General features: G+C 41.5%; 1 protein-coding gene across 1 annotated transcript; it reads left to right on the top strand.

The window, feature by feature from the left end:
* Positions 1 to 25,642: 25,642 nt before the first annotated feature.
* wdr75 (WD repeat domain 75) lies at positions 25,643 to 69,646 on the top strand. Its single transcript, XM_072261699.1, has 21 exons — positions 25,643 to 25,757; positions 30,404 to 30,533; positions 35,137 to 35,202; positions 35,289 to 35,376; positions 35,694 to 35,815; positions 36,986 to 37,056; positions 37,167 to 37,283; positions 38,433 to 38,521; positions 43,004 to 43,162; positions 44,956 to 45,015; positions 45,103 to 45,218; positions 51,623 to 51,798; positions 53,041 to 53,201; positions 54,182 to 54,362; positions 54,820 to 54,914; positions 55,002 to 55,097; positions 59,628 to 59,797; positions 59,904 to 59,963; positions 61,133 to 61,264; positions 61,357 to 61,448; positions 69,318 to 69,646. The coding sequence occupies exons 1-21, from the start codon at positions 25,663 to 25,665 to the stop codon at positions 69,520 to 69,522; spliced, it is 2,481 nt and encodes an 826-aa protein (XP_072117800.1). The 5' UTR covers positions 25,643 to 25,662; the 3' UTR covers positions 69,523 to 69,646.
* The last annotated feature ends 2,443 nt before the right edge of the window (positions 69,647 to 72,089 follow it).

Below are 72,089 nucleotides of genomic sequence, written 5' to 3'. Positions count from 1 at the left end.
GTAAAAAAAAACCTATTGCTATTTACAGGAAGCAGTTGAGAATTCAAATTCTTTGGGTTTCTGTGGACATGAATATGCAAATTATTTGATTATTTCTGCAGCTAGAAACATCAGAATCAGAATCAGGTTTACTATCACTGGCATATGTAGAGAAATTTCTTAAATTTACAGCAGCAGTACAATGAAATACACCTCCCCCTCCCGGTTTCACCTATCACCTTGTGTTTCTCCCTCCTGGTTTCACCTATCACCTTGTGTTTCTCCCTCCCCTCCCCCCCATCTTTTAACTCTGACTCCTCATCTTTTTTTCTCCAGGCTTGAAACGTTGACTGTACTCTCTTGCATAGATGCTGCCTGGCCTGCTGAGTTTGAGTGTGTGTTGCTTGGTCTTTCAGCATCTGCAGATTTTCTCCTGTTTGCTACAGTGGTAGCTCATTAGCTGCACAAGAGCAGTTTTCATTTAATTCTCCTTTATCCCATAGGGGTAGGCAGTGAGCCACTGACATGAGCCCCTTTTTTCAGGTTTCATGAAGATTCAGAGAGTGCAACTCTGCACTCATATCCTTGGAGAGATTTCCCTGGCATCTTCAATTAGAAGCACCTGGACAGTCTGTGTCAGGCTAACTTTTAGTGCCACAAACGATTATATGTTTCATCTTGCCAAAGCAAATTGTCTGCAGTGTGCTAGATAGTATCCCTTCCAATATTTTTCCAAATAATGCGCTAGCAACCTTCATCTCTGTGGCCCCTCTGCAGGGAGAACAGCCTTCATGCAGCTGATGTAATCCATAAGACCGACGAAGTCCATGTTAATAAACCTAGCAACACATTCCAAGCCTCGGGAGTCACAGAGACTGCCATTAGTAGTAAATCACATTCTCTACTGGATGTATGAATGCTCTGGTGTTGTGCTCACGTTCCTTTACAGCTAGCTAATGAACTATCTAAGGATAGGCTGCAGTGAGAAATTCAACCTGCTGTTCCTGAAAGTGAGTGGCAGCAGTATACAAGAAAGTCCAAGAACAGTCTTTGAACCCCAGCACTAATGAATTTTGTAATCTTTGGAGAGTTTTCTAAAAAAAAGTCTGCAATGATACCCTAACATCGAAAGAAAGAGCACAGCCAATTCTCTAATTTATTGCATGGCATGCTTGAGTCTATAATTCGTGAGTTGGCATCATATTATCAGACAAATATATTAGAAGGAGCTCAGCTATCAACAGATTTTATTCATGTGGCCATAAGTAGTATTAATTATATTGGAATTGGTTCATTATTATCACATGAACCAAGTTAAATGAAGAGCTTGTCTTGCACCCTGTTCATACAGATCAATCATTACACAGGGCATTGAGCTAGAGCAAGGTAAGACAATAACAGATAAGCAGAATAATGTGTAACAGCTACATTGTAAGTGCAGTGTATAAATAATATACAAGGTCATAAATAGATCGATTGTGAGAGCAAAAGTCCATCTAATTGTACTAGGGAACCATTTAATAGTCTTATAACAGCAGGGTAGAAGCTGTCCTTGATCCTGATGGTTCCTGTTTCCAGGCATTTATTAGATTATATTTACAGTAAGATAATGTAAGTGATATTTTTTCTTGCAGTTAGTTACAAGTATGTCATATCATGAATGGGATTGATATTCTACTGGCATAAGTGATACAGCAAAACAAACTCTCTCAGCTGTATAGCCTTTCTCTGTATTTGTTCACACCACAAGATTTTACTGAGAACCTTCACTTAAGGTTTATGTACCACTACTGCCTCCTAGTGCGTAACATAACTATAACAATTCACAGAAGGTTGGGAATTTTTTATCATCCCATAAATGGTGTGGCTCAGTTAAAGTGGGTAGACATCAATTAACTGTTCCATTCACTGGGAATTCTCTTCTGTCACCACCATAACATAGCCTTTATCAGACAGCTAAGGCATTGTGTGATAAAAATAAAGTGCTTTATTAAAAATAGGAAAGAAGATGCATCCTTGAAATCCAACACATTTCTTTATGTCCTCAGGAGAAACAACATAATTTTTGAGTTTTGTTACTCCGGAATTTCTTCCCGCCCCTTCCAAATTCCAGCACACTCTATCAACAGCCTCACTCACCCACCTGTCTCTACCATAGGCACACAACAGATCCAACTTATCAATTCAGTTACCTTCCTGAAATAGAAAGCTTTGTTAAAATGCCCAAACATTCTTTTAAAGAAAGCTTCCTATGGCAGCAGGAGGAGCACACAAGAAGGAACTGGAGGATCATGAGATCAGTGTGGAGCATGTTAATATGTTAGAACATTTTGAGTTTAAGGAAAAGATAGTGTTGGGTCTCATGGATAAGACTCCAGGACCTGATGGGATTTATACATTATTAAGAGAGGTTAGAGATGAGACTGCAGGAGCTTTGACCAAGATCTTTGTGTCCTCCCTAGCCACAGGTGAGGTATCAGAGAACTGGTGAATAATTATTTTTTGCTCTGTTGTTTATGAAGAAAAATAGGGATAATTTTGGTCACCATAAACCAGTGAGTCTCATGTCTCTGGTTAGGAAGCTATTGAAGAGGAGGATTCTTAGGGATAGGATCTATGAGCATTTGGAGAGCCACTACTTAGTTAGGGACAGTTAGCATGGCTTTTTGCGGACAAATTTGATAGAGTTTTTTGAGGTGGTTGATGAGGGTAGCACTGTGGATATTGTCTCCATGGATTTTGGTAAGGCATTTGACAAAGTCTCACATGGTTGGCTCATCCAGACAATTGAGATATATAGGATCCACAGTGAATTGGCTGTTGGGGTTTGGGATTTGCACACAAAAAACACAGAGTAGTGGTCAATGGTCCTTAGGCTGGAGGTCTGAGACTAGAGCTGATGTTCTGCAGGGATCCGTGCTGGATCCTCTGCTGTTTGTGATATATATAAATTACCAGGATGAAAATGTGGATGGGTGGTGAAGTAAGTTTGCAGATGATACATAGGTTGGTGGCATTTTGAACAGTGTAGAAGATTGCCAAAGGATACAGTGGTATATGGATCAGTTGCAGATAGGGCTGGAACGATGGCGGATGGAGTTTAATTTGGCCAAGTGTATGGTGTTGCAAACAACAGGAATTCTGCAGATGCTGGAAATTCAAGCAACACACATCAAAGTTGCTGGTGAACACAGCAGGCCAAGCAGTATCTGTAGGAAGAGGTGCAGTCGACATTTCAGGCCGAGACCCTTCGTCAGGACTAACTGAAGGAAGAGTGACTAAGGGATTTGAAAGTTGGAGGGGGAGGGGGAGATCCAAAATGATAGGAGAAGACAGGAGGGGGAGGGATGGAACCAAGAGCTGGACAGGTGATTGGCAAAAGGGGATACGAGAGGATCATGGGACAGGAGGTCTGGGAAGAAAGACAAGGCGGGGGGACCCAGCGGATGGGCAAGAGGTATATTCAGAGGGACAGAGGGAGAAAAAGGAGAGTGAGAGAAAGAATGTGTGTATAAAAATAAGTAACAAATGGGGTACGAGGGGGAGGTGGGGCCTAGCGGAAGTTAGAGAAGTCGATGTTCATGCCATCAGGTTGGAGGCTACCCAGATGGAATAGAAGGTGTTGTTCCTCCAACCTGAGTGTGGCTTCATCTTTACAGTAGAGGAGGCCGTGGATAGACATGTCAGAATGTATGGTGTTGCACTTTGGGAGATCAAATATAAAGTAACAAAACAAAATTAAATGAAGACCCTTAACACTGTGGATGAGCTGAGGGATCTCAGGGTCCAAGTCCATAGTTCTCTGAAAGTGGCTGTTGACAGAGTATGCTTGCCTTTATTAGAGGAGGAAATGAGTTCAAGAGTCAGAAAGCTGCGTTGTAGCTTTATAAAGCTCTAGTTCGACTGCATCTGGAGAACTGCATTTAATTCTGGTTGCCCCATTATAGGAAGGATGGTCAGGCTTTGGACGCAGTTAAGATTTATCAGGATGCTGGTGCTATGAAGACATATGTTGTTTTCTCTGCAGCAGCAGGGGCTGACGGGAGACCTAATAGAAGTTTATAAGATTATGACAAGCAGAGAAAGACAGCAAGTATGTTTTTCCCCTGTCAAGATGTCTACCACTAGAGGGCAGGCATTTAAACTGAGGGTAAGTTCAAAGGAAATGTGCAAGGGAAGATTTTTTTTTAAACAGAGGGTGGTGCACACCTGGAATGCCCTGCCAGGGGTGGTGGTAGGGGAAAATACAACAGAAGCATTTAAATGGCTCTTGGATGAATGTGTAGAGAAATTCCCCAGCTGCCATGTTGAGGCTCAAATGCCTGACTCTTGAAATGGTCCAGAAATTTGTTTCTGTGTCCAGTAACTTAACCATCACATATCCCTTTCCAGAGATTTGAACACAAAAAAGTGAAGTTGACACTCTGATCATTATTATATTGTTGTTTATACAAGTTTGTTACATAGAAACTGACTGCTGGATTTACTACATTACAGAAGCAACCACACCTCAAAAATATTTAACTGGCTTTAAATCTTGACGTGCATAAAGCACAGCATATGTGGGCAAGTGTTTCTTTCATTCCTTTTGCATCAAGAACCCCAGTGATGCCTTCCTCTTCCACCCCACCTGAACACCCCCAGACTCCTGTGACGATGTTTCCATAAGAACCTCCTCCATTGTCTATTTCTATCATATTCCTGATTATCTCTATTAGTGGATCTGCCAATCAATTGTGTTCAAATGAAGTTCCATATAATCATCTTTAACAATAATGACTTTAATCATTCCATAAAAAAGGAAAAAAATGCCATTGACTTTGACAAAAATTAGTTAACTAATCATATATGACAAACTATAAAATTAATGGCCGGCATGTATTTTGGAATATCTTTTAAGACCTTGTAATTAATAACTAAAATAACTAAGTTTAACATATACAGTTCCATTCTCATGAACATCAAGCAGTCTCTTGGTACTGATGCTGGATTCTTGACAGTAATATGGTTTGGCTTTCAAAACAAAACCTCAGCAAATAAGAAAAAATGATCCAGCTAACTTTACGTTCCAGAAAGTGTTCATAGTTCTGGGCTGAAGCAGACAGAACCCATTGATCTACCAGCAAATGTTGGCCTTCCTCTTTTCTCCGTGTGTTTTGATGGTTTGCCTCTGTCCTACCTCAATTAAAAATTTTTTCCCCAAAATCTTCTTCCACCTACAAAAGTGGCAAAACAAATTGCCTCAGGCAAGCATCTGAGATTTCAAACATTTAAAATATGGAACTGCAGAGTCTTCAAAGCAAAGCCCACAATAAGTACACCTTCTAACTTGCCAAGTATTTGAACAATAAGATACTTGTGAAGTAGGCTTTACACTGGAACACAAAGTTGTAACAGGCATTAACAAGCACCATGAAACTTTTCCAATCAAAATACTTAGGTGTAAGAGCATGATTTAATCTAGTGAAGAAAATGAGTCATGGTATACATTTAGACATTTCTCAACATTTCTGACTTTGGATACAAGATTATCACTTTTGATGAGTTATTGTGTTTATTGGCAATTGAAAGGGTGATATTTGGAAGCAGACTGATGTTTGGATAAGTTTCATGTTTATAGTGGTAGCTTGCAGCTGCAGATCAAGTATGAAATGTCAACTGATTAACAATGATCAGAAATGGATTTAGGATGGATTTTTTCAGAATTGCAAAGAGGAGTAAGACTACAAGCATTTTCTCAGCATCTAAATGAATTGAATTGAGATGGAATGATCAATCTGAAGCTGTGATCAGAATGATCCATTCTGAAATGTTACTGTAACCATTGTTTAAAGATGCAAAGTACAGAAAACAAGAACATAGCTATATGGCTGGCTTTGATAAGTGCTCTAGAATATAGATTATATAACAGGCACTGTAGAGTTTATCTCCTCTGATTGAAGAGTTCACGAATTTCTCTAAATTCTACCTAAATTTGTTTCAGTTTAATTTCTGCTTTAATCTATCCCAATTGTTTATCAATTATTCACCGTATGTCCCCCATTGCCCTTTCTCCCATAGATTTGTATAGATTGCATTTAAAAGCACCAAGACCATTTACTTTTGGACAGATAAATCTTTCTCCTCTGCCAAATAATTCACCATTCCAAAATCCATCTGTAAACATAACACTGAAACTTTGTTCTCTATCATATGCTACCTCTTTTTTAAATCTTTCTATCCTGGCCCTCTTCACTCACCAATATTGTTCCAGGAGGAGTCTGCCATTTTTCCCTGATCTAACATACATGTTAATTTAGTGCCATCAATGTGTTTGACTCTTAACTGCCAGCTAAGTATTGGCAAATTACTGGTTCGAGGACAATTATGGATGAGAAATAAGTGTAAGCCTTGTTGGTAACATTCAGAAAGTGAAAAATGAACAAAAATACATAAACATGAGGAAATCTGCAGATGCACGCATAAAAGTTGCTGGTGAACGCAGCAGGCCAGGCAGCATCTCTAGGAAGAGGTACAGTCGATGTTTCGGGCCGAGACCCTTCGTCAGGACTAACTGAAGGCAGAGTTAGTAAGAGATTTGAGAGGGGGAGGGGGAGATCTGAAATGACAGGAGAAGACAGGAGGGGGAGGGATGGAGCCAAGAGCTGGACAGGTGATTAGCAAAAGGGATATGAGAGGATCATGGGTCGGGAGGCGACGAGAGGCAGAGTCAATAAGATGTCAGTACCTGGGATCCTCAGAAGGTCCAAATTGAGAGGCTCGAAAACGAATCCTAAAGCCAACTGGAATAAGTTGGTGGCGGAGACACGTTCCAAGAAAGGATATATGGCTGTGATAGCGAGTCTGAGTCAAAGTGTGGTCGAAAAGTTGAGGAGCCGAAGAAGTTACAGATGGGGAGCAGTGAGATATGGTTTCACTGAACTCCCGAAGAGAAGATTTAAACTTCTTCAGTGTAGTCATCACCGGAAGAGGCTTCGCAGTAGTGAATTTAAAAACGCAAACACAAGGAAATCTGCAGAAACTGGAATTTCATCCACGGGGAGAAGATCTTGCAGACATTTGCTTCTCAGACTAAGGCAATAAAATCCTTCATACCAACCAAACTTTCTCTGCTTTTTGCTGCTCTGGCACTAAATTCACGTCTTTCTCCAGCTTTCTTATCTTCCCTTTCCCTCTCTGTAGGTCATCTTATTCACAAGGTCCAATTCCTTCTACAAAACAATTCCCATTAGTCATTGTGCACATTCTCTTCCTAGCCATAAAATTGGTTGATAATGTGAGCAGTTTTCTCTCTTTTCACAAGCAGCCTTTATAAGTTTCCAAATCAGTTACATTACTCAACTCAAAAAATCTTTGCTTTATGCCATTCAGATTGCAGCCTAGTTCCCAGCTTCCCAGCTTCCAGCCCTCTCCACAGTCCCTGAATATACTATCACCACTCAGATCTCTTTCCCAACAAGGTAGGGTTAATCCATTCAATCTAATCCACACTCCAACAGCAGAAGCAGCCCTTTCAAGGTTACAAAAGCTTTCCCACATGGTTGCTGACGAGCAGGCCGCACATCTCAACCACATTCTCCCTCTCTGTCATCTAACTGGGTGGAGGGCATTTATTGACTTCTCGTTCATGGTGACCATTTCCAAGATTGGTATCCCTGCGGAGTTACCAAGAACAGGGAGTATCATACATACACACAAACATACATATTGAGTGCAGGAATAACCACTCAGCCCCTCAATCCTATTTCATTTAATTTAATCTGGGCTGATTTGATTTTGCCTCCGACTCAGCATTACCATCTAATGCAACACTTTGCCTATTAAATGTCAATCATTGCCTTAAAAATATTCAAAGAATCTTCTTCAATGTTCAAAGTATATTTATTATCTAGGTATGTATACGTGTTTCCTTACAGACAGTCACAAAGCAAAGAAACCCAAATGAACCCATTTAAAAAAAACAATAACCTACACCCAATGCACACAGTAAAACAATAAAAACAAACAAACAGCATTCAGAACGAAAGTGAGTGAATAGAGATTAAGCCCGGAGCAGCCAGAACAGGCCCACAACCTCAGTTCATCACACAGCGGAGCAAACATCACGGAGCCACAGAGCCCGCAGACACAGAACCCGGAGCAGTTGGAGCAGGCCCACAGATCCAGTGCAGTGAAGGGAGGACCAAATGTTGTGGAGCCTGCAGACACAAAGCCCAGTCAACCACCCTTCAAGGAGTAGAGCTGAAAAGTCTTACAAGTCTTGATGCAGGTCTCAGTCTGAAATATCGACCACCCCTCTACCTCCACAGATGCTACATAACCTGCTCACATGGGCTACAGCTATGCCTGCCTCTTCGTTGGTTATGTGGAACAGTCTAAGCTCCAAACCTATACTGGTGCTGCTCCCCAACTTTTCCTTCGCTACATTGACAACTACATTGGTACTGCTTCCTGCACCCATGCTGAGCTAATCAATTTCATCAACTTTACTTCAAACTTCCACCTAGCCCTCAAATTCACTTGGTCCATCTCAGACACTTCTCTCCCCTTTCTCGATCTCTCGGTCTCCATCTCCAGAGACAGACTGTCCACTGACATCTTCTATAAGCCCACTGACTCTCATAACTACCTCAACTATAGCTCTTCCCACCCTGCCATTCCCTATTCCCAGTCCCTCCATCTCCACCGCATCTGCTCCCAGGATGAGGCTTTCCGTTCTAGGACATCTCAAATGTCCTTTCTTTAAGGATCGTGGTTTCCCTTCTGCTGTCATCAATGATGCCCTCACCCGCATCTCCTCCATTTCCTGCACTTCGGCCCTCACCCCATCCTCCCGCCACCACAACAGGGACAGAGTACCCCTTGTCCTCACCTACCACCCCACCAGCCTCCGGATCCAGCACATTATCCATAGAACCATAGAAAACTACAGCACAGAAACAGGCCATTTGGCCCTTCTTGGCTGTGCCGAACCATTTTCTGCCTAGTCCCACTGACCTGCACATGGACCATATCCCTCCATACACCTCCCATCCATGTATCTGTCCAATTTATTCTTAAATGTTAAAAAAGAACCCCCATTTACCACCTCGTCTGGCAGTTCATTCCATACTCCCACCACCCTCTGTGTGAAGAAGCCCCCACTAATGTTCCCTTTAAACTTTTCCCCACTCACCCTTAACCCATGTCCTCTCATTTTTTTAATCCCCTTGCCTCAGTGGAAAAATCCTCCACAACTTCTGCCACCTTCAACAGGACCCCACCACTAAGCACATCTTTCCCTCTCCACCCCTCTCCACTTTCCACAGGGATCGGTCTCTCCGCGACTCCCTGGTCCACACGTCCCTCCCCACAGATTTTCCACCTGGCACTTATCCCTGTAAGCACAAGTGCTACACCTGTCCCTACACCTTCTCTCTTGCCACCATTCAGGGTCCCAAACAGTCCTTCCAGGTGAGGCAACATTTCACTTGAGTCTGTTGGGGTCATCTATTACATTTGGTGCTCCCGGTGCAGCCTCCTCTACATCGGTGAAACCCGACGCAGATTGGGGGACGGCTTCATCGAGCACCTCCGCTCCGTCCGCCACAACGGACAGGATCTCCCAATAGCCACCCACTTCAATTCTGCTTCACATTCCCATTCAGATATGTCCATACATGGCCTCCCCTACTGCCATGATGAGGCTAAACTCAGGTTGGAGGAGCAACACCTCACATACCGTCAGGGTAGTCTCCAGCCCCTTGGTATGAACATCGAATTCTCCAACCTCCGGTAATTCCCTCCCTCTCCCTTCCCCTATCCCAGTTTCACTCTGCCCCCTCCCCCAGCTGCCTATCACCTCCCTTATGGTTCTGCCTCCTTCTACTACCCATTGTGTTTTCCCCTATTCCTTCTTCACCTTTCCTGCCTATCACCTCCCTGCTTCCCCTCCCCTACCCCTTCATCTTTCCCCTTACTGGTTTTTCACCTGGAACCTACCAGCCTTCTCCTTCCCACCCTCCCCCCACCTTCTTCATAAGGCATCTGCCCCTTCTCTCTTCAGTCCTGATGAAGGGTTCCGGCCCGAAACGTCAACTGATCATTTCCACGGATGCTGCCCGACCTGCTGAGTTCCTCCAGCATGTTGTGAGTGTTGCTATAACCTACTCAGTTCTTCCAGTGATTTCTTTTTACTTATTCCAGACTACAGACTCTAGAAAAATTGAGGATCTGGTGGCAAAATGAACATAGCGCATAATTAGTAATTATCTTAATGAATACTTTTAGAGATATGGGCTGTAAATCTTTAAACTCCTTAAAATGTTCTTTAACATCTATTTCTTTGATCAAGTGCTTTTTTGTGATATATCTTAATATCTACTCATGAGGCTCAGAGTTGAATGCTTCACAATAAGAACTTTTAATCTTTTACTAAGTTAAAGCTACCATATAAAGGCAAGTAGTTTATTACTGTGAACCAGCTGGTGGTGCAGTGACATCAGCGCCGGACTCCAGAGCGAAGGCTCCCAAGTTTGAACCCTGTCGGGCCACTCCTGGGCACGCATTCCATCTGTACTGGGTGGAGTGTCGAGCTCGCAACTCAGCCTCAAAAAAAGACTGCGCTGTGAGGAGGACATGGGGGACCACTCACAGAATCCTTCCTCCAAGACAACCACTTGAAAAGTGGTCGCCGAGGCTCTGGCAGAGTATGGCACACACAAAAAAAAGTTTATTATTGTAGGTTAATGGATCTTTTTTTCTCAACTCATGACTCAATTTGAATAGTTTACTGAACTTTTCACTGATATTTATATCTTTTTATTACTGTAATTACAGATCTGTGTCATAGGTCACATTCCCTCTACCTCAACAAAGTAACAGCCTTTAAGATAATCTTTATGGCACTTCTTAATGTCAGAACCTAATGGCAAAGAATCTTCACTGTGTATCAAATCCAGAAAACAATCTGGGGAGCAACAACCATAACGCTTGATGCTTTTGACCTAGCAAAAGCCCTCAACCCCATCAATAAGAGCACTTGTGGACAATTCTCCACAAACCTCATTGTCCCTGAAAATTTGTTAACACTTTTCACCTGCTCCATTTCAACATGCAGACCATAAGACCTTAAAATATAGGAACAGAATTAAGCCATTTGGCCCATCGAGTCTGCTTCACCATTTCATCAAGGCTGATCCATTTCCCTCCCAGCCTTAATCTCCCGTCTTCTCCCCATATCCCTCCATGCCTTGAGTAATCAAAACCTATCAACCTCTGACTTAAATATATCAATGACGTCCTCCACAACCACTTGCAGCAACAAATTCCACAGATTCACCACTCTCTGGCTAAAGAAATGCCTTCTCATCCCTGTTCTAGATGGACATCCCTCTATTATGAGGCTGTATCCTCTGGTCTAGACTCCCCCATCATTGGAAACACCCTTTCCACATCCACCCTATCAAGGCCTTCCAACGTTCGATAGATTTCAATGATATCTCCTCTCATTCTTTTGAATTCCAGTGAGTAGAGGCCCAGAGCCATCAAAAGCTCCTCATATGATAAGCCTTTCAATCCCAGAATCATTACATAAACCTTCTTTAAACCCTCACCAATGTTAGCACATCCTTTCTTCGATAACGGCGCCCAAAACTACTCTCAATACTTCAAGTGAGGCCTCACTAGTGCCTTATACTCTGATCCTGGCCAATATAGATCAATCTTCAATGAAGGCAAGGATCCAGCAAGATCACACTATTACATCAACTATTTTCTCAATCTTCTTTGCCGCTTGCCTCATGTCATCTTCAACAAGCTCCCCAATTGCATACAATTAATCTACAGGGTAATCAGGGGACTGTTCAACTTCTGCTTTCTTCTCTTCAAGCTAAGACCATGCCAAAATCAGTGATCAAATTACAGTACACAGATGACCCTTAGGTGTAAAGTCACCTGGAGTTCACAGGCCAAACAATTGTAGATACCTCAGTCGAAGCATATGGGGTTCACACTAAACATCCTGAAGACAAAGATCCTTCAGCACCCCCTTCTCTTCAAACAGCAGCAGCCTGGTCGACCAAGATCATTGGCAAAATCTTGGAAAACATGAATTATGCTCCATATCTCAAAAGTCACCTTTCAGTGAAGGAACTTTGATATTGAACTCCATCGCCGTCTCTAGTGTCCCAGCATATCCTTTACCCTTTGAGCAAAAGAGTGTTCGAAGATTAAGATCTCTATCTTAACACCAAGCACTGGGTCTTCCAAACAGCAGTGATCCCCACCCTCCTGAATGCCTTAGAAACATGGGCAAATTAGAAGAAGCACTGCAATCCTACCTTTAAAGGACCCTCTGAGTGAACAGGTAAATAATTGTCAGTATTCTTTCTCAGGCCAACTACTTCAGCACTAACACACACATCATATTCAGTCAATCCCACTGAACCGGCCACTTTGTCCACAGTCAGGCAACAAATTCCCAACTAAAAAGTCCTCCGTTCAGAATTCTGGTGTCCTAGCTAATCTACAGGAGCCCAGAGAAAAGTCCAAAAGCACTTTCTCAAAGCCTACTGGAGAAGGTGCAACATCAACTAATTCATGGGAGTCCCTGGACCAAGACCAAAGCCGCAGTGGCATCAGCGCCAGACTTCGGAGCAAAGGCTCCGGAGTTCGAATCCAGCCGGCTCCCTTGCACGCTTTCCATCTGTGCTGGGTTGAGCGTTAAGCTAGCAACTCGGTCTCATAAAAATAAGAAAGCCTGCTAAAAAAACGCCATCATGATGGCGTCCCGATGACTCCACTCGCAGTTAAGGCCTTTCTTCTTCTTCTCCCTGGACTAAGACCACGCAAACAGAAGATTATTTTGTGGAGGCACAGAGTCCTGCCAATAAAACGTGTGAACACCATCCGTAAACTGAAGGAATGTAGAGCAGCTCAAACCCACCCACCCACCTGTTATTTCAATTAGCACCTGCCTACTTTAGATCTCATACAGGACTCACCATTCCCCTCAAAAACACATGGAACTCATGAATGCCCTACATATCATGAGGACCATCAGAAATCTTAAGTATTTAGTTGTAATTATATTTTCTGTGTAGTTGTCCCACAACAAAAATGCATTTACTCCCTAGGCCTTCTCTGCCACAAGCACTCTCCGACCTGAGCCTCTATGTCACTCACACTGTCCACACCTCGTCTATCACCCACTCCTCACCGTACCCATCACTCCTGCCCTTCCTATGTCTCTGCTCCTCTGTCCTGCCCCTACCTTTTCATATTTTTCTACCTTGTCCCTATTCTGTCACTGTCAATTTTGTCTGTTCCTCTACCACTCACACTATTTTGTCCTGCCTCCTTTACTCCACCTCTCCTGTCACTCTAACCCACCCATCTCCATTACTTACTCTTGTGTCTTGCTCCTCAGGCATTTACCCCTCAAAAAGTCATTCATCTCCCTGTTCTTCACTCATCCCCATTATTCCTCCTCTGATCCATTCACCGCTCTGTTACTCAGCATCTCACCTGTCTCACATCCCTTACTCATCCTCACCAGCTCAAGAGCTGGTCATTGCCTTCAGGAAGGGATGGAGGCAATGCACATGGTCATGTCTACATCAACAGTGCCAAGGTGAGAGCTCCAATTCCTAGGAAGTGAATAGCACCAATACCCCATCCAGGTCAGACAGCACAGCAAAGAATGCTCACCAATGTCTCTACTTCCTCAGGAAGCTAAAGAAATTTGGCATGCCCCTGTCAATCCTTATTGATGCACCTCAGAAAGCATCCTATTTGGATGCTTCGAAGTTCAGCTCTGCCCATAAATGCAGGAAAGTACAGCTCAGCACATCACAGAAACCAGGCACCCCTCCCTGGACTGTCTGCTTTCTTTCTCTTCTCTCTTTATTTATCCAGTGATACAATGAAGTAACAGGTCCTTCCAGCCTAACAACCGTGTACCGTGCAATTAAACCTATGTAACCAACCTAACAACCCATCCATAACCCTAATGCAGGAGGAAAACTGAGCACTTGGCAAATCAGAGCCGAAGGGGTTGACAGAGTTAGGACATTATGGCAAGACTTCTGAGATAACGGGCACAAGGGGAGACAGCTTTCCAGAATACATAAAACTGTTGGGTTTATGGGAGAAGGGAGCAAATCAAGAAGGGAAGGGATTATTGTGATACGACTTAGAAATGGGCATTTTATGCTTAATCATTCCCTATATATTATAAGGGGGGGGGTGCTGGTAGCAGACCCAAATGCAAGACACAGACACTGAAGTACTAAGAACAGGACTCGATGTGTCAAGCAAGCAAGGGAAGTGGGGAAGAAACGACGCTGGAGGAGGCTAGATACAGGGCCTGGGCTAGGACTAGACTAGGAAAGCGGAACCTGGACAAGGAACTAGGAATTTGGAACCTGGACAAGGTCTCCGAGCCAGAGACTGGATAGGGACCCGGAACCTAGGTCTTGACTTGGGCTCGGACCCCAGATCTAGGCAAGGACAAGACATGGCTACAGGGTGAGGAGTGGCAACAGGACTGGACATGAAACTCCTGGACAGGACAAGGGAACCCCAGCACCAGGCTGGGCAAGGTACTCCTAGGCTGGGCGAGGCACATAGGACGAGAACAGGAACACAGAGCCTTGGTCGTGAAAGAACAGGAACGCAGAGTCTTGGTTGTGAGAGAACAGGAACATGGAACACAGAGCCAGGACCTCTCCTTGGGAACAGGATATGGGGTTAGGCCTCTACACAGAGTCAGGACCTCTCCTAGGGATCAGGACATAGGGCCAGGGCTCATACACAGAACACTGAGAGACAGATCTCTACTCAAGGTAGCAGCAAACAGCCAGACCCACCCAACAGAGGCAAGGGCATGGAGAGACAGTTCCCAACACAAGGTAGCAGCAAACAGCTGGACCTACCTAGCAAAGGCGTGGACACAGAGACAGTTCCCAACTCAAGGTAGCAGCAAACAGCCAGACCTACATAGCAAAGGCATGGACACAGACAAACAGATCAAAACAACAAAAGACAGTTCCTTGTCCAGTCACAGCAAGGCCCCGATCTTGCCCTGGTGGTTGAACCTGACAGGGTTACAGGCAAGGACACAGACAAAGGTAGCAGGCAAGGCTTCAGAAGGAAAGGGAAGGAGAGGGAACAGTCCAGCAACTGAAGCTGAACCCAGGAGCTATTTATGTAGCCAGCCCAAAATGAGAACCATGTGTTTCAATTTAGACACCCAACAGAAGAAGTGAAAGCCAGAAAACCTGGAATAAGGGTCGATGGACTGGTCCGTGAACCGGAATGCAGACTTTATGGACTGGACCATGACATTATAACTGGTTGGCAAACACCATTCTGGGATGAAAGCAAGAATAATGATATGATCGCGCATAAGCAGTGTGGCTTCATTGAAGATGGTGGAACGTGAAATGCAACCTTCATCCTTAGAATGATTTGTGAGTATGCCATAGAGGTCCAGAAAGACGTATACCTATGTTTACTTGATTATACCAAAGCTTTCAATAAACTGAGACATGAAGAGCTTATAAAAATCCTTCAACGCTTGGACGTTGCTAGGAAAGATATCACAATCATCAGAAATTGGTATTAGAAACAAAGAGCAGGAATGAGCTTAAATGAAGACAAGAGATTTTGTCCAGATTAAGTGGAGAGACAGATGGGAGAGACAAAGATGAGAAAATCTGAAGATGCTGGAAATCCAAGCAACATGCACAAAATGCTGGAGGAACTCAGGATCTCCTGGAGGCCACCAACTTCAATTCTACTTCCGATTCCTACGCCAACATGGTCTGTCTCTGCAATTGCTGTGATTAGGCCACACTCAGGTTGGACGAGCAACAGCTTATATTCCATTTGGGTAGCCTCCAACCTGATGACATGAACCTCTGGTAATTGCCCCCACCCTTCAGTATTCCCCATTCCATTTCCCTCTCTCACCTTACCTCCTTACCTGCCCGTCACCCCTCTCTGGTGTTCCTCTCCCCTCCCCTTTCTTCCATGGATTTCTGCCCTCTTCTGTCAGATTCCCCCTTCTCCAGCCCTTCCACCTTTCAGCTTCCCCACTCTTTATTTCACCCCTCTCTCTCTCCCGGTTTCACCTATCACCTATACCCTGTACTTCTTCCTCCCCTCCCCCTAGCTTCTTGCTTTAATTTCTCGACTTTTTTTCCAGTCCTGCTGAAGGGTCTCAGTCCAAAACACCGACTGTTTTCTCTTTCCCCAAGATGCTGCCTGGCCTACTGAGTTCCTCCAGCATTTTGTGAGGGTTGTGTTCTTTCACCTGGCTTATTCAACCTTGATAGAGAGATGATTCTAAGAAAAATTAGCAGTATTCCAGGCATGTAATTGGTAGATATAATTTGAACATCTACCAAATGCAGATGATGCAGTGCTGATAGCTACTTCTAAAGAGAAGCTCCAAGAAATACTAGATATTTCTAGAGTAGGTTACATGGTCGGCACAACATTGTGGGCTGAAAGGCCTGTAATGTGCTGTAGATTTCTATGTTTGTTCTAGTCGTCAAAAAAAGTGCAAGGAGACGATTGAGCATCAACTGCAAGGAGAGCGAATGGGTGGTTGTCACAGAGGAAAGGAATACAGAAATGCAAACTGAAAGTGGGTAATGAAACAATTAAAGAAATATGGAAGTCACTTACATAGGGATCACATAACACCTGACAATAGAGCTGATGTTGAAATTAGAAGAAAGTTTAGGATTGTTAAATACATGTTCAAGCGTTTAAGCAGGATATAATTTCTATGAATACGAAACTCAAGAGTGTTGCGAAGCTACGTTCTTTCCACACTAACGTATGAAAGCGAATGTTAGACAATATCAAAGCAAAATGAGGGCAGATTCGAAGTTGCAGAAATGTAGTTTATGAGAAGAATGACGAAAGTATCGTGGAAGGACCGATTTACAAATGAGGAAGTATTGCGAAGCACCGGAATAAGAGGAGAACTGATATCATCTATCAGCTGTTACGTAACCCGTAACTGGGTTGTCAAACCAGCAGAAATGAAACGCTCGTTGGAGTCTGTGATTATTAGGAACTAAATAAAGTTTTATTAAAGAAATAAATAATACAGTACACTAATCGCAAGGATATAAATGTAACAGGTTAGCAACGATAATACACACATATACACAGAAATAGGGTAATAGGAATCAACCAAGCTCTATCGCAGTCTAGGGGTAAAATGATCAGTCTTAAGTGAAGCAGAGTTCAGTTCAGTTTAGTGCAGTTCAAAGTAATTGCTGCTGTTGTACCATTGTGGTGGGGGGGGAGGGGGAGAGAGAGAGAGAGAGAGATGGATGCAGTTGGTTTCGGGCAGACCTTTTGATGTCTTCTGATCCCGCTGTGGTCACCGTTCCGGATACGATCGTTCTTCCGCGGTGAACCCAGCACCCAGGCGAGGGCAGACACACACCCCAGGTTCCCACCGATCATACCTTTACATCCTGTGAGCCTCTGACCAATTCACGCAAACCGGTCCTCCAAACTCCCACCAATTTGTGGGGCACACTGCTCTTTCCAGGGTCTCGTGGCGTGTCATGCCTTAGCGAACCTGCTCTTTTTATCCCCCTGCTGGGGTATCACCTGTCCATCAAACTTAAAACAGTTCAGGTTCAAAGCAAACAGTCTGTCAATATCTGAACTGTGTTTCTTTCTTGTTAATCTCTCTCTTCTCTCTTATCAGCATTTTGAATGTTTCTCCATTATCTTCTGTTATTTCTCTCATTAGCATCATCTGTCCGGTAGCTCTGCTTGGCATCACATGTGACACCCCCACCCCTAAAAGAATTTTTACCGGGGCAAAAATTATGGGCATGAATGCACATTATAAGATGCACACTAATATACAGGTAGTCATCAGCTATTCGGCTAATACAGAGAACTTTAAGTTTTAACACCTTGACAGACAATCAGCAATCACATTGTCAATTCCTTTGATAAGTTTTATCTTAATATCAAATTCCTGTAATACCAGGCTCCAACTTAATAAGCGTTTGTTTTTATCCTTCACTGTGGCCAAAAACACTAATGGATTGTGATCAATGTAAATTATCAGTGGTTTCCGTGCTGGACAAATATAAAACTCAAAATATTGTAATGCCAGTATGATTGCCAGTAATTCCTTCTCCACAGTGGAATAATTTCTCTGATGGACGTTAAACTTTTTAGAAAAATAAGCCACTGGGTGTTCAATTTCCTCTTTGTCTGTCTGCAACAGCACCGCCCCGGCCGCTTCATCGCTAGCATCTGTTGCTAGGGAGAAGGGTTTTGAAAAGTCAGGTGCATTCAATATAGGGTGGTGACACAGAATCGCCTTCAGACTCTCGGAGGCTTGTTGACAAAGGTCGTTCCACACAAACTTCACATTCTTCGGCAAGAGCTTAGTAAGAGGGAGGGTAATATCCAGAAAGGTTTTGCAAAACTTCCGATAGTACCCCACCATCCCCAAGAACCTTCTCAGGGCTCTCTTGTCCGTTGGGATGGAAACTTCAGAGATAGCCTGCACCTTAGCCTGCATCGGTGCCAGCTGCCCCTGTCCTACCTCATACCCCAGATAAGTGACCTTTGCGTGGCCGAACTCACTTTTCACGAGGTTCACTGTCGGGTTGGCTACAGACAGCCGTTTATACAGTTCCTCTACTGCCACAATGTGCTCCTCCCATGTGTTACTCCAGACCACTAAATCGTCAATATACGCTTCTGCGTTCTTTAACCTTTTTATCACTGAATTAATCATCCTTTGGAAGGTCCCTGGGGCATTTTTCATGCCAAACGGTAAAACATTATACTCGTATAACCTGGATGGAGTGATAAATGCTGAGATTTCTCTAGCCCGGTCGGTTAAAGGAACACACCAGTACCCTTTCAGCAAATCGATCTTTGTGACGTACTTAGCCCTCCCCACTTTGTCAATGCAATCGTCTACCCTTGGGATGGGGTAAGCATCAGTTTTTGTGACGGCGTTCACCTTTCTGTAATCTGTACAGAATTGTATGCTCCCATCGTGTTTCGGAACAACCACACAGGGAGAAGCCCATTCCAATTTGGATGGCCTAATAATACCTGTGGCTAGCATGTGTTCAATTTCTTTCTCCACTAGCTTGCCCTTCTCCAAGTTCATCCGATAGGGGTGGGGCTTAACAGGCTGATCTGATGTGACAACAACATCATGTACCGTCCCCTTGCATCACCTTGGGACATCTGGACATTACATCTGCATGCAGGTTAATTAGCTTTATCAGTGGCTTGCTCTGTTCAGGGGTTAAGTGAGAGACCTTATCAGCAAAGTTGGCCAAAACAATAGAGTTCTCCAATCTGGTCGGCACCATATTTATCTTTTCAAGATGGGTTTAATCCTTATCATTTGGCACCCCAGCCTCATTTAGTTTTGTGATAACCGACTAGATCTGCTTTCTGATCGTGGTAAGCTTTTAACATATTAATATGTACTAATTGGGTCGGCTTACGTCTGTCCAGCGTTTCAATAACATAATTCAAAGAGTCTATCTTTTTAATCACTTTGTACGACCGTGGAATCTCGCCTGGAGGGGGTTGGTTACCACTGGAAACAGAACTAAGACCCTATCGCCCACTTGAAACACTTGTTCGTGGGCACGTCTATCATACCCACTGTTTCATTTTAGTTTGGGAGTGTTGTAGATTTTCCTTGGCAAGGTCACAGATCCTTCTAAGCCTCTCACGAAATTTTAAAACATAGTCAATTACATTGACTTGTACTGCCAGACTGGACCATTGCTCTCTCAGTAAGGTCAGAGGTCCTCTGGGCCGATGACCAAAGACAAACTCGAATGGGCTGAACCCCAATGACTCCTGAACCGTGTCCCTTACGGCAAATAACAGAAGAGGCAAGACATCATCCCAGTCCCTAGCGTGCTCTTGACAATAGATTTTAATCATGGTCTTTAATGTTGCGTGGAATCTTTCCAACGCCCCTTGGGACTCCGGGTGATACGCAGAGGCCAAAATCTGCTTTGCTCCCATCTCATCCAACATCCGTCGGAATGTGTGAGATGTGAAGACACTCCCCTGATCTGACTGGATTTCCCTGGACAGCCCCACCGTAGTGAAAAATTTCACAAGCGCCTTTACCACTGCGGGAGCCTTGACGCTTGCCAGGGGCACCACCTCTGGAAACCTGGTGGTGGCGCACATCATAGTCATCACATACTCTCACCCACTCGCAGTTCTGGGCAGGGGACTGACAAAATCCACAATTATTCGGGAGAAAGGGTCCTTGAAGGCAGGTATCGGTTGAAGGGGCACTTTAGGCAGGACCTGGTTCGGCTTTCCTACCACCTGACAGGAATGACACCGTCTACAATATTCAATAATATCCTTCCTCATGTTCGGTCAGTAAAACTCTTTCATAATTCTATCGACTGTTTTCCTCACCCCAAAATGTCCACCGAGGGGTATCTTGTGGGCCAGGTTAAAAATCTCGTCCCTATAAATTTTCGGCACTACCACCTGGTCTACCACCCCCAACTCCTCACCTGCGGGCACGGCACTTGGTCTCCACTTCCTCATCAGTACTCCCTCCTTCACATAATAGCCCACTAGTTCCCTTTTTATTTCTGCTTCGGAGAGAGCTGTCTCCGTCAAAACCATCAGCTCCTCATCTCGTTCCTGTGCCTGTATAAGTTCCTTCCTCGCTAATGATAAATCTACCTCAGCTCCCTCACTTCCTTCCGCTCCACTATGCTCCTTCTCATTTTCTAACCCCTCCTGGTACATGGCTGGTAAAAATGTCTCAGCTAAATCTACAAACAACACTAAGCACATCTTTCCTTCCCCCCCCTCTCTGCTTTCCGCAGGGATCGCTCCCTATGCCACTCTCTTGTCCGTTCGTCCCCCCCAATCCCTCACAACTGATCTCCCTCCTGGCACTTATCCTTGTAAGCGGAACAAGTGCTACACATGCCCTTACACTTCCTCCCTTACCACCATTCAGGGCCCCAAACAGTTCTTCCAGGTGAGGCGACACTTCACCTGTGAGTCGGCTGGGGTGATATACTGCGTCCGGTGCTCCCGATGTGGCCTTCTATATATTGGCGAGACCCGACGCAGACTGGGAGTCCGCTTTACTGAACACCTACGCTCTGTCCGCCAGAGAAAGCAGGATCTCCCAGTGGCCACACATTTTAATTCCCCATCCCATTCCCATTCTGACATGTCTATTAACGGCCTCCTCTACTGTAAAGACGAAGCCACACTCAGGTTGGAGGAACACCACCTTATATTCCGTCTGGGTAGCCTCCAACCTGACGACATGAACATCGACTTCTCTAACTTCCGCTAATGCCTCACCTCCCCCTCATACCCCATCTGTTATTTATTTTTATACACACATTCTTTCTCTCACTCTCCTTTTTCTCCCTCTGTCCCTCTGACTATACCCCTTGCCCATCCTCTGGGTCCCCCCCCCCCCCCGTCTTTCTCCCCGGACCTCCTGTCCCATGATCCTCTCATATCCCCTTTACCAATCACCTGTCCAGCTCTTGGCTCCATCCCTCTCCCTCCTGTCTTCTTCTATCATTTTGTATCTCCCCCTCCCCGTCAAACTTTCAAATCTCTTACTAACTCTTCCTTCAGTTGGTCCTGATGAAGGGTCTCGGCCTGAAACGTCGACTGTACCTCTTCCTAGAGATGCTGCCTGGCCTGCTGCGTTCACCAGCAACTTTGATGTGTGTTGCTCAGCTAAATCTACATTTGCTTCAGCAGCCTTTCTCGACATGCGCCGAGTTACTGCGCAAACAGGATAAACCTGTGAGTCCATGGGCGGGTCCTCAGTCCTGGCAGGCTTGCTCGTCAGCTTTACTGCTGGGTACACATCTCCACCTGCAAGGTCGTTACCGAGTAAGACCTCCATGTCTTCCATCGGTAATTCGGGCCTCACCCCTATCATGACCGGTCCGGAGACCAAGTCACTTTTTAGGTGTATCTGGTGCAAAGGTACTGCTTCAGTCCCTTTCCCAATGCCTTTTATCACACTGACCTCCCCAGTCTCGGTCTCTGCACTAACATCTAACACCCTCCTTAAGATCAGTGACTGATCAATCAGTGTCTCTCCAGATCCGTACTGGAACTGGGGTTGACGCCTCCTTCACCGACACCAATCCGGCCGAAATAAACTTCTCGCGCCCTTCCTGAACTCTATCAGACCTCTTCTGCCCTAGCGGTTTGTTTGCCAGCTCAATACAGCCAGTCGGTGTCGTTGTTTTTCCTTTCCCTCTCTCCTTCTTTGGGGCAATGTGACCGGCTTTCCCACAATTATAGCATATGACCCCAGGAGACTTCCTACCAAACTGCTTCCCGTCTTCCTTATCCTTCTCACTAGTCCCCGGCTTACTTTCTGGCTTTTCCGGCGGACTTTCTCTGCCCTCTTGACTACCCTTCTGGTAGCTGTTACTCGGGGTAAACTTTGCTTTGTGCGTTAATGCATATTCATCCACTAACATACCAGTTGCGGCTAAGGTTTCTGCCTCTTTCTCATCTAGATAGGGCCTCATACCTTCAGGGACACAACCTTTAAATTGCTCAATCAGTATTAGCTGTAGCAGTCTGTCATAATCCCCAGTGACCCCTTTCGAGTGCACCAATGCTTACAATACATTTGCATCTCACGGGCAAACTCTAAATAGGTGCGGCCCCACTGCTTCCTCACATTCCGGAACCTTTGCCGGTATGCCTCTGGGACCAACTCATAAATCCTGAGTATAGCCTCTTTCACCACATCATACCTCTGGGCATCCTCTGCTGACAACGCTGAGTAAGCTCGTTGAGCCTTCCCCTTAAGTACGCTCTGAAGCAAAACAGCCCACTTATCCCTCGGCCAGTCCTGACTTGCAGCAACTTTTTCAAAATGTAGAAAGTACCGATCAACATCAGCCTCCTCAAATGGGGGAACCAAGCTAACCTCTTGGGTCGCCCTGAACCCTCCACCTTGGTTCAGCATTTGGCCCCTCTCTAGCGTCATCCTTAACTTCTCCAGCTCAAACTCCCTTTCCTTCTGCTTCTCTCCCTCTTACCGTTCTAGCTGCCTTTCTCTCTCTTCCCATTCTAACTGCCTTACTCTCTCTTCCCGTTCTAACTGTTTCTCTTCTCGTTCTAATTGCTTTACTCGGATCTTGTGCACGAGTCTTAATTTTTCCATCTGCAGCTGCACTGCTTCTCCACCAGTTTTGCTCATGGACACCACCTCCAGCTCCCCTTGGGGAAACACATCTTTAGATACATAATGCCCAATTTTAGCTCTGTGCATCTCCGCTCTCCTCATTGTTGGCTTCCCCTTAAAAAGATTCAACCGTTTGGCAACAGTTGCCAATTCTGATTTCCTGACATCCTCTAATGCCTCTAAGGTTGCCGCCTTTAGAAATTCCTCAATCTCCATTTCTGCTGTTGCCCTCTTTTTTTTTCTTTCGGGAATTTTAACCCGATCAATTTACCCAGTCCCAATTTTAGCATTCAAAATCCCGGACGAGATCTCCACTTATGTTACGTACCCCGTAACTGGGTTGCCAAATCAGCAAAAATGGAAAGCTCGTTGGAGTCTGTTAATACTAGGAACTAAATAAAGTTTTATTAAAGAAATAAGTAATACAGTACACTAATCGCAAGGATATAAATGTAACAGATTAGCAATGATAATACACACATATACACAGAAATAGGGTAATAGGAATCAACCAAGCTCTATCGCAGTCTGGGGGTAAAATGATCGGTCTTAAGTGAAGCAGAGTTCAGTTCAGTTTAGTGCAGTTCGAAGTAATCGCTGTTGTTGTACCGTGAGAGAGAGAGAGAGAGAGAGATTGAGAGATTGAGAGATGCAGTTGGTTTCGGGCAGACCTTTTGATGTCTTCTGATCATGCCGTGGTCACTGACTGTGACCCCTCCGTTCCGGATACGATCGTTCTTTCGCGGTGAACCCGGCACCCAGGCAAGGGCAGACACACACCCCAGGTTCCCACCGATCGTACCTTTACATCCTGTGAGCCTCTGACCAATTCCCGCGAACCGGTCCTCCAAACTCCCACTGCTCTTTCCAGGGTCTCATGGCGTGTCATGCCTTAGCGAACCTGCTCTTTTTATCCCCCTGCTGGGGTATCACCTGTCCATCAAACTTCAAACAGAGCAGGTTCAAAACAAACGGTCTGTCAATATCTAAATTGTGTTTCTTTCTCGTTAATCTCTCTCTTCTCTCTTATTAGCATTTTGAATGTTTCTCCATTGTCCTCCATTATCTCTCTCATTAGCATCATCCGTCCGGTAGCTCTGCTTGGCGTCACACATGACACAACTAACGGCAGCTGGAATTTCTGGGACATGTAAAGAGGATAAAGAAGCTCAAACGTCTTGCAGTGATGGAAAAAAAATGATGGATGACATTCATGAGTTATGTCAGGGGATGGACAGGTAAAAGTTTTGAAGAGCTTATTGGAACTTTTTTGAAGAGCTTATTAAAGACAGATGGAAGGCCATGATCGTCATATGACACGGCACATTATGATGATGAAGAACGAATTGATACGTGTCAGTAGTATACTAGGGCAGCTTTTCACTATATCTCGGTACATGTGACAACAAAAAATCAATTCGATTGCCAGTTCAGCCATCATCTCCACCATCCACTGACACTAACCCTATCTGGACCGCCCATCCAGTGTCACTCACCCGTTTGTCCCACCTATCCAGTGTCACTCACCCATCTGTCCCACCCATCCAGTGTCAGTCACCCATCTGTCCCACCCATCTAGTGTCACTCACCCATCTGTCCCGCCCATCCAGTGTCACTCTCCCTATCTGTCCCACCCATCCAGTGTCACTCACCCATCTGGCCCACCCATCCAGTGTCATTCATCCATCTGTCCCACCCATCCAGTGTCACTCATCCATCTGTCCCACCCATCCACTGACACTCACCCATCTGTCCCACCCATCCAGTGTCACTCTCCCAATCTGTCCCGCCCATCCAGTGTCACTTACCCATCTGTCCCACCCATCCAGTGTCACTCACCCGTCTGTCCCACCCATCCAGTGTCACTCACCTGTCCGTGCCGCTCATCCAGTCACTCACCCATCTGTCCATAAGACCATAAGACAAAGGAGCAGAAGTCGGCCATTCGGCCCATTGAGCCTGCTCCGCCATTTTATCATGAGCTGATCCATTCTCCCATTTAGTCCCACTCCCCCGCCTTCTCACTATAACCTTTGATACCCTGGCTACTCAGATACCTATCAATCTCTGCCTTAAATACACCCAATGACTTGGCCTCCACTGCTGCCCGTGGCAACAAATTCCATAGATTCACCACCCTCTGACTAAAAAAATTTCTTCGCATTTCTGTTCTGAATGGGCGCCCTTCAATCCTTAAGTCATGCCCTCTCGTACTAGACTCCCCCATCATGGGAAACAACTTTACCACATCCACTTCGTCCATGCCTTTCAACAATTTATGGATGTCCCACCCATCCAGTGTCACTCACCGTTTGTCCCGCCCTTCCACTGTCATTCACCGCCTGTCACGCCCCTCCTCTGTCCCTCATTCACGGTTCTGTCCAATCATTTGATTTGCCCAGACCAGGTGGTTCCGATGTGCTGGTGATGTCAGAGGTCGGAGGTCGGGCAAGATGGTGGAGACTGTTGTCGCGCCGCCGGTGCGCCTGGTTTCTTACGGAGGCAACAAGATCAACTACCGCAAGCCTGTCTTTTCGATCGACAGCAAGTGAGCGTCTAGTGCGCTGGTGTCGCGGGCTCAAGACGCGGTCGGGGAGCGGGAGGTGGGCGCAGGATCTGCTCCGGCGAGTGGCTTGCGCCAGCCACGCGGGGGAATGGGGGAGGGCGGACTGATGGCTGCGTGTCCTCCACATCCAGAAGTGTTGCGCAGAGTGGCTTGTGTAGTGGAAAAGTACTGGCCGGTTTGGGACACATTACCGAACCTATTCATTAGAGCAAGATTTTCGATCAGAACAGATAATGAGACTACTGTACATTATTACTGACATGCACTGAGTATTGGTTATTTGGTAGAGAGCAAAGTGTCCCAATTGTAGTTTTTTTTTCAAACTGGCATACTAACCTTATGGGAATAAATACAATCTGCTAGTGGGATATCACAGATGTTTTTCACCATCTGAATTAATGATTTGGCCGAGGGAGAGAATGTCATATTTCCACATTTATGGATGGTACAAAACTAATTAGTTGTAAATAGGATGGAAGATGTAAATAGACATCGAACGAGTTTGTACAAATGGAATGGGTAAGGACACACGTACAATATCATGTTGAGTTGCCCACTTCGGTTCACAAAACATAAATGATGCAAGATAGTGTAGGGTTGTATTTCAGAGAGACCTGGATAACATTGCTTCAAATCATTGAAGGCCAACACAGGTGCAGCAAGTGATTAGCAAGGCACATAGTATTCAGGCAGACATTTATTGTGAAAGAATATGGTACATGAGTAAAGATAGCAACAAACTGTCTACTGAAGGACAGAGTGGGTTAAATAACATCTGGGGTCGGAGTTGTCAATGTTTCAAGTCAAAAGCCTATGTGTTCTGATGCTGCAGGTTCCATCATTTGCTCTTTCTTATATGTACTTGAGTAAATATGTCTTGGTGCAAATATACAGGGCCACAGTGGGACTTCAACTGGAGAATTAGGTCTGGTTTTGGTTTCCTTGTCTGAAAAAAAAGAGGCATTTAATTCCCATTGGGGGAATGTGGCAGAAGTTCACTAGACTTGTTTAGCATCATCTCTAAATGTGGGAATGTGACATTTTGTGTCTCCCTCCCTCCCACCGCCATTCTCCCCTTCTCTGTCTTCCTCCTCTGTCCCTTTCTAAATAGGCCCCCCTCCCCGCCACCTGCTAAATCTTTTATACATATGATGAAAGGCTGATGTAGAATATTAATCTCTGTGTCACCCCACTGGACGGAGCATGCAAACCTGAGAAATATCAACTTAACGTCACATTTAGTTTTCAACCCAATAACTAATGTTAGTTTGTCTTGCAAGTTAAGGTTGGAGACATATGACCTGTATTCTTTAGTGTTCAGAAGAATGAGAGATCTCATTGAAACTGCAAAATTCTCAAGAGTTTGGGCAGGCTTGACGCTGGGAGCTTCTGGTTGAGGAGTCTGGAATCTGGATGCAGTTTCAGAATAAGGGCTGAGATGAGGAGCAATTTCTTTGCTCCAAGTGGTGAATCCATGGAGTTCCTAGGGCTGTAGGTCCTCACTGTGTTGATTCAAAACAAAAATCACCAGATTTTTGGATGTTAAGGAAATTGTGGGATTTGGAGCTACTGCAGGAAAGTGGCTCTCAGGTTGATCTTGATGATTTTCATGTGTGATTGCGACTGTACCAAGGGCAAAATAACCTACCAGTGTTTGTACTTCTCTGGTTTTCTTACAAGTTACACGTCCTATGTTTCTTCAGGTGGTTTTGTGTATTCCTTTACTTATGACATGTATTTGATATGTCTATCCTAAGATGAAGACCCTGCCTATTTACCTTGTCTATGCCTCTTATAATTTTATATACTTCTATCAGGTCACCCCTTAAGCCTAGGAAACTTAAGAAAAAACAATCGAAGTCTGTCTGATGGTCTCTAATCTAGACAATCTATCATCCTGGTGAATCTCTTCTGCACCTTTTCCAAAGCCTCTATATCCTTCCTGTAATGCAGCAACTAGAATTGTACAGAAGTGACCCTTCAATTTGAGACTGTGACCACTGGGCTTTGAAACCACTACCTGGGGAAGCATCCCTGTGCATTTCAGGCTGATTTATACAAATGTACGCCACAGGTATGGCATAGCTTCATACCCTGAGCTGTACTCTACACCAACCCTACGCTGTAGTCTAACATGCACCTCTCCCAAAATGTAACTACACATCGCGGCGACGCAGACCGAACAACTGTGATTGGTCCGCTTGGTAGCATCGCATTTCCTCCTAAGCTGCAATAGCTTCCCATTGGGCAACTGAAGGGCAGGGAAGAAACTGGCTGCAATGCTTTCCATAACACTTTACAGACCTCCGAAATTCTGGAGGACCCTGTGCTTGACACCAGTTTGTAGCTAGCTGCTACAGCCTGTTGACTTACACTTGAAGCTAAAACCGGAATGGTGATTGCCAGTTTCTGAGTATACTGTGCGTACGCTGATGCGAAATAAATGGTTGGAGACAATGAACCCAATCGTCAAATCTACCTGCCGACATTCGAAAATACTTGAGATGCATTTCCTTGTCCACGTCTCTCAGTGGCCGGACAAGCACAGAAAATTCACCCTCCTTCAGTTTCAGTCGCCGTCGTTTGAAGTTTGAGTTTCTTCATGTTGAGTTTCAACACAAAGAAACTTAACACAGTGACATAGAAACCCCACTGCCAACTAGCATTTTGGCAGTGAATTGCAGAGAGACGCAGACACACCAACGCACAAGTATAAATGCTCACAGTGGCGTAGCCCACTTGCGTAGACTACGGCGCAAGCTAGTATGCACAAATATAAGTCAGCCTTTACTGTCAAGCTGAATTCATACACTTTAATATAATCACCTTTTAGTAAAATGAAGATGGTATTCAGTTAGTGCCATCTTGATTTTAGCATCAAGCTTGTTATACATCAAGCCTGTACAACAAGCTTGTCATTGTAGGACTGAATAGGGTGAACCTGCACTGCACTCCTCAGTCATAGTTACAGCCTCCTGAGCTCCATTGTAGAACCTCTCAGGGTCTTCCTTTGCCCTGCTTGCCAGATGCATCTCATATCCTCTCTTTGTCCTATATTCCTTTTAAGAGTATTCTTAATCCTTTTTTAACCATCGGGGATTCACTTGATCCCAGTTTGCTTCCTTTTGTCTCAATCTGTTGCCAACCAAGGTTTGGCCTTCACTGTAACTGTACTGTTCGTGGACTCTTCAGATCACACTCTTAAAAGCCTCCCACTTGCTATTCTCCCTTTGCCCTTCAACCAGGCTCATCTTGTCGACCTCAGCCAGATCCTGCTAATTCCCCCAAAATTATCCCTGCTCCAGTTTAACATTTGTGGACCTGTCTTATCGTTTTCTATCACTGCCTTAAAACTAATAGAATTATAGTCAGTAGAGATGTAATTTGCTGGAAAGATTACAAGATGTTTGATATTTTTATTTATTAATGAATTTTTCTGACTTATTTCAGTTAACTAATGTAGAATGATAATTGAAGTATAATACAGAGCACTACTATTGCTGAGCTCCTTCCTAGAGCAAACTATTTTTGGCATTAAAATTATCTTGTTCTTCAAAGAAGACATACCAATGATCTCAAAAGTGAGCTGTTTTGGCTGTGGTATAAACTGTACTAGTGATTTAATAGTGGCCCTTTATTAAAGATAGTGATCTGTTTTGTTTAAACTTCAGGTGAATTTGGAACCTACAAGTTTCCCTTCCTGGATGATTAATTCTGAATTCCTGTATCAGATTACAGGTTTCAACCCAAGAACCTGAAACTTCATCAATCTCACAAATAAGCAAATAAACAAACAAACACAGACACAGATAATGCCCAACCAATGGAGTTTTTCAACAAATTGTTGCTTCCAGATTCCAGCATCTGCAGTCCCCTTGTCACTATTCTGACTTGCCTGCTTTGGGCAAACCCCACAAACCCCATCCCATTAACATCAAGCAGGGTGTCCTCTACTTTTAATATTTAAGACCTGATCTATTTATCCTCCCATGATCCATTACGTGATTTTCCATTGCTGTCACTTAGCTTCAGATCTGAACTCTGTGCTGTATAATACCTCATTTGTGTGCTTATTGATTCATTTCCTTAATCATTGAACTTATTGCCTTCCTACTCATCATTAAGTACTCCCAAGCTCTCTCCTCACCCTATTCCAGCTATTCAGCCTATTAAGCATTCTTTAGTTCTTTCATTACATTGCTTTCTTCTTTGCAAAACACTGTGTTTTGATGTTGGGTCTGGTATGCAGTTTCTCCTAAAAGACATTTTCTCCCTTACTGTATTGTGCACATTTTGAAAACATTTTCAAAACTGTGTAAAGTTTCAGTGTTGCTCCCTCTTTGGAGCAGTGTGTGCTGATTTCTAATTCAGTACTGCGTATAAGTATAATTCTTCTTTTCTGTATAACATCTTCTGTATCTGTAAACATTTTTGTATTACACACAGCAGACACTTTGTATTGGTGTATAGTAAGTATCTTTGCCTTTTAAGTTTAGCATTGTAACCACTGGGTAACATGATACACAATTTTCTGTCCATGTTTATTAAAACGCAAATGAATAGAACTCGCATTTTTCAGTTAATTCCTTTTCCTGTTTTTCAAACAAATGTTATATAATATTTTGCAGGTATTTGTTTTGTGCATCAGGAGACCTTGTGAAAGTATATAGCACTACCACAGAGGAATGTATACATGAATTGCAAGGTCATAAGAATCTGGTTACAGGCATACAGCTTAATCCACAAAACCATTTGCAGGTAAGGAAATTCTAACCAGTCATTACAACAGAACTAATCACAAATGCAACACAGGAAATGCTATAGCCAATGATGAGCTCACTCAAACAGTACCTAACCTAGTGCCCAGCTTTGGCCAGAGTTCAATGAGCACTAAATTTATTTTCTTCCTTTGAACAAATGAAAAGCTATTCACAAATCCTTTGGCAGCATTTGTCAATGCCATGATGCAGTCACTGTGGTGTCAATTGTCCTTTGGAAAAGCCTGGCAATTCTGGACAATGTTCCTCACTGCCAAAATGCCACCTTGGCTGAACAGAGGAGCACTTTTAGTAATAGACTAAGACAACTGCGTTGCTCCAGACAGCTCTATGTGAGGTCACTCTTACCCTTGGCCATTGGAATCTATAAGTAGGGTCAACCTGAAGCCGGGGAAGCAATGACCCCCCCCCCCCATTAGACAGTTTCATGGTAACTTATTTTTTATTCTTTCTACTTCTCTTCCAGTATTTATATCTGTAATGGTACTGTGACACTGTAATTTCCTTTGGGATCAATAAAGTATCTATCTATTAATATGAAGAAAATGGATAAATGGAAAATTATATTTCAGTTCCACCCAATTAATCAGAATGTAATCAAAAAAAGTTTTTCTTGAAGTAAATTTTCACCAGTTTGTTTGATTTGTCAGAACATTATTTCTATGATGAAATAACTGATAGATTAATTTTAGACACCTACGTCAAAGATGTTTTTCTTAAACTGCAGTCTTAAAAGTGTTGCAATATAATTTTTTAGGAAGAAACATAGAAATTTTTAAATGGAAAGAGATAAGTAAATGTTGATGGCCATAAGGATCTTTGTATACAGATTCATGACAGAACAAGTAAACGTGCACTTACAGCTAGCAGTTAAGAACGTGCGGGGTATGCATCGGGTTTGCAAGGAGGTGGTGCAGAATGATGAAAGTCTGCTTTCATTTATACACAGATTGGCACGGTCACACTTGACCTACTGGATGCAGTTATGGTCTTTTATCTATGAACAAAATCTGTGTCTCTCAGAATCTTTCACCGATCGACTTCCCAGCTCTTTACTTCTCCCCTCCCCTCTCCCTGTTTCACCTATCACCTACCACCTTGTAGTTCTTCCTCCCCTCCCTCCACTTTCTCACTCTGAGCGTCTCAACCTGAAACTTTGACTATTTACTCTTTTCTATAGCAGCTGCTTGAACTGCTGAGTCCCTCGAGCATTTTGTGTGTGTTGCTTGGATTTCCAGTGTCTGCAGGTATTCTCTTGTATGTGTCTCAGGCAGTGCAGCATGTCCTTCGTCAGAAGAGATTTCAGGATGACCTATATTTACAAAAGTTTTAGAAGAATGAGAAGTGATCTCAGTGAGACAAACAAGGTTCTGAGATGTTACATACTGAGAGACTATTTCATCTGACTGCAGTTCTGTGACTATGGGGCATTGTCTGAGGTTAAAGGATTGACCATTTACAACCAAACTGAGTGATTTTCTTCAGAAAGTGAAATACAAGTACTTGGTTATAAGAAAACGCCAGAGATTAACATCACTGAATGACTGTGTATATTCAAGGAGCTAAAAGAGCCAAGGGACATGGAAATGACAAGAGCACAAGATCAGACATGATCTTAAAGACAAAGTAAACTTAAGGGTGTAAGACCCTACTCGTACTTCATGCTGGCAACAACTCACATAGTACTCCAAGAGGAGACATTGTAATTAAGTTTTGGTAGGGGAGCATTCAGGAGAGATAAGAGTTAGCTGAGCTAGGGAAAAGGAAAATCCAAAGTCCAAAAGATTAGTTGGAGAAAGGCCAATTTCAATAAGTTTGAAAGAAGGACTGACCCAAGTACTGTAAATTGGAACCAAAATTTGATAGATGAATCTAGTGTTTTCAAAGAAGATAATGACAGGAGGACTTAAAACACTAGCTGGAGTAAGCAGATGAAGTTTAGTGCAGAGGTGATGCATTTTGTTTGGAAGAATGTGGAAAGACATTGGAGAGAACATACACTTCTAGAAAGATCGTAGCCTCATAAGGCATAGCAGCATATGCATGGACACATGGTTGAAAGTTGTGGACAGACTGAGAAAACAGTTCATGAAGCATACACAATTCTGGGCTTTATCAATATAGGCATAATATAAAAGCAGAGAAGTTAAGCTGGCTCTTTATAAAACACTAGTGAAACCACAACTTGAATATTGTTAGGAAGGAAATGAACAGAAATGTTAGAGAAGGTCAGGGAAAAGCTTATGGGAATTATTCCTGAATTGAAGGACTAGAGTCGCAATATGGATGGGAAGATTAAGGATTAAAAGACATGAATGTAAAAACAAAGCAAAGAGAATTAAGAAAAAAGTTAAGAGAACTATTTTACACAGAATGTAGTAACTGGAGATATAATGGAGACATGTTCCCTTGTGCCGTTCAAGAGGAATTAGACAAGACTACGAACCTTTGGTGAAAGGACTGGTTGGTAGAACTTGATAGTTTCTCTGACAGCTGTGTCCTTTGGTGCAGAGTTTGGATATTTTGTTTCATATTAGTAGAAAGAAAGAGGATGTACAAGAGCTTTTGGAAAGCATCAAGTTGGATAAGTCGCCGGGACCGGACAAGATGTACCCCAGGAGGTTGCTGAGCCTCTGACGATGAGTTTTGCATCATCAATGCGACGGGAGAGGTTCCGGAGGATTGGAGGATTGTGGATGTTGTCCCATTATTCAAGAAAGGGAGTAGAGATAGTCCAGGAAATTATAGACCAGTGAGTCTTACTTCAGTGGTTGGTAAGTTGATGGAGAAGATCCTGAGTGGCAGGATTTATGAACATTTGGAGAGGCAAAAATATGATTAGGAATAGTCAGCATGGCTTTGTGAAAGGCAGGTCATGCCTTACGACACACATCAAGGTTGCTGGTGAACGCAGCAGGCCAGGCAGCATCTGTAGGAAGAGGTGCAGTCGACGTTTCAGGCCGAGACCCTTCGTCAGGACTAACGAAGGGTCTCAGCCTGAAACGTCGACTGCACCTCTTCCTACAGACGCTGCCTGGCCTGCTGCGTTCACCAGCAACTTTGATGTGTGTTGCTTGAATTTCCAGCATCTGCAGAATTCCTGTTGTCATGCCTTACGAGCCTGATTGAATTTTTTGAGGATCTGACTAAACACATTGATGACGGTAGAGCTGTAGATGTAGTATATATGGATTTCAGCAAGGCATTTGACAAGGTACCCCATGCAAGGCTTATTGAGAAAGTAAGGAGGCATGGGATCCAAGGAGAAATTGCTTCATGGGTCCAGAACTGGCTTGCCCACAGAAAGCAAAGAGTAGTTGTAGACGGGTCATATTCTGCATGGAGGTTGGTCACCTGTGGTGTGCCTCAGGGATCTGTTCTAGGACCCCTACTCTTCGTGATTTTTATAAGTGACCTGGATGAAGAAATGGGGGGATGGGTTAGTAAATTTGCTGATGACACAAAGGTTGGAGGTGTTGTGGATAGTGTGGAGGGCTGTCAGAGGTTACGGCGAGACATTGATAGGATGCAAAACTGGGCTGAGAAGTGGCAGATGGAGTTCAACCCAGGTAAGTGTGAGGTGGTTCATTTTGGTAGGTCAAATATGATGGCAGAATATCATATTAATGGTAAGGCTCTTGGAAGTGTGGAGGATCAGAGGGATCTTCGGGTCCGAGTCCATAGGACACTCAAGGCTGCTGCGCAGGTTGACTCTGTGGTTAAGAAAGCATACAGTGCATTGGCCTTAATCAATCGTAGGATTGAGTTTAAGAGCCGAGAGGTAATGTTGCAGCTATATAGGACCCTGGTCAGACCCCACTTGGAGTACTGTGCTCAGTTCTGGTCGTGTCACTATAGGAAGGCTGTGGAAACCATAGAAAAGGTGCAGAGGAGACTTACAAGGATGTTGCCTGGATTCGGCATGAGAATAGTTTGAGTGAACATGGCCTTTTTTCCTTGGAGTGACGGAGGATGAGAGGTGACCTGATACAGGTGTATAAGATGATGAGAGGCATTGATCCCAGGGCTGAAATGGCTAGCACGAGAGGGCACAGTTTTAAGGTGCATGGTAGTAGGTACAGAGGAGATATCGGGGTAAGTTTTTTATGCACAGAGTGGTGATTGCGTGGAATGGGCTGCAGTGACAGTGGTGGAGGCGAATACGATAGGGTCTTTTCAGAGACTCCTGGACAGGTATATGGAGCTCAGAAAAATAGAGGGCTATGGGTAACACTAGGTAATTTCTCAGGTAAGGACATGTTCGGCACAGCTTTGTGGGCTGAAGGGCCTGTTTTGTGCTGTAGATTTTTTATGTTTCTGTGTTTCAAAACGTGACTTTATATCTGCAGTCAAGATGAATCTTGGTGTTATTGTCTTTCTTCTTTCTAGTAGAAAGGAAAATGCCTTCAACATTCATACACTAATTAGAATTCCCTCCTGAAAGATGATCTTGTAGGCCCTTTTTCCAGATATTGATGAGATCTTAAATAATGACTGTCATATTTGTATCAAAAGTTTAAGTAGGCATAAGTATTTTGTAAAGATTGTCTTAAGTTTGTAGCTAATTATTTATTTGTTGACAGCTATACTCTGCATCATTGGATGGCACCATCAAACTTTGGGACTTCACTGATGGAATCTTAATAAGAGTAAGTGGTGCAATGTTATGAATCATAGAATGAAGAATCAATTTTATTTATTGACATGCATACTTACTTTTTTTTCTCCCATCCAGACATTTTCAGTGAATGTTAAGCTACTTGCTTTATACACACCTGCTGTTCGTCCAAACACAATCTTTGCTATTATTCCAAGTGTTAAAGGTCAGTGAACAGCATAATCTGAGTTTATTTTGCTAATGTTAAGGAATGATCTTAAATTGGGACATCTCAGTGAGTCTGAGGTCAGAGTGCAAGAACCCTGAGCTGAGCTGGTTATACTTGCATTTAGCTTCTCAGTCCTTAATTGAACATGGGAATGAAGGTATTTTGGAATTATTGTTAATTTTAGGTGTTTTAAAGTATTTTTTTAAAGATTTAAAAACTGTTAATATAAATGTTCAAATCTCTCTGAAATGCATCTGATCATTGATACCTTATGTGCTATACTTAATGATTGATTTGTAATCTGTATTGTGTAGTGTTTCAGCTGGTGTCCATCAACCTGCCTAAGTCAACTTTCCAAGAAGTTGATGCAAAAGAATTTTCTGTCATTTTGGAAGATGTATGTGAGTCACCAAAATTAACTGCTTTTGGAAGAGAGGTATAACTCTTTGATTTTCCAGCTTGAAAATGTGATTGCTTATGTAATTTAAATTAATTGTCAAAATAGTATATCAATGTTACCAATATTGAAAGCAGTTTGTACTTTGCATTGATCATGATGGTAATCTGGATATGGTAATATTTACATTCCATTGTAATCTGATTTTTATTTGTGGGAGGTGGAAAATTATAACTCAGGTTGCTGCTTTTTTTCCACTGGAGAATTTTGTAAACAAGTTGACAGCAAAAATAATTTTTTTTCTATTTATAGTTTACTGTGGGTGAACTACAAGACATTTTTTTGGGGTTGGACTGTTTACTAAGAGCTGAAATTCAGTTGGATTTTATTTCAGCTGGTCTGAATGTAGATGCTTACTGATACACATTGTTCCTTTTTCACAGTTCCTTAGCAAATGATGCAGTCCATACCTGCAGCAGAATAATCTAGTTCATATTGACTAAAGGTCTATAAAGTGGCAGATATCACTTATGCCACAAAGATCTAAGGCAATATTTTCCAAGAAGGGAGAGTCTAATTTCTGTCAATATCCTGTGGGTAATTACTAAGCAAAAACTCATCTGGGGCAAACAACTGCTTAAATATTATTGCCAAAAGAGCAGATTAGATGCTTGGTAACCTATGTTGACTGACTTGTCTATGTAGCACAAATCAGGAGTGTGATGAATGCTCTTCATTTCTCTTGTGTTGATGTTACAGCGACAATCCAAAAAAATTACTTTCTCCAGAATAAAGCAATCCTTTTGATTAGACATCTTAAATATTAAATTCCCTCACCACTGAAGAGCAATGACTGCAGCAGGTACCATCTAGAAAACAACAATGTAGCTCTCGCCTACGCTACTGAGACTTGCATCTCCCAGTGTCATAACCAGGGAACACCACTATCTGTTCTCCAAGCTGTATCTTGACCTGGAAATGCTTTGCTGTTTTGTCAAAATCAAATGGTCTAAATCCTGAATTTCCTGAACTCCCTATCCAATGACAGTGGGGATACCTTCATCAGAAATACTTCAGAGATTCAAGAAGGCAGCTTGCCACTGCCTTCTCGAAGCCAGTTGGGGATGAGCAGTAAGCAGTTGTTTGATCAGTGAGGCCCAGAGCCAAGGTTCCTTTATTCAAAACATTTTATCTTCATTTTTCCGTCAGGGTGCATATGTTGCTTCAGTTAAAAAACTTGAGCTCCAAGTGTTTTTCTTCAAGAAGAAAAAGCACTTAAGGTAATTTTGATTTATACATAGATGTTCAAGTATATTACTTTTATAATGCAAAACAAGTCTGGAAAACCTGGTTTACAATTGAAACAATAATAATTCTGCTTTGGTTTGAGGTTTCCTTTGAGTGCCAAATATTGCAAAAGAAGTACTAATGCCTTCACCTGTGTAGCCTGTCATCCACAGGAAGACTGTATAGCAACAGGTCACCAAGATGGCAAAATCCGTCTCTGGTATGATATTTTTATACTTAGATTAAATTCATCTATGTTTGGCTGCTAGCATGCAATTAGATTTGTTTTTTTCTACTATTTGTTAAGTCATTTCTTCTTGCATAGTAAAGTTGGAATAACTATTTCCGATTTTGTTATGTATTGCTCTATCTCCAAATGCACAAAAATGCAAGCAATATAATAAAACTTATTACTTGTGACCTTTGGGTTCTTGGTTTTAGCTTTAATTTTATTGATAAATAGCATTAACTAGTCAAAAGCTTAAGAAGTTACATAAAAGCCCAAAATACTACAGTTTTTAAACTAAACGATCCACGCGGGTTAATTGGATTTAAATTGAATATTGTAAATGAAGTTGTAGTGAATGTGATTGAATTCTTTAATTTTACAAAAGCTTAAAGAAATTGTTCTGGCTATAAAATGGCCATTGGAATTTATTATTAACTCTTCTGACTCTGCCATTTAGTCTTACAGCCTATAAACCTGATAAAACACACAAAACCACAGTCTCCTCCATTGTAAATGCGGCAATATAGAGCACATGGTTGCAAAAGGCATCATTTGTGAGAAAATTATAGTGTATAGTACTTTCTCAGGCAATATTTTACACATATGTAGTCAATTTAATAGACTGTTGGTCCATCATTTTCAATTAATAACTAGTTCTAGGAGACTAAAAATGCAAATAACAAAATGATACATATCACTACACAAAGCTAGAAGTAAAAGCTCTTCATATACTTTTGAACATAAAAATGAAGTGAACAGAAAGGAAGTATTTTACATATTTATCCAAAACCTTAATTAAGAAAGCATAATTCGATTCAGACTATAAATTTAACCTGTGGTGCTGTATAATTAATATATAAAAATAAATAAAATTAGGACATTATAGTCTTCAGAACAGCATAGCATATTAGCAAATGAGCCACAGTGCTAGTGCCATGAATCAAAAAATGGCTGGACATGTTATATTATGAAACATTAATTAAATACCTATCATGTAAGTAATCATGTAACTTTGAGGTACACACTACAAAGAGCTATTCCAGCTTCAACATTTTTTATTATTTTAAATTAAATTAGAGAAAAGCGGAATTTCTTTTCTTTAACTTCTGCAAATTGCTTGACTTGATTTATAATTCACAGGTGGAAATTTTATGACAAAAAGGAGTATACATACTCTTCACTGCATTGGCATCATGAGGCCGTCAATGACTTGATCTTCTCAACAGAAGGTAGGAAACAAGCAATTTGATTTCTAGCCTAAATTTCAGGGAGTGAGTTAACAGGTTTTAATGCACCTTATTACTATTTAAAGCAAGTTTAGGAAGTTTATTTTAGAACAGGGGGCCCCCAACCTTTTTTGTACCGTGGACAGGTTTAATATTGGCAATATTCTTGCGGACTGGGGATGGGGGAGGGGGGGGTGTTCAAGTAGGGTTAAACTCACCTCAACATGTCTTTTACAGTGAGGGTCGCCAACTTTCTGACTCCCAAATAAGGGACAAAAGTAGCAGTCAAATCCTGACAAAGGGTCCCGGCCCGAAATGTCAACTGTACCTCTTCCTATAGATGCTGCCTGGCCTGCTGTGTTCACCAGCATTTTTTGTGTGTGTTGACGGGACACTTGTGTTTACCCTGAGAAAGACTACCATGACCACGAAGCCTTGCGCAGGCACCTGTGTGCGCATGCACGTACGTGCCGAATTTTTTTTTACAAATCGGTTTTGGCTTGATCTTCCCAGCTACACTGTACATACATTATTTCTACTTTATATAGGCTGTGTATTTATCATATCATTCCTGCTTTTACTGTATGTTAGTGTTATTTTAGGTTTTATGTGTTATTTGGTAGGTTATTTTTTGGGTCTGGGAATGCTCAAAAATTTTTCCCATATAAATTAATGGTAATTGCTTCTTCGCTTTACGCTATTTTGGCACGAGAGGTTTCATAGGAACGCTCTACCTTAGCAGGGGAAATATGGGATAAGGGCAGTCCCGTATGGGATAAAGGCAGTCCCGTATAGGACAAACCAATTTAGCCCAATATACGGGATGTCCCGGCAAATATGGGACAGTTGGCAACCCTATGTTCAAGTTCAACAGTGCGTGACAGGGAATGAGGAAAGGTGCAGCTGACTCATATCGTTTCCTCGTGGCCCGGTAGCATATACTTTGCAGCCTGGTCCCAGTCTGCGGCCTGGTGGTTGGGGACCACTGTTTTAGAACAAATACAAAGTACATGTAAACAAAAAAAGGAAACACGACCAGGCCTTCTGCTTTGAAACTGTTGTCTTTCAATAGGATCATAGGTGGTCATCTACCATTGTTTTTTCACTATCCCCATATCTCATGATTTCCTTAATATCGAGCTATTTCCGAATATCTGTTTGAACAAACTCTGTCTAAGTTGTATAGGCTGCACCACTGCGTCATCTTTTCTCTCAGAAGTGCAGCAGAAAATTAGCCAAGTTTTCTGTGCTTTTTTCAGGAATAAAGATGATATCACCAGGCCTTGACCAGTATCATTTTGTCCTCTCTAACCACAGGCAAGGTCCCTGAGGGCTGACAAGTAGCAAATGTTGTTCCATTATTCAGGAAGGCAAATAATGTTGATACTGAAAATTATTAACCGAAAAATCATATTTCAGTGGTAGAGAAGCAACCAGAGAGGATTCTTGGGGATAGTATTTATGAGTATTTGAAAAACCATGGCCTAATTAGAAACAGTCAGCATGGCTGTATGCAGGGTAAATCACGTCTGACTAACATGATTGAGTTTTTTGAGGAAATGAAGGTAGAGCTGTGGATGTAGTCTACCTGGATTCTGGTAAGGTGTTTGACAAGGCCCCTCATGGGAGACTAATCCAGAAGTTTAAAGTACATGGAATCCGCAGTGAATGGTCATTTGCATTCAGAATTAGCTTGCACACAGCAAACCGAGGTTAATAGTTAATGGGGGCATGTTCTTTCTGGTGTTTCATGCAGATCCGCACTGAGACCTCTGATGTTTGTGATGTATATAAGAGACTTGGATGAAAATGTAACACTCACAACACGCTGGAGGAACTCAGCAGGTCAGGCAGCATCCGTGGAAACGATCAGTCAACGTTTCGGGCCGGAACCCTTCATCAGGACTGAAGAGGGAAGGGGCGGAGGGCCTATAAAGAAGGTGGGGGGAGGGTGGGAAGGAGAAGGCTGGTAGATGCCAGGTGAAAAACCAGAAGGAGGAAAGATAAAGGGGTGGGGGAGGGGATAGGCACCTATTCCTTCTTCACCTTTCCTGCCTATCCCCTCCCCTACTCCTTTATCTTTCCTCCTTCTGGTTTTTCACCTGGCACCTACCAGCCTTCTCCTTCCCACCCTCCCCCCACCTTCTTTATAGGGCCTCTGCCCCTTCCCTCTTCAGTCCTGACGAAGGGTTCCGGCCCAAAACGTTGACTGATTGCTTTCATGAATGCTGCCGACCTGCTGAGTTCCTCCAGCATGTTATGAGTGTTGCTTTGACCCCAGCATCTGCAGAGTATTTTGTGTTTTGCATGAAAATGTGCATGGTGTGTTAGTAAGTTTGCAGATCATACAAAAATTGGTGGTGTTAAAGACCAGCAAAGGGTATGGCAGGATGTGCAGTAGATCAGTTGCAATTATTCTTTGGGGTTCTACCGTTTCTGTCATTCGTTAGGGTTTTTCTTCTGTTTCGTGGATGGCTCTGAAGAGTAAGAATTTCAGGTTGTATACTGTATACATTCTCTGATTTTAAATTGAACCATTAAATATGGGCAGAGAAATGGCAGGTGTAGTTTATCCTGGCCAAAATGAAGTATTGCACCTTGGGAGATCAAATGTAAAGGTACATTATTATTGGCAAAACCCTTAATAGTTTTGTTGTGCAGAGTTATCTTGGAATCCAAGTCCATAACTCCCTTAAAGTGGCTACACAAGTTGATGAGATGGTTAAAAAAGGCTTATGGAGTGCTTTCCATTCATTTGACAAGGAATTGAGTTCAAGAGTCAGCGAGTTTTGTTCCCGTTTTATAAAACTAGTTAGGCTGCATTCATTTCTGTTTGCTCCTTTACAGGAAGGACATAGAGGCTGCAGAAGAGGTTTCTCAGGATCAAAGAGCATGTGCAATGAGGAGAGGTTGAGAGGAGAGCTCATCAAAGTTTGTAAGATTATGAGAGGCATAGAGAGAGTAGTCAGACAGTATCTTTATCCTAGGGTTGAAATGTCTACTACTACATGCATTTAAGGTGGGGGGGGGGTAAGTTTGAAGGAGATATGTGGGACAGGTTTTTTTTACACCTAGTGTAGGATGCCTTGAATGTGCAGCCTATGGTGGTAATGGAATTAAGTATATGGATGTGTTCAGGAAGCTCTTAGATAGGCCAGGGAATATACAAGAAATGTAGGCAGAAGGGATTTGTTTAGTTGGCCATTTGATTACTAGTTTCATTAGTTCTGCGCAACATTGTGTGTTGAAGGGCCTGTTCCATTGCCAAGATGTTTATTTAAGAGATACGGCGCAGAATGGGCCCTTGCAGCCTCACGAGCCATGCACCTGGCAACCCACCTATTTAACACTAGCCTGATCACAGTGACCAGTTAACCTACTAACCAGTATGTCTTTGGACTATGAGTGGAAACGAGAGCATCTGGAGGAAACAGATGCAGTCACTGGGAGATCGTATAAACTCCTTCCAGTCAGTGAATTGAACTCTGAACTCCCTAAGCTGTAATAGCATCGCACTGACCTCTGCGGTACTGTGGCGCACCACAGTAAGGAGAAACATTTTCTATGTTCACATTCCAAATCATGAGTGACAGCTGAGCTGCTGTTGGGTATTGTTACTGATTTCCTTTTTTAGGAATGACTTCACCAAGTAATTGCCACCCTACTCCACAGTTGCATGCGCGTTACCTCATATTTTTCCAGCAGGTGCGCTCATCTTGGAAGCCATGCAGGATTATTCGATCTGGAGGCCTGGGTGTCACAGCTAAACAGCAAAGCAGATCGAGCAGATCCTGGCCTGGAACAACTGGCAGTTTAATAACTCACTGCTTATAATCAGATATACTTAAAACTAATTCAAATAGATTTAAGCAATAAGAGCTTTTTTAAAAAAGTTTGGAAAACAAGGTACTTAATACTGGAAACTGTTATAAATTAAAAACACAAAACAAAAATGAACCTATCCTCTGGGCTGCAATTGGAATCAGTCATTGATTTCATTCAACTGAGTGGAGTCATACCACACAAATTACTTAAAGCTAGTGAAAAACTGTAGAATTGCATCACTGTGCACCTAGTCCCTCAGGTTTGTACACCAGCAGTGAATCCGGTGGCAGGGCAGGAGGTCAGATGCTTTGTCACCTGACCTATAGATGATCTCCAAGCTCTTTATTTTAGCAAACAGGTACAGAAGTCAGAAATGAGCTGACCTGCAAACCAAAAGATGAAGTTGACCTTGAGAAAGTCTATTGTGACACATTGACATTCTTCTGAGCCAATCTACTTACTCTAAATTGTGTGGTTTTGAGAGGCAGAATAGAAGGGGAAGGCAATGTGAGATGTGACCTGGAATTTTTCTTTTCCTAGTTTTCAGTTTGCTGGGATGTTTTGTAGCCATGTAATCTTTACATGATGGTTGCTTGTAAAAGGCTTGAAAAAGTTGTTCTCGGAACAATTTTTTTTTCCTGTTGCATTTATGTTTTGTAGGTACCATTTTGCTGAGTGGTGGAATAGAGGCTGTATTAGTTCGGTGGTGGTTTGGTTCAGAATCGAAGAAAGACTTCCTACCTCGTCTTGGTGACGCCATTGAGCATATTGCAACCTCTCCCGATGGTGCCTTCCATTCCACATCCCATGGTGATAATAGTAAGAACGGATAATTTCTTAGGACTATTTGTGATAAAGTAAAATTGAAGTTTATATTAAGCTTTTTCCATTATTTCTAGCATTGATCAACAAGCTTTTAAAATTCTGCAGTTTACTAGATTATAGAATAGTCATTTGATTTATGAAATTTTGTGTTTCTTCATTTGGGTTAAGATTTATCTGTTACTCTTTATATTTTACTGCTAAATCTTATTTTCGTGCCTTTAATATATAACTGATTTTTCTTTAGTCTGAGATATTGAAATATATTTTAATTGTAAACTGGACATAAGAACATAAGGAATAGGAGCAGGAGGAGGTCATCTGGCTTGTCGAGCCTGCTCCGTTGTTCGATAAGATCACTGCTGATCTGGCCATGTACTCATCTCCACCTACCTGCCTTTTCCCTATAACCCTTAATTCCTCTACTATGCAGAAGTCTATCCAACCGTGTCTTAAATATATTTACTGAGATAGCCTCCACTGCTTCATTGGGCAGAGAATTCCACAGATTCACCATTCTCTGGGAAAAGCATAATACTCCATTTAATTATTACTACCTTGTACAAGGTTGTAGAACAAGCCCATTTTTTAACATGCTATTTTCTGTTTTTACCACTAACTTTCCTTTTGGGCAGGTACTTTTCAGACAAAATTCTGAAATAACTAATTTCTGAAAGCACTCAACAGGGTAGACACCATTGGTGGGGTGAGAAACAGTTAATGTTCTGGAACTGACACAAGGCTATGTACCTTCTGTTTTACTCTCATCATACTGCTTACTCGTATGTCATTCGTATATGTATAAGTAATACATGTAATCAATTATATATGCTCACTAATTGGTGAACAACTGCTTTCTAACTTCTCTAAGCAAAGTGTCATGAGCTTGCATTCTGACGCTGTTTTTCCTACTCAAAGTAAAATTTTCACTGCAGTAATGACAAATCAATGTTGTTGTACTCCCAAGCCCAATAATTGTTTATTTAGCACTGTCGTCGGTCAGTTAGCTTTTCTCCTGTGATGCCGTTTAGCGAAGCACAATTTTCAAATAGCACATATGACTGTGATCAATGATTGCTCTATTTTTCTTCAAAATTTAAAGTGATACTGCAGATATTCAGAGCTACAAAAGGAAACTGTTGTGAGTAATAGGTGACTGCATTTGGGGAAGGGATTCTACGAACATTAGCATAGCAACCAAGGACAAATTGCTATCCTAGTCCAAAGCTGTCACGACTTGCTGAAAGGGTAGTGTTTTTACTGTAGATCCCTTCTTGTCCTTCTCAGAATCACAATCATGTTTATTATTGCTGACTTACATGATGTGAAGTTTGCTTTACGGCAGCTGTAGAATACAGAGACATGAAGATTTTCTGTAAATTACCAAATAAATAGGCAAATCTAAAAGGAATAACAAGGTAGTGTTCTTGGGTTCCCTGAACTATGCAAAAGACTAATGGCAGAGGGCAAGAGGCTCTTCCTGAATCATTGAGTATGGGTCTTCAGCTCCCTTCCAGCATACCTCATCCCAAAGAATTTTAAGGATTCGATTTCCCCGAACGACCACCTCGACCCCCACACCAATCTCCATTTGTGTTCTGAGTCTGTTGTCAGTTTGCATTCTCTTGTTAACTTCTCTATGTGCATTTATATAACAGTGCTTCAGGTTTAATTAGAGCCCTTGTTTCTTTATATGATTTCTAGCCTTCCTGTATAATTTCTAACACAACTGTGCCCATTTTCTGCATGCTTTGTAACTATATTTTAATGCAACATGATTTTTCTTTCAGGAATAGTTATTATAAGAAGCAATCTGCGGCTCTCTGCTATAATTCAGGGTTTGGTTAAAGGTATGTTGACATTTATTTGGATAATTTGATTTCACTGTAATCTCATTAGTATGCTCTTGCTGATTTTTGTCTATCTTCCCCCCCTAGGTCAGGAAGTTTTGACTGGTTTGATGATTGATCCAAGGAGCAAAGCTTTGGTTCTAAATGGAAAACCGGGGCATTTGCAGTTTTACTCACTTCAGACTGACAAGCAATTATACAATGTAAGTCTATGCAATTGTTTCAAAGAATTTTGCTATTTTTTTTAAATCAAGCTGCTACATTTTACATGAAATTGCTTGCAGTAACTGTACCAGTCCTGTGCGTGTAAATTTATTGTAAAAGATTTCCGTAATTAAGTTCCCTAAATTGCTGTTTGCTTTCTTTTTAAAAGAAAGAGCATGTGCATTTCCATTTGTTATATTTCAAAATAATTTTGTGTGACATATCTTAGGATGTTTAAAGAATATACTTCCTTCTAAGTCAAATAATAGAGTTGTTATATTTTGGGGTTTGAACATTAATGTGTATTCTGAAACATAAACTGTATGGTGTATTTGCCATGTCTGCATATACTCTGGAGGGATCCAAGATTTAGTTCAGCTGTTGTTTAGCTAAATGTTGAAGTTGATATATATTTTTGTTAGTCTTTAAGGTTTTGAACAATGCTTGATTTTGCAGCAGTTGCAGGGTTATGGAATTTACACTAATTTAAGACTGATCTTATTATAGTTGCCTTAAATAACCCTTGATTAGATTCAATTCATGGAATAGCTTGGTGGTATGAATAATCTTCAGCCAGGTATTGCTGTCTCAAGTAATTTCTAATGAAATTCTAGCATCTAGAATATGCAATACAAGCTGTTAAGATTTGTGCAACACTGGATTTATACAATAATAGAATTGTCAAAAATTGGTGAATTGTTTTATAGCTTCTCTTTCAAATGCTATGATAACGTTAAGTAATCAGGATGTGTCTTATTGTAACTATAGGCTAAATATTCACCAAAAATATCTTGAACAGATAATTTCATATTTAGATTGCATTCTGAAAATAGTTGCTGCAAAGGTCCAAATCAAAAATAAAGAAAGCCAAGTTTTAAGTTGAATTCTGTGGCTTTGTGTACCACCAAAGTTCAAAGTAAATTTATTATCAAAGCAACACACACAAAACGCTAGAGGAACTCAGCAAGTCAGGTAGCATCTATGGAAAAGAGTAAACAGTCGACATTTTGGGCCAAGACCCTTCTTCAGCACAGAGAGGGAGAGGTGCCTGAGTTAAAAGGTGGGGGGAGGGAAAAGAGGCTAGCTGAAAGGTAACTAGTGAAGTCAAGTGAGTGGGATAGGTGAAGGGCAGAAGTACATACATGTCACCATACAGCCCCTATAAGAATTCACCCTCCCCTTTTAATATGGCACACCAAATCATCACTGATTCAGCCAGTTGGTTTTAGAAGTCACATAATTAGTTAAACGGAGATCTGTTTTTGAAGACCTGTGTGTAGTCAAGGTGTTTCAATTGATTATATATCGTAAAAATACACCCGTATCTGGATGGTCCAACTGCTGGTGAGCCAGTATCCTGGCAAAAACTACACCATAAAGACAAAAGATCACTTCAAGCAACTTCACAGAAAGGTTATTGAAAAGCACAAGTCAGGAGATGGATAAAAGACAATTTCCAAATCACTGAATATCCCTTGGAGTACAGTTAAAGAAATGGAAAGAATATGGCACGGCTGTAAATCTACCTAGGTCAGGCCATCCTCAAAAACTGAGCAACCTGTGCAAAAAGGGGACTTGTCAGGGATAACACCAAGTGACCTATGACAACTCTGGAGGAGTTACAAGCTTCAGTGGCTGAGAAGGGAGAGACTGCGCATGCAACTGTTGCCTGGGTACTTCACCAGTCACAGCTTTATGAGAGAGTGGCAAAGAGGAAGCCACTGTTGAAAAAACCTCACATGAAATCTCGGCTGGAGTTTGCCAGAAGGCATGTGGGAGACTCTGAATTCAGCAGGAAGAAGGTTCTATAGACTGATGAAAGCAAAATTGAGCTTTTAGGCCATCAGACAAAACACTATGTTTGGTGTATGCCAAACACCACACATCAAAAACACACCATTCCTACCATGAAGCATGGTGGTGGCTGCATCATGCTCTGGGGATGCTTCAGTGCAGCAGGCCCTGGGAGGCTTGTGAAGGTGGAGGAAAACCTGATGCAGTCTGCAAGAGAACTGCAACTTGGGAGAAGATTTGTTTTCCAGCAAGAAAATGAGCCCAAGCATAAAGCCAAAGTTACACAGGAATGGCTTAAGACAACAAAGTTAATGTCCTGGAATGGCCAAGTCAGAGTCCAGACATCAATCCAACTGAGAATTTGTGGCTGGACTTGAAAAGGGCTTTTCACTCATGATCTCCATGCAATCTGATAGAGTTTGAGCAGTTTTGTAAAGAAGAATGGGGGAAAATTGCAGTGTCTAGATGTGCAAAGCTGATCGAGACGCAGACAGCTGTAATTGCTGCCAAAGATGTGTCTACCAAATACTGACTTGAAGAGGATGAATCCTTATGCAATCAATTATTTTATGTTTTATATTTGTAATTAATTTAGATCACTTTGTAGAGATCTGTTTTCAATTTGACACGAAAGAGTTTTTCTGTTGATCAGTGTCAAAAAAGCCAAGTTAAATCTACTGTGATTCAATGTTGTAAAACAATATAACATGAAACTTCCGGGGGGGGGGGGGGGCTGGGGCTGGTGGCTGGTGTGAATACTTTTGATAGGCATTGTACATAATACTTCTCTGCATGAGTAAGGGAATGTGATGCGAAGGCTATGGGGCATTCATTTCCATCACCCATAACACCACCGTGACATGACTGCACCACACCATAAGCGAGGTTCACAGGCAAGCTTCACTAGACAACATGGATCATAATGTGTGAGTATAGTGCCTGATGTCACCATTGCCTTTGTCTTTTGGAAAACCACCTCACACTACTTTGTCCACTGCCATTTCTCCCTGATCTGCAGTAATGAGTTCAAGTGGTGGAGCACAGTAGCCAGGTTTTGAAGTAACTTTTGTCATAATTGACAAATGCTAAAAAGGACTCTAAAATAGATGATATTCCATTTTCTTGGTTCTTGTAGCTGTCAAAATTATAAACTGAAAATCTGCCTTAACTGTGTCAGTTAATATATTGATATATATTAATGACTTAGATGAGGGAGTTAAATGCAGCATCAAGTTTGCGGATGACACGAAGCTGGGCGGCAGTGTTAGCTGTGAGGAGGATGCTAAGAGGATGCAGGGTGACTTGGATAGGTTAGGTGAGTGGGCAGATTCATGGCAGATGCAGTTTAATGTGGATAAATGTGAGGTTATCCACTTTGGTGGCAAAAACAGGAAAACAGATTATTATCTGAATGGTGGCCGATTAGGAAAAGGGGAGGTGCAACGAGACCTGGGTGTCATTATACACCAGTCATTGAAAGTGGGCATGCAGGTACAGCAGGCGGTGAAAAAGGCAAATGGTATGTTGGCACTCATAGCAAGAGGATTTGAGAACAGGAGCAGGGAGGTACTACTGCAGTTGTACAAGGCCTTGGTGAGACCACACCTGGAGTATTGTGTGCAGTTTTGGTCCCCTAATCTGAGGAAAGACATCCTTGCCATAGAGGGAGTACAAAGAAGGTTCACCAGATTGATTCCTGGGATGGCAGGACTTTCATATGATGAAAGACTGGATCGACTAGGCCTATACTCGTTGGAATTTAGAAGATTGAGGGGGGATCTTATTGAAACGTATAAAATCCTAAAGGGATTGGACAGGCTAGATGCAGGAAGATTGTTCCCGATGTTGGGGAAGTCCAGAGCGAAGGGTCACAGTTTGAGGATAAAGGGGAAGCCTTTTAGGACCGAGATTAGGAAAAACTTCTTCACACAGAGAGTGCTGAATCTGTGGAATTCTCTGCCACAGGAAACAGTTGAGGCCAGTTCATTGGCTATATTTAAGAGGGAGTTCGATATGGCCCTTGTGGCTAAAGGGATCAGGGGGTATGGAGGGAAGACTGGTTCAGGGTTCTGAGTTGGATGATCAGCCATGATCATACTGAATGGCGATGCAGGCTCGAAGGACCGAATGGCCTACTCCTGCACCTATTTTCTTTGTTTCTAACTGTCCCCTTTTCCTCCTTTAATCTAATCGTTCCATACCTTCCTCTTCCATTTTTCACTCTTGATCAAAGATTTAGTTCTCTAATTTAGTTCTGAGTCCTGATGAAGGGTTTCGGCCTGAAACATCTTTTCCATAAGTGCTACCTGGCCTACTGAGTTGCTCCAACACTTTGTGTGTGTTGCTTGGATTTCCAGCACCTCCAGATTTTCTCTTGTTCACTCTATTTTACATTTCATTCTTTCCTCTGTTCACCTCAACATCCTGAAATCTCTGATCATGGCATTGTGCGTCCCTCCTGTTGTACGCAAGGCCTAGGATTGAGTACTTAGGCAATCAATTATTTCATGTTTTATATTTTGTAATTAATTTAGATCACTTTGTAGAGATCTGTTTTCACTTTGACACAAAAGATCAATGTCAAAAAAAGCCAAATTAAATCCACTGTGATTCAATGTTGCAACACGGTAAAACATGAAAACTTCAAAGGGAGGTGAATACTTTTTATAGGCAGTCTATACAACCCTGAGATTCATTCTCAGTGATGGATGCTGCTTTTCTGTGCAACACTCATGTCGATCTGCTCAGTGGTGGGGAAGGCTTTACCCTTGAGGTACTAGGTGGTATCCACTACTTTTTAAGAGGATTTTCTGTTCAGGAGCATTGGTGTTTCCATACCAGGCCATTATGCAACTAGTGAAAATAATCTCCACCACACATCTATAGAAGTTTGTCAAAGTTTCAGATGTCATGCGGAATCTTGGCAAACTTGTAAGGAAGGAGAGACATTGCTGTGCTGTCTTAATAATGGCACTGTCATGCTAGGCCCAAGATACCAAGGAATTTAAAGTTGCTGACCCTCCCCACCTCTGTTTCTCTGATGAGGACTGGTTCATGGACTTCCGGTTTTCTCCTCCATTAACATTTTAATGATCGATCATTTTAGTTTCACTTCAGTGCCGTGGGCTGCCAAGTTCATCATTGTAAGCAATTTTCAATAGTTCCATTCTTTCCTCTTTTAGTGTGTTATAAATTGCATTTTTGCCATAAATACTGTTGGTTCAGTTTTGTCATTGTACATGTTTGTGGTCTTGGATCCCTATGGTTTTAAATGGAGACCCATGTGTAATTGTTCTAGAGCTAACAACCTCATATTATTCAAATAGAACTTATATGATTTTTTTCTTTGTGTACTTCTTAGTTTAAGCAACTATCAAAAAGTTTAAACCTGAGAATTAGAGGCATGTTTATTGCTTATGATGTGAACCATTTGTAAATCAGCCTATAATTTCTGGCAGTTTATGATCTGGATTGCTTTTTTCAGTACCTCACAAAACGTGCAGTAAAGGTCTAATAATCTGCTATCTCAGTGTTCAAAAAATCTGATGGCTTTGTATCTGTCTTACCTTCCTGCCTTTCCCGTCCACTGGCCCGGGCCCCAGTTTCCATCCTATCTGGGTCACTTTTTTTCCAACTCACCTTCTTCGTCTTTCATCTTATTCCTACTTCTGTTTTTCCAACGCATTACGATTATCTCTTATGATTTCTACTGTTCTCTCTGGACTTTATCTTCTGAGAGTCTCTTTTCTCTGGAACCTCAGTGATTTTAGTATTTTCACCAGCATAATGAACAGCAGCTTGCCCTGTGAAATGTTTTCTCCCCTCATTCTCCTTCCTTCTGCAAATCAGAGGAATGTATTAATTTGAGGTTCATATGCAAATGAAAACCAAAGCTCTCAAGCTTTTGGGGATTCATTTGTATCCTTTATTGGTGGTGTCAGAAATTACCAGTAGCACGACAAACAAAATGTCCTCAGGACAATACAAGGGGTACCCATGTTATAAATGAAAATACCAGTTGCTGCTTTGTGGGCAGTAATTTCTAAACAATTAGTAATCTGATGCTATAAATGTTGTGCTATTGAGGTCACCAATCAGAATCCATGCAAAATAATAGCAACACACAAACAGCCTTTTTTTTAAAATAGCTGAATCTCTTAGTACCTCAATACACAAATCTATATTTGAGGTTCTGATGATTCATGAGGTTTCATGTTTTTGGTTTATAATTCAGCACTGCTTTAGATATTTCTAACTCAGCAATTTGCAGGTGCATACTTTATCAGGAAAATTGTGAGTATTGTGTTTAATAAAGTATCTTGTGTCCCCAAATATTAAGGGCATCTGTCCTGCAGCATCCAAGGCATTCTACTAGATTGAACAATTTCACAACACATCATTGTAAAGTTAGATTTCAGAAGCAAATGATACAAGTGGGTTGATCCCAGGTTGCGTGTTATCAATGCATTAATTCCATTGTTTTCCTTCTATGGCAAAGTTAGATGTGTTAGTAAATTGCTGGATTTTCTTTACAAGCAGATGTTTACTAAATATGAAAATGTTGCAAATAAGTACAGTGGAAGTGATTTTATTTTGCTTTGTTTCACAGCTAGATATTGTGCAAGAGGAGTATATCCACCAGTTAGGGCTAAACCAGACGAAGGTTGTCAAAGCAGCGTTTGATCTTCATGGTACGTGGTTAGTCACTGTGGAAGAAAGAGTGGATGATGAAACTGAAATTGAGCAACAGATGAAGCTCTGGACCTATAACGAGAAGAAGCAGAGGTGATGTTTCCCAGTGTTTGGTACAAAAGCAGCAACTTGCCAATTTTTGAATGATTTATAGATCTTGAATTTAAAAGGATTGATCTCTATTTTAATAATGGCTGTTTTAAGCATGCAAGTACTTTATTGATTTTCTGACAATACCAGAGCACCTAAGTAAAGATAATAATTCTTTTGCTCAAGTCACATAAATAAGCTTTCTTTGATTGGGCACGACGGAGGCCATGAAACAGATATTTCTGACAAATGATTGTTGCTGTTCATTGATGGCATTTGTCAACCATTAGAATTTGATCCCATTCATTACATATAGTTTATCAGAAAGAAATGCTGCAGATAATAGTTTGACTAACTCTGGAACATCAGTGAAAGATCACTGTATATGATTAGCAACACATTGAATTTGTGTCATTTCTAAGTGTGCTACTCATTAACTCAAAGTACCAGCAGAGGATCTGATAGGTAGTTACAAATAAAATATAAAGACAGCTTGTCAAGGCTGTAAATTCTGGCTGTGAGAAATATTAGCAGTGCTTTAACGATTGTATTTATGCCTGAGTATAGAGGAATTGAATATGCAAACGAGCCAATAATAGGAAATCCCCAAACAGGCTTTTAAATATGCACACAGTCAATATTTATCGTGATCCCTTTGAATAATTGTGATATTGGGTCCTTCATTCCATTTAAATTCATATTCTAATTGTATGAGGTCAGCCTGAACGTGTAGTTGAAAAAATGGAATTGGTATCTTCCCATTTGTGTTTTATACTAATTTGATCTTCTTGTCATTGTGCATGATGCCGTAAGTGTGCACCAACCCCTTCAACATGAGTAAAATTCTGGAAATCTCCCACTAAGATTTCATGTTCATTTTAAACATTGCATCTCCCTTTAAGAGGAGGGGGTGTTATACAGTCCATTTCCACCCAGGTCTCTGCAAGGATTTATCCTTTATAAACACCCATCAATAAATAATTCATTGAAAATTGAAATCTGAAGTTGGAGCTCTCATAATGTCATTCTATAAAGAAAATTTTCCTGATTCTTATAAATTTAAGAACTGTTTCATTGATTCCTGTGAAGTTCCAGGAGTTATGTAACCTCTTACTGAAATTTACATTTGTGTCCTGTCCAGGAAAACAGACTATTAACCTGATGCGGCAAATCTTACAATAAATTGAGATGTATCAAATCTGATTTGTTGTGTAACTTGTATTCAATATTTTTTCCTGTCTACAGTTTTGTCCTCAATACCACAATCTGCACACCACATGAAAACCATATCTCAAACGTATGCTTTCAAAATGTGGATCATTCTAGAAGTCCACCTACTTTGGTAACATCTAGCTTGGACGGTCGGTTTAAAGTCTGGATTCTAGGGGATGATTCCGATATCTATCGTAAGTACCTACTGTTTGTATTCAGGCCACTTAGACAGCACTATATACTTGGGAAAAATAACAGCTGAGCAATGTATTACACTGAAAATTCATCCTGAATATGAGAGATGGGGCTATGTTGATATTATTAGTTGCTATTTTCTCTCTTGTGCTGCTCTCTTAATATTAAAACAGCTGACTCAGGCTCCTTGAAAAGGGTGTTTTCCATTTGAACAGTACTGTGAAGTTTGGTTGCCGTGATATGGGAAATCCAGGTGTTGTAACTGAGTGCACGGCATGTTGATTTAAAAGAAATGGAGCTATTTGTTCCTGGGCTATTGACGATTTGTTTAAACCCAAAGACATAGAATGGAGCCACATGTTAAGATAACTTACTTTTGTATATTCCGAGGTTTCTGTCTTCAAGGGTAAATGTCTAGCAGGTACAGTAACATAGGCAAGAAGTATTGTATGTCATAATAAGTAGTAAATTTCCAAGGAGGGTGCATCATTTTAATGACAATCTACAAGTTTGTCTAATTTATAGTGATATGTAAAGATAATGTTTTGCATAGCTCCACTGAACTAATAAATATTTTGCAATCTTTGTCTATTTTAACAAATTTGGAGAACATCAGGACTGCTCTATAAATGCAGCTGGTTGATCAGTAGAAGGTGGTGTTGGATCACTTCACACTGAACCAGTGTCCAGTAGGACTTAACAGTTGTTGGGGAACTTGGATAAATAAAACACACCAGATTTGCTGACTACATGATTTACCTAACTCACCTACACTTTAGCTGATTGCACACTGGTTGCAAAGGAGGATTATCTGTGTTTTGTAGTTTTATTTCCTGAATGATTACCATGAGTAATACCAAATTGCAATGCTGGTTATGAGAAAGTAAACTTCAAAGTTTGTAGCCAGTATTAAGCTAACTGATCAGAGCTTTGTTTCCAGGCTTTGATGTTATTGTATTCTCTGAACATTACTTTCCAGAAAAGAGCGAATGCTGGACATGTGACTTTGTAGGAACGTATCATAAACTGCAGGCTACAAATAGTTGTTTCTCTGAGGACGGTTCCCTACTTGCTGTCAGTTTTGAACAAATCATTACTCTGTGGGATGCAAATACTTGGGACCTGAAATATACTTTCTGTCAGCCACCGGCGAATATACGGTAAATGTTGCAAGTGTGTTGTTATTTGTTAATGTTAATTTAGAAACTATATTTACCTAGTGGCAAAATCCCTGCCATTGTTCCTACGTGATAAACACAAAGTGAAGAGAAACTTCAGTTCAGGAAGCCATAAAGAATAAAAACTATGTAGGATTAGCACTGAAGTGTACAGTATATTGGCCATATTAAGAATCAACTAATTCTTGAGAGCAAGCAGTTGTATAATGGATTCATGAACGTTTATATGTTATCTCATTGTGGTTGAATTAGATTTGTGTGCTTGTACCCTGGATGGCTTGAGTAATCTATGGTTAAGTACTACGTTCATAAGCATTTGCATTAGACACCGCCTGTACAAGTATAAATTTGATAATAAACATGCCCTTAATTATATTTAATATAGCACAATCGATCATTATTAGTTTGTATAATTTGGTATTTCATTTTAATCTTTCAGGCATCTTGCCTTTGGAAGACTTAGTTGTTCAAAGTACCTGCTTGCTTCAACTGATAATGGATTTCTCTGTTGCTGGAATCTTTTGTGCTGCACTTGTGAGTATGAAATTTCTAGCACCAACAGATAGTGTACAACTAAAAAGCATATTGCAAAGTATTTTACCATCATGCTTTGCTTTACAGTGGAATGGAGCACACAGCTGAATGTAATGTCTTTGCAAGTTGATCCTCTCTCTGAGAATGTTGCTGTGTTTTCAGACCTTCGTAGGAACATAGACTGTAAGTATAGTGGTTATTGGCAATAGCAAATTATTGAAATTGGTACAAACTAAAACATTTAATTTGGTACTTGAAAAGGCTTAAGTTTTACATTTCCAGGTTTCAGTTGATTGCATTTACAAAGAATTTATTTCAGTTTTTACAGTGCCTTATAAAAGTATTCAGACCCAACCTTTTGTTCACTTAAGTGAGTATTACAACCAGGGATTTTGATCAATTTAATTGAAAATTTTTATTTGTGAATCACATGCTTCTCTTTTCACGGTAGGGCCCAAAAAGAGGGAAAGTTGTAAGGCATGAAAAAACTAAAAGCTCAAAAATTGTGATGTAATCAATTCAAAAGTATTCGTGCCTCTTTGCTCAGTACTTTGTTGAACCACCTATCGCAGCTACTACAGCCGGTAGTCTTTTTGGATAAGGCTCTATTAGCTTTACACAACATGATAGAACAAGATTTAACCATTCCTCCTTGTAAAATTGCTCAAACTCTGTCAGGTTAGTTGGGGAGCAGCAGTGCACAGTAAACTTGAAGTCTCACCAGGGATGTTCGATCAGGTTAAGGTCAGCACTCTGGGACGTTAAAGGACATCAATTTTCTTCATTTGAAGCCATCCATTGTTGCTCTGGCAGTGTGCTTTGGGGTCATTGTCCTGCTGAGAGACAAACTTCCTCCCCAGTGTAAGTTTTCTGGCAGAGGCTAGCAGGTTTTTATCTAGGATCTCTCTTATTTAGCAGCATTCATCTTCCCATCAATCCTGACCAGATTTCCAGTCCCTGCAGCTGAAAAGCATCCCCCTAGCATAATGCTACCTCCACCATACTGTACAGTAGGGATGGTGTTATCTGACTGATGCACAGTATTATATTTATACCACACTTTACTGCTTTATGTTGAGGACAAAAAGTTCCAGTTTAGTCTCACCCAACCACAAGACTTTCTTCCACATCTTTACAGTATCTTCTAAGTGACGCTTTGCAAAGTCTTGATGGGCACGGGTGTGTTTATTTTTTTAGCCAGGGTGTCTTCCTTGTCCTTCTTCCATAAATACCCTTTTTATGCAAGGCCTTAGAAGTTGTACGGCCACAACTTATCAGAAAGATAGGTTAGTTAGCAGAGGGGGTGGTGTGACTCTGTGTATAAGAAATAATATTAAATTATTGGAAAGAGATGACATGCGATTAGAAGGTGTAGAGTCTCTATGGGTTGAGCTAAGAAATGGCATGGGTAAAAGGACCCTAATGGCAGTTGTTTACAGGCCTCCAAACAGAAGGCGGGATGCGGATTACAAATTACAGCAGGAGATAGAAAGGCAATGTCATGATAATCGTTGGGGATTTTAACATGAAAGTGAATTGGGAGAACTAGGCCTGTACTGGACCTCAAGAGAGAGAATTTGTAGAATGTCTAAGGGATGGCTTTTTAGAACAGCTTGTTGATGAGCCCACTCGGGGATCGGCTGTGCTTTATTGGGTGTTGTGCAATGATTCGGAGGTGATAAGAGAGCTTAAGGTTAAGGAACCATTAAGGAACAGTGATCACAATATGATCTAGTTCACTTTGAAATTTGAGAGGGAAAAAATAAAATCTATGTGTTGGTATTTCAGTGGAATCAAGGAAGTTACAATGGCATGAGAGGGGAGCTGGCCGAAGTTGACTGGAAACGGACATTTGCAGGAAGGATAGCAGAGCAACAATGGCTGGAGTTTCTGTGAAAAATGAGGGAGGTGCAAGACAGATGTATTCCAAATAAGAAGAAATTTTCAAAGGGAAGAAAGACACTACTGTGGCTGAGAAGTGAAGTCAATGTATGTCAATGATTTGGACTACGGTATTAAGAGATTTGTGGCTAAAATTGCCGATGATACAAAGATAGGTGGAGGAATGGGTAGTGTTGAGGAAACAAGAGAGCCTGCATTGAGACTTGGGTAGTTTAGGAGAATGGGCAAAGTGGCAAATGAAATATAATGTTGGAAAGTGTATGGTCGTGCACTTCGGTGGAAAGAATCAATGGGCAGACTATTGTTTAGATGGGGAGAGAATTCAAAATGCAGAGATGCAAAGAGACTTGGGAGTCCTTGTGAAAGATACTCTAAAGGTTAACCTGAAGGTTGAGTCGATTGTGAAGAAGGCGAATGCAATGTTGGCATTCATTTCTAGAGGTATAGAATATAAGAGCCGGGATATGATGTTGAGGCCCTATAAGGCACTCATGAACCACTCTTGGAGTATTGTGTGCAGTTTTGGGCTTCTTATTTTAGAAAGGATCTACTGATATTGGAGAGGGTTCAGAGAAGATTCACCAGAATGATTCCAGGAATGAGAGGGTTACTGTATGAGGAACGTCTGGCAGCTCTTGGGCTGGATTCCCTGGAGTTCAGGAGAATGAGGGGGGATCTCATAGAAATGTTCCAAATATTAAAAGGCCTGAACAGATTAGATATGGCAAAGTTATTTCCCATGGTAGGGGATTCTGGGACAAGAAGGCACGACTTCAGGATTGAAGGACGTCCTTTTAGAATTGAGATGCGGAGAAATTAGATGGTGGTAAATCTGTGGAATTTGTTGCCACGAGCGACTGTGGAGGCCAAGTCATTGGGTGTATTTAAGGCAGAAATAGATAGGTTCTTGATTAGCCAGGTCATCAAAGGGTATGGGGTGAAAGCAGGGGAGTGGGGATAACTGGATGAAGTGGATCAGCCCATGATTGAATGGCGGCGCAGACTTGATGGGCCGAATGGCCTACTTCTGCTCCTCTATCTTCTGGTCTTCATCTCCAGTTACAGGCTTCTGCAGCGCACTCAGAGTGACTGTTGGTGTCACAGTAGCCTCTCTTACAAGTCCCATTCTTCTCCAGTGACTAATCCGACAGGCAGTGTAGTTGTGACTTCATATTTTTCCACTTTTTCACAATGGACTGCACTGAGCTAAGAGATATGTTCAGTGCCTTTTGAGATGGTCTTTTTATCATTTTCCTGACTTGCCTGAAATGCCCTTCTGTCTTTATTTTGGTTGATCTGTTGAAAATCTACTACACTGTTGGATCTTGCAGAGAGAGGGGGTATTATGAATTCATTGAAAACAGATGATCCTCCAATTTTCTACTTGAACAAATTGGGTGAGTTGGTAAGGCAGTATATTAATACTGAGAAAAAGTAGTGTAGGAATTACAAAGAGGATGAATACTTTTTCAACTTCACAATTTTGGTTTTTAATTTTTAGTAAATTGTTGACAGGCTTTGAAAGTTTTCTTTTGATTTGACATGATGCACAGTGTTTTGTAGATTAGCTCAAAAAATCCTATCTCAATATATCTTAAGTTTAGAAAATGAGACCATAAAATGGGAAAATAGTTGTGGTGGTGGGATTCTTTTTTAAGGCACTGTATATCCTATTCTTTATTTATATCTTTATTTAGAGTTTGTATTAACTCTTGCTGTGGCTTTGAATAGTCATCTTGTTTATTTCAGTGACTATTGAAAAACATTCTATGAGCATTATTTCTAGGAGTCTCTGAAGAAAACATGGAGATAAATTCATGTACTACAGTTTATTTTTTGTTTGTTTCCTGATATCCATTTCTCAAGTTAGATTAAAAAAAACACTGGCCTTTCTTCTTTGGTTTCCATACTACCCAAAAGTGCAATGCCACATGATATGTGGATTGTTTCTGAAAGACTGCACTAGGGAATGGAATAACTCATTTTGTCCGCTCCCTTGCCATGACACCTATCTAGTGTCTTGACAGAAACTGAAGAAGTCAGACACTCGGCAGTGAGGTTGGATTACCGGCATGGATATTGTGCCCTGGAGTGAAGTTGCATAAGAGATAAAATTAGGATGCATCATTCGGGCTGCTTGTAACTTGATATGTTGGTAAAGGTTTTGCACTCAGTGGTAAACGTCTCTTGGTGCCTCTGGCCTATGAAGAAAGTTACGATTTACCTTTACACAGTTCCCCGGCTAAGTTGAAGAAAGGAGCAGCCTGTGGGGTAGCAATAATGGCATCATTGCAGGATGTGGAGTGTAAAATGCCCCACTGCCCCACACCTGTGAAATTGCCCTAAGTAAATTATCTGGTATTCCTGGTATCAACATTTGTCAAAGCTGTTCATAATGTTCGAACATTTCTCGTATTCAGAAGTTTTCGACTAATCTTTCAAATTAATTGTTTTTTCCCTAAAAACGCTCGTTTATTGTTGTCTTTCTTTATGTTTCACCACTATTGAGATCAATGAGTTAATCAAATTCCTCATCATAATTGGTATGGAACGTTGCCTTCCCATGCTGGGCTCTGTTGTGTGTCCCAGGCAAGGAAACCTGAATTACCACATTATTGTCTCATTCAATAACTCGATATTCTGCCTTGATGAATGCCAACCACATTTAATTCTTTTTTTTTTTTGTTTGCTAACTAATAGTTTTAATAGAAAAAATATAATAGACTATGTATTATTTGTCATTTGCCATAATTTTAAGACTTTTGTTTAGTCTCTCCAAGGTCAATCCCTGAATGTTGATTATTTTTATAGTGTTTGTTTTTAAGCCCAATGAGCCACGACCCTTGTACATGCAGAAGAATGTGTGTGATGTTCCAGTCAAGTCGGCTGTCTTTGTTCCCAGAGAACTGGCTGAGGACTGTAGTTCAGAGAACCAGCAGTGGTTAGCCAGATCACAGCTTTACTTCCTCACAGATTCCCAGGTAAAGCAATTTTAAGTTGTGGAGCTGAAAGCCAATTAAGGAACAAAGCACTTCTAATTTATGAATTGATTGATACATTGGGGAACATTTTTTTTCCCTCTTGCAGGACTTAATGACATTCAGTACAAAATCAGAAGAAGAACGACTAACACTATCCAGCAAGCAGGTGCGTGTAATATGGCCAGTCCCTAAGAAACATTTACTTTTACAGGGTGGCCAGAATTTTTTTATTTTACAAACGTATTTAGAGATACAGCACAGTAGCAGGACCTGCCAGCCCAGTGAGCCTGCGCCACATGTGGCCCATTAACCTACTAACTGATGTCTTTGGTATGTGCGAGGAAACCCACATGACATAGGGAGAACGTACAAACTTCTTACAGATAGTGCAGAATTAAACCTGGCTCACCGGCACTGTCATAATGTTACCCTAACAGTTTTGCTATCATGCCATCCCAATTTCTATGTAATGACTTGCCACCGGCATTTGCCATGCACTTAACCTAAACGTTCTTATAATTGGGCCTTTCACTTGGTATAATATTCCAAAGGTTCAATGCTCTGTGGTAAGATTTCTTTTCATCTTGGTTCACAATAGCTTACCCCTTATTTTCATCCCTAGCTCTAGTCTTTGCATTCAGGGGAACCAACTTTTCATCAGCTCTGAGATCTATATGTTTCTGAGAGCACCTAATGTTATACTAAACAAGAAATAGGATAGTGAATCTTAATTGCACTTCCTCTAAAACAAGTATAACTTTTTTTAAGATGAAGTGTCGATATACTGTATAGTTCTGGTCTCAAAGGCTTTGTATTGTTGTAGTTCGACATATTTATATATTACCTATATTCCAATCCTCTTCAATAAAGACTAACATGTCAATTTAGTTCATTATTGAATGAACCTGTAAGTAAGCTTTCAGTGATGTATGCGCACAAAAACCAGGTCCACGAGCATCATCATCTGTCACATTGTTGCCTTTCACTTAGCTTGTCTACATCATCATGAAGTCTCTGCATTCTCATCACTACTTAACCAGCTAGCTTTCATTTTATGTGATCAAGTTGGATTATATCCATGTAAAAAGTTGTATTATGGCTTGTTTACCATATTAACTATCTCTCAGTCTGCATTGATATATAACCCCAAATACAGTCCTTTAACCTTGTTTGCCAACTTTATGTACTAAGTTATTCTTGTTATTGGTTTCATTGTGTATAGAATGGTAGAAATGTTGTTCGAGTATTATTAAATTTACTTTTGATTCTGGTAAGAGTATGATTCTGGAAAGTTGCACGTCATCAACATAACATCAGAATTCAATTTGTTTCCAGTTGGTGACAGAAGAAAATGCTCTGATGACTCCTTTCCATGTGTTGCTTGGAAAACAGCAGCAACATCAAATAAAATCTGGGTTAGAAGCAGAACAAACCGCACTGCCTGAAGGATCTACTGCAATTAATGAGGTAATTAAATGAATGATAAGTATTTACAAATATGGAATTTTAAATTTAAATTTTTGGCAAAAATCTTTATTCAAAACTCTTGTTTCTTTCAGATGCTTCATACACCAGCTCATGTTCTGCCAAATGCATCATTTCTTTGTTCGATGTTTATGAATTCGTTACTGATTCCTAAGGAGGACAAAAGGTAAGATTGTGAATTAGTACTTTGGTTATGTTTGCTCGCCTAAATCTGAGATTAGTAACTCCAAAGATTCAGGAACGTAGTCTTTCATTTGGTCATACGTTGTAATATGCCAAATATCTTTACCATGGGAATAAGTTAAAGTTACAATTGAATCAGTTTTAATCTTGTTTAAATGCTTTAGTGGGCTTGAAAGTTGAGTCTATTCATACTATAATTTGTATGCTCTTATATCCTATTCATACTTTAACCTCAGAAGGCAAATCATTTCTCTGAGTTATGAAGCTGGATATATTTCCTTACTGCTCTCTCAAAAAATTGTCCTCAATATCATCTTTCTCTGGGAATTCCTCAAGTCTCGCAATCTGTGTCTAATCATAGAGCAATACAACACAGAAACAAACCTTTCAGCTCAACAAATCCAAGACAAGCACAGCTTCCTCCGTGCTAGTCGTGGTTGCCGACCTTCACCCCATAACTCTCCAAGCTGTTCTCCTCCATATACCAATCCATATGCAGCTTAAATATTGCAATTGTACCCACCTCAATCACTTCCTCTGTCAATTCATTCCAGGTACTAACTACTCCTGTGTATAGAATTTACCTCTCATGTCTCTTAAATCTCCTCTTTTATCTTGTATCTGTGCCCCAGTGTTGGACTTACAAACTGTGGGGAAAAAGATTGTAACTGTCGGTGCCCGACACTTGGCAGTGCTCTGCCCTTCATTGTATAGGTCCTACCTCGTTTGAATATCTAAAATGTCCATCCTTATTAAATAAACACCCCCCCAACACACTCCTACCTGTTCCTCTTTTTTCCTTTTTTTTCTGCCTTTTTTTAACCACATTTTGGTGATGGCCACAGAATTTAAGTCCTTAGAGATAATCCTGCTCTCAGTTTGTCTACTTGCATGTTAAGCTACAGAAAAAGTTTGTGAACCTTTTGCAGCTACCTGGATTTCTGTATTAATAGCTCATAAAATGTGGTCTGATCTTCATCTAAGTCACAATAGTAGACAAACACAATCTGCCTAAACTAATAACACACAAACACTTGCACATTTCATGTGTTTATTGAACATATGGTTTAATCATTCACAGTCCAGGCTGGAAGAAGTATGTGAACCCTTGTACTTAATAACTGGTAGAACCTCCTTTAGCAACAATAACCTCCACCAAATATTTCCTGTAGCTGCTGATCAGATTTGCGTGACAGCAAGGACAAATTTTAGACCATTCCTCCATACAAAACTGTTTCAGTTTACCAGTATTTCTGGGATACCTTATGTAAACAGCCTCTTCAGATCATGCTATAGCATCTCAATTGGATTAAGGTCTGGACTTTGACTTGGCCATTCTTAAAGAGGAATTTTCTTCTTTTTAAACCATTCTGTTATTGATTTACTCTTGTCTTTCAGATTATTGTTTTGTTGCATCATCCAACTTCCGTTAAGCTTCAGGTGACAGACCGCTACCCTGACATTTTCCTGTAAAATGTCTTGATACAATTTTGAATTCGTTGTCCCCTCAACAATTGCAAGCTGCTCCAGCCCTGAGGCAGCAAAGCATCCCCAAACCATGTTGTTCCTTCCACCACACTTCACACTGGGATGAGGTTTTGGTGTTGGTGTGCAGTGCCCTTTTTCCTCCGTCCAGCAGTGTGCATTTCTGACAACAAATTCAACTTTAGTCTTATTTGTCCACAGGACATTGTTCCAGAAGTGTTGTGGAGCATCCAGGTGCTCTTTTGCAGACTTGAGAGCAGTGGTTTCCTCTATGGTGTCCCTCCATGAACATCATTCTTGTTCAGTGTTTTCCTTATAATGGACACATCAACAGAGACTTTAGCAAGTTCTAGAGATTTCTGCAGGTCTTTTGCTGTTACCCTTGGGTTCTTTTTCCACCTCCTTCAGTATTACATGTTGTGCTCTTGGTGTGATCTTTGCAGGATGCCCACTCCTAGGGAGAATAGCAACAGTACTGAATTTCCTCCATTTGGAGACAATTCATCTCACTGTGGACTGGTGAACACTGAGGTTTTCAGAAATACTTTCGTAGCCTTTTCCAGCTTCATGCATCTCTACAATTCTTCTAAGGTCCTTAAAGTTGTTTTGATTGAGGCACGGTGCACATAAATGGATCTTTCTTGAGAAGAGCAGGTTCTGTCGGTAACTTGACTGTGTGTCTTTTTTATAGAGCAGGGCTCCACTACAGCCCACACCTGGAACACCTGATTCCAATAGCTTTTGTAGAAGGCATTACCCCAGAGGTTCACATAGTTTTTTGAACCTAGACTGTGATTTTTCAAATGGTGTACTCAATTTTGACAAGAAGTGCAGTTGTTTTGTGTGTTATTAATTTAGGCAGATTGTTTGTCTATTATTGGGACTTACATGAAGGTTGGACCACTTATGAGTAATTAATGCAGAGAACCAGGTAAATGCAAAGGGTTCAGAATTTTTCTTGCAACTGTACATGCATTGAAACTGGTGCATTTTAAAGCAGTGGTCCTGTCTACCCTTTTACTGTAAACATGGTTGTCCTGATTGCTAGGCTTACATGCTTTGGTTGCTGCACAGATTCCTGAATTCTCATCGACTTTACTCTTTCAAGTCCTACCTCTCGTTGGCAAAATCAAATTTCCCTTCCGGAACGTAGATCGCCTCTACTCCAGAAGAGATTCCAGTGATCCAGGAACCTGACTTCCTGCCTCTTGCACCAGCTCTTCACCACTCTGCTTGACAAAACCTTCTTTTTATTGACTGCTGTCAATTAACTAATTTGCCAATCAATTATTAACTAACAATTTCTAAATATGCCTCCTTTGGGGTCCTCTTATGTGAAACTCACCAACTTGAGCCAAGACCTACCTCATTTAAACACTCGTGCCTCTCACTCCAAGTCCCATCTCTCAAATGTACTTCCAGGGCAACAATTCAAAGAACCTCGCAACCCATTGTGATTGTTGTGTTGCAGCAGGTAGTGCTGCTGTCTCACTGCTCCATGAAACTGGTGATTGATTCTGGCATTCACTGTGGCCTCTGTTGAGGTCCCTTGTCCTCTCTGTAATCATGCAGGTGGTCCAGGTTCCTTCCATGTCTCAAAGGTGTTAGTTGGCATGTTATTTGGCTATTATCAATTATCTCAAGTGTCAGTGCATGGTAGAAGAATCAGAAAGAATTGATAAGTATGTGAGAAAGAATAGGTTACAGGGAAGTAAGCAGGAGAGTGGGATTGCTGGGACATCTGATAAAGACTTGATGGACTGAATGGCATCCTCCAATGTCATAAGGAAATAAACACAAGAAGTAATGGTCCTTTTTTTTTAAAAAAAGTTATTTACAATTGTTGTTAGTGCTAATGGGAAACTGCCCAGAGCTCAGGCTGGTGGGCTGACACCAGGGCCTGGACTCTGGGCTTCAGGCTGAACGCTGAGTGGGACAATTACTGTGTCTTGATGCACAGACTCTAGATTGCCCCTCTAAATTATTGGGCTAAACAAGTGGTGACTCCACTGATCAGTTCTGAATGACAGCTATCGTGGGAGTTTCTGGCCTGAATAGACAACTTTCCGTTCACATAAGGGCAGGCGTTCATGCAAATGTATGTGTATTTGTGCACAAGAGATCAGCCTCTGTTCAATGGATCAGGCTCCAGAGCTCCTGTCATTGACCCTAAACTCAAGTGCATTGAAGGTCTCCTTGGTCTATTCTTTCAATTTTTGCTCTGTACAGTACTGTGTAAAAGTCTTAAGCACATATAAATAGCTAGGGCACCTAAGACTTTTGCCCAGTGCTGTATTTGGCAATGTAGAGTGGAGAGCGAGTTTATCAATCTGGCAGGAGCAAAGGATGTTGAGACTGGCAAGGTGGAGCGCCATGGGAGGGGTTTGGGACAGGTGGCAGAGAAGAAATGTGAGGGGTGCAGAAACACCCATGTCTGAGATACCAGGTCGTTTGATTCCAAACAACTGGTTTATTGATCATTACAGAATCACTTTCTGGTGCTTCCTGCTCCCTCCCTTCTTCCTTCCCCTTTTCCCTGCCCCCTTCCCATTCTCAGTCCACAACAGAGAACCCATAGCAGAATCAGGTATATCATCACTCACATGTATCATAAAGTTTGTTTGTGGCAGCAGTACAGTGCAATACATAACTTTACAGTACTGTAAATGAACAGGGTGCATTTTACAATTTTCACTCAGCATATTTTAGATATGATAAGTTAATGTTTATATGCCATGCTGTGTATTGGATTGATGCAATTCCCCAGGCAATGCTAGTGACCCAAACGGAGCAGTCCTGCACTTGTCAGCCGGAAGTTATCTTAATTAAAGACTTACAAGGTACAGGAAGAGGAAACAAAGTCATGTAAGCAGAACAAGAAGGACATAAATGATAAGAGGCAAAAAAAAATGAAAGAGGGCTAGAAAGTGTTTTGTTTAGGTTGGCTGCTCTGCAGTTCCAAGTAAAAGCAGAATGAAAAGCCTGAAGCTTTCATTTTAAGAATAATGAGCAGGTAAAATTTCAAGAATTCTTTCAATTTTATTTACAGATTAAAAATTGTTCTTGCTTACTCACTGTAATAGATTTACGTTAATTACACAAGCGTGAAGTCTGAATCTAGCTATAAACCTTTTAGAGTCGCTGGTAACATTAAGAAGCAGGAGGGTAATGAGATAGGAAAAGTTTCAAAAGGATGTGCATTTGGCAATATTAAATCAAGTTTTAAAAATATGAAAATGTTCTATAGGTCAAAAAGTGAGCAATAATTACTACTTGTTAATCACATTAAGAATTAGAATGTAGCCATTAAATACTGTTTTTGTTATTCTCGAAGATGAAAATAGGGAGTCAACAACTAGATGTCATTTACCATCTTTTCATATGGAAAAGCACCCAGGGAATCTCACACGTAGAACAAGTTAGGAAAAGTTATAGAAAGTGATTTTAGGTGTGTAGTAGGCAAAGGGAAGATTTTTGCAGAGCAAGAAGAGGGATACACATTTGATGAGTAAGTAATTGATTTGCTCCGTTTCTGGTCCAGGCTCATTTTCTGTTAATTGAATTTGTGCCAAGTTAATTTTTGTTCTGTAACCTAAATGAGAATAATAGAACATAGAATAGTACAGCACAGTACAGGCCCTTTGGCCCACATTGTTGTGCTCACCCTCAAACCCTGCCTCCCATATAACCCCCCACCTTAAATTCCTCCATATACCTGCCTAGTAGTCTCTCAAATTTCACTAGTGTGTCTGCCTCCACCACTGACTCAGGCAGTGTATTCCACGCACCAACCACTCTCTGAGTAAAAAACCTTCCTCTAATATCCCCCTTGAACTTCCCACCCCTTACCTTAAAGCCATGTCATCTTGTATTGAGCAGTGGTGCCCTGGGGAAGAGGCGCTGGGTATCCACTCTATCTATTCCTCTTAATATCTTGTATACCTCTATCATGTCCAAAGAGTAAACCCCTAGCTCCCTTAATCTCTGATCATAATCCATGCTCTCTAAACCAGGCAGCATCCTGGTAAATCTCCTCTGTACCCTTTCCAATGCTTCCACATCCTTCCTATAGTGAGACAACCAGAACTGGACACAGTACTCCAAGTGTGGCCTAACTAGAGTTTTATAGAGCTGCATCATTACCTCGCAACTCTTAAACCCTGTCCCTCGACTTATGAAAGCTAACACCCCATAAGCTTTCTTAACTACCCTATCTACCTGTGAGGCCACTTTCAGTGATCTGTGGACATGTACCCCCAGATCCCTCTGCTCCTCCACACTACCAAGTATCCTGCCATTTACTTTGTACTCTGCCTTGGAGTTTGTCCTTCCAAAGTGTACCACCTCACACTTCTCCGGGTTGAACTCCATCTGCCACTTCTCAGCCCACTTCTGCAACCTATCAATGTCTCTCTTCAATCTTCGACAATCCTCTACACTATCTACAACACCACCAACCTTTGTGTCGTCTGCAGACTAGCCAACCCACCCTTCTACCCCCACATCCAGGTCGTTAATAAAAATCACGAAAAGTAGAGGTCCCAGAACGGATCCTTGTGGCACACCACTAGTCACAATCCTCCAATCCGAATGTACTCCCTCCACCATGACCCTCTGCCTTCTGCAGGCAAGCCAATTCTGAATCCAGCTGGCCAAACTTCCCTGGATCCCATGCCTTCTGACTTTCTGAATAAGCCTACCGTGTGGAACCTTGTCAAATGCCTTACTAAAATCCATATAGATCACATCCACTGCACTACCCTCATCTATATGCCTGATCACCTGCTCAAAGAACTCTATCAGGCTTGTTAGACACGATCTGCCCTTCACAAAGCCATGCTGACTGTCCCTGATCAGACCATGATTCTCTAAATACGCATAGATCCTATCTCTAAGAATCTTTTCCAACAGCTTTCCCACCACAGACATAAGGCTTACTGGTCTATAATTACCCGGCCTATCCCTACTACCTCTTTTGAACAAGGGGACAACATTCGCCTCCCTCCAATCCTCCAGTGCCATTCCCGTAGACAATGAGGACATAAAGATCCTAGCCAGAGGCTCTGCAATCTCTTCCCTCGCCTCATGGAGCAGCCTGGGGAATATTCCATCAGGCCCCAGAGACTTATCCGTCCTAATGTATTTTAATAACTCCAACACCTCCTCTGCCTTAATATCAACATGCTCCAGAACATCAACCTCACTCATATTGTCCTCACCGTCATCAAGTTCCCTCTCATTGATGAATACCGAAGAGAAGTATTCATTGAGGACCTCCCTCACTTCCACAACCTCCAGGCACATCTTCCCACCTTTGTCTCTAATTGGTCCTACCTTCACTCCTGTCATCCTTTTGTTCTTCACATAATTGAAGAATGCCTCGGCGTTTTCCTTTACTCTACTCACTAAGGCCTTCTCATGCCCCCTTCTTGCTTTTCTCAGCCCCTTCTTAAGCTCCTTTCTTGCTACCCTATATTCCTCAATAGACCCATCTGATCCTTGCTTCCTAAACCTCATGTATGCTGCCCTCTTCCACCTGACTAGATTTTCCACCTTACTTGTCACCCATGGTTCTTTCACCCTACCATTCTTTATCTTCCTCACCGGGACAAATTTATCCTCAACATTCTGCAAGAGATCTCTAAACATCGACCACATGTCCATAGTACATTTCCCTGCAAAAACATCATCCCAATTAAGTTCTAGCCTTATAGCCTCATGATTTGCCCTTCCCCAATTAAAAATTCTCCTGTCCTCTCTGATTCTTTTTCCTTTTCCATGATAATGCTGAAGGCCAGAGAGCGGTGGTCACTGTCCCCCAGATGCTCACCCACTGAGAGATCTGTGACCTGACCCAGTTCGTTACCTAATACTAGATCTAGTATGGCATTCCCCCTAATAATCTTAAGATTTTTTATTTAGGCGAAGAATAGTTAAGAGGGGCTCACTGGAGAGGATACAAAATAATAAATGGGATAAAGAAAGCAAGGCTGAATTACCACTTCAAAGTATTCCACAAAAGCAGGCAGAGTGCAAGATTTCTGTGTTCAGAATAATATATATTTAAAACTTCAGCTTCTTAAAGTTAGAGAAAAAAATAATTGAGTTTGTCCAAACTGGATTTGATATTACTAGTTGTGAACTGAGATTTCAGAAATACACCTAAGTTCATAGATAAAATGACCACTTAGTTATCATTATTTTTTTCTTTAGAAGTGTGAGATGTTCAGTCTTATATTGCAATTGCAGCTCTGTTTAATGTGTGTGTTTTTTTTGGTGCATTTGCCTCCAGCTGAAGTAACAATTATTTAATTGAAGGAAGAAAACCTAATGCTTATCCCTCTATCTTTATGATCTTTAAAATCAGCTCAAAAGAAGAACAAGAGGAGGTGGAAATAGAGAGTGAAAAAGAGGAAGATGAATCGGATATGGAGACAGATCTGTTTGAAGATAAGCAAGAGGTGCAAAAAGTATATTCATCTGAAGAACTTTTACCCAAATTGACTAAATCTGAGGAAAAAGAACTAAAAAAACTTGAGAGGACTAATTATGGCTGGCTATTTACTGTATAGACTGGAGAGATCAATTTCTGCTGGTGACCTGAAGAAATGTAATTTTGTACTAAATATTTTACAACATATATTCAGATTCTAAAGTTTTGTTTTTACAATAAATATACTATTTGTGTTTCTTGAATGGACCCATTTAGAGGGTGGAAGAGTCAGCATCAGTAACAGGGAAATTGCTCCTTTTACAAATGGATAACCTATATAGAAATAAGTAGTAAGATATCTTCATTGACTCCTGGGAATCGCTAGCCCTTGATTGCTCAAAGTGGAGTTGGTGCTGTTTTATTAGAAACCATGCATTGAAAGAGCTCAGAAGTCCAGCGTAAAAGATGGAAGTAACATGCCAACTAGCAAACCTGCCTGCCAGCCTCTCATCCCACCTTCAGTTCCACAATGCATCATCTGTCACCTCAAAACTGGAGCTCAAGCATGACAGTACCAAGAGTCTGGCTGGGGCTGCCTGTTGCTGCCCAAGAAATAGTATAACTTACTCAACAATTCATCATTAAATCTGCAAAGGAATGAGAATATCATTCAGTCAAGTTGTGAAATTGTGTAAATGCTTAACCATCCAATACTTGGAAAAGCTTCAGAATATCGGAACTAGGGACAGTTATCAGCCCTTCACACCTATTCTGCCATTCAACATTGCCATTCTAGCCCTCCAGAAATGTTAAAGCTTAGCAATATATTAGCCTAATTTTTTGAACAAACCTATGATGCTATCTGCAAGGCCTCAATGGATCTACACTGTTTATACTGTAAATACCGGTGTGAGAAGGTATTGGAGTCTACATTTTGCTTTTTCCTATTTCATGTAACCCTTATTAATTTAAGTACTCCATATTGCTCCTGACAACCCTCTTATTTTAAAATATAAAATGCAATAAGAATTAGATTTAATCTCATGCAAGTCTTTTTCCTATTCTAATAATCAAGCTCTAAAACCTGGGCCTCTGTATTTCCCTCTGCATCTGGATCCTCGCCTTCCTCATCAGGAGATCACAGGCAGTGCAGATCGGAAATAACATCTCGTCCTCGCTGACAGTCAACATTAGTGCACCTCAAACATGCATGCTTAGCCCACTGCTTTACTTTCTCTATGCCCACATCTGTGTGGCTAGGCACAGCTGAAATGCCATCTATAAATTTGCTAATGACAGCTAGGTTTGGGCACCTTATCTTAGAAAGGATGTGCTGAAACTGAAGAGGGTTCAAAGGAGGTTCAGGAAAATGATTCCAGAATTGAATGCTTGTCATATGAAGAGTGTCTAAGGGCTGTGGGTCTGTAATCACTAGGATTCAGAAGACTGAGGGGCGACCTCATTGAAACCTATTGAATGGTGAAAGGCCTTGATAGAGTGGATGTTTCCTATGGTGGGAGAGTCTAAGACGAAAGGACAGCTTCAGAATAGAAGGGTACTCTTAGAATGGAGATGAGGAGGACTTTCTTTAGCCAGAGCATGGTGAATCTGTGGAATTCTTTGCCACAGGCAGCTGTGAAGGCCAAGTCTTTATGTATATTTAATGTAGAGGTTGATAAATTCTTGATTGGTCAGGGCATGAAAGGATACAGAGAGAAGGCAGGTGATTGGGGCTGAGAGGAAAATTGTATCAGCCACGATGAAATGGCAGAGCAGGTTCGATGAGTCAACTGGCCCAATTCTGCTCCAATATCTTATGGATTCCAGCGTTTGATTTCTTGGCATTTATTCCTTTAAAGAAATGTGTAAAAAAAATCTGACAAATTAGGGGAGGATTAGTATGGGGATGTAGTGTAAATCTTCATTAAGTTCTGCGATCTTCCATTCCACAAAGATAGTCTGCCCTCTTCTGTTTCCAAAGGATCAAACGTGTATTCTATTGTCAAAGTATGCTTGCACAATACAACTCTGATATTTGTCTTCTCCAGATAGCCATGAAATACAGAAAGACCATGAGAGTTGAAAGAAAAAGACATCATCTTGCCCCATCCCGGCACAAAAAAAGAAAACAAAACAATACTTGCAGACCCCAAAATCCCCCACTCCCTCCCTGCAGAAAAAAACAGAGACAGTAACAATTCCTGACCCCCTCACAGGAAAAAGCGACAATAACAATCCCTGACCACCCCCCACTCGAAGAAAAGAACAGTGACAGTAGCTTCAAAACCCCCAACTCCCCTTCTTGCACACAAAAAATTAACAGATCACCCACCCACCAAATCAGCCATAAGACAGAAAGCACTGAAAAACTGGAAACCAATATACAGTTTGTATATCATGTTTTTTATGTCCAATTAAACTATTCCTTTATTGCAGTTTAGTTAAAAAATGCTCCATCAATTAATGTTACCAATTATTTTCACTGCATAAGATGTGAGAACCTCTATTTCACTGATATTCTTTCAGAAGTGCCTACAGTCCTGCTTGCTTTTCTCGTTGCCTCACGTTTGCTTTTGTTCATACTGAATTTTTGTTGGATGCTTTTCATCACCATGTGTACTGCTTGGGTTACTTCTTTCTAAATTGCAAGCAGTTTAATATTTTGGCAGACCCACAGGGTGGATAAAAGTTTGGGCAGTTGAGATC

This window comes from Mobula birostris, chromosome 6 (genome assembly GCF_030028105.1).
Source record: "Mobula birostris isolate sMobBir1 chromosome 6, sMobBir1.hap1, whole genome shotgun sequence".
In the NCBI taxonomy this organism is placed as follows: Eukaryota; Metazoa; Chordata; class Chondrichthyes; order Myliobatiformes; family Myliobatidae; genus Mobula; species Mobula birostris.
The sequence above is the reverse complement of the archived record's forward strand: the minus strand, read 5'-3'. Positions and strand labels throughout refer to the sequence as shown.

Bases quoted from the DNA above. Each gene is read 5' to 3' on its own strand.
- wdr75 (XM_072261699.1), top strand. From the start codon at position 25,663: ATGGTGGAGACTGTTGTCGCGCCGCCGGTGCGCCTGGTTTCTTACGGA. The intron at 35,203-35,288 runs GTAAGTGGTGCA...TCTCCCATCCAG, and splicing joins CTGATGGAATCTTAATAAGA to ACATTTTCAGTGAATGTTAA. The intron at 37,284-38,432 runs GTATGATATTTT...TATAATTCACAG, and splicing joins GATGGCAAAATCCGTCTCTG to GTGGAAATTTTATGACAAAA.